The sequence below is a fragment of the Muscardinus avellanarius genome, assembly GCF_963383645.1.
Source record: "Muscardinus avellanarius genome assembly, chromosome: 10".
NCBI classification, from domain to species: domain Eukaryota; kingdom Metazoa; phylum Chordata; class Mammalia; order Rodentia; family Gliridae; genus Muscardinus; species Muscardinus avellanarius.
The window spans coordinates 27,810,130-27,879,703 of NC_137796.1; the positions used below are offsets into that span (position 1 = coordinate 27,810,130).

The 69,574-nt window shown below is 52.9% G+C and overlaps 4 protein-coding genes across 5 annotated transcripts in view; 1 reads left to right on the top strand and 3 right to left on the bottom strand.

The window, feature by feature from the left end:
• Positions 1-14,287: 14,287 nt before the first annotated feature.
• On the bottom strand, positions 14,288-32,892 carry MMP15 (matrix metallopeptidase 15; the record flags this gene model as incomplete). Its single annotated transcript, XM_080703513.1, has 10 exons — positions 14,288-14,736; positions 15,910-16,025; positions 16,168-16,318; positions 17,320-17,458; positions 17,800-18,053; positions 18,932-19,093; positions 19,407-19,714; positions 20,778-20,906; positions 21,497-21,645; positions 32,740-32,892. The coding sequence occupies 10 exons, from the start codon at positions 32,890-32,892 to the stop codon at positions 14,288-14,290; spliced, it is 2,010 nt and encodes a 669-aa protein (XP_080559639.1).
• A 5,720-nt stretch (positions 32,893-38,612) lies between these two features.
• USB1 (U6 snRNA biogenesis phosphodiesterase 1) lies at positions 38,613-54,687 on the bottom strand (the record flags this gene model as incomplete). 2 transcript variants are annotated; one of them, XM_080702721.1, is made up of 7 exons in its annotated part: positions 38,613-38,717; positions 40,401-40,484; positions 42,842-42,947; positions 43,932-43,985; positions 49,367-49,550; positions 53,601-53,767; positions 54,572-54,687. In XM_080702721.1, 7 exons carry the CDS (start codon positions 54,685-54,687, stop codon positions 38,613-38,615), a joined length of 816 nt encoding a protein of 271 aa, XP_080558847.1. The 2 variants fall into 2 exon arrangements, with proteins under 2 accessions (XP_080558847.1, XP_080558848.1); XM_080702722.1 differs by lacking the exon at positions 43,932-43,985.
• Positions 54,688-58,933: 4,246 nt separating this feature from the next.
• Positions 58,934-69,574, top strand: part of CNGB1 (cyclic nucleotide gated channel subunit beta 1) — a gene marked incomplete at its 3' end in the record, with an annotated part of 88,314 nt that continues 77,673 nt past the window's right edge. Inside the window, exon 1 of the mRNA XM_080703514.1 lies at positions 58,934-59,018. The remainder of the gene's footprint in view (positions 59,019-69,574) is intronic.
• Positions 67,536-69,574, bottom strand: part of SPMIP8 (sperm microtubule inner protein 8) — a gene marked incomplete at both ends in the record, with an annotated part of 5,631 nt that continues 3,592 nt past the window's right edge. Inside the window, 4 exons of the mRNA XM_080704053.1 lie at positions 67,536-67,566; positions 68,712-68,744; positions 69,080-69,144; positions 69,340-69,401. Of these exons, the coding sequence (XP_080560179.1) occupies positions 67,536-67,566; positions 68,712-68,744; positions 69,080-69,144; positions 69,340-69,401 (191 nt within the window). The remainder of the gene's footprint in view (positions 67,567-68,711; positions 68,745-69,079; positions 69,145-69,339; positions 69,402-69,574) is intronic.

Below are 69,574 nucleotides of genomic sequence, written 5' to 3' on the forward strand. Positions count from 1 at the left end.
CTATTGGTAATGAAACCTTTAAGAGGTGGGGCCTGGCGTATGGAAGTGAGGTCATTGGGGCGTGTCTTTAGGGAGGATATTGGGATCTTGTTCCTCCTTCCACCATAATGTGAGGACCCAAAAGCAACAGAGCCACCTGACCAGGTCTGAAATCTCTGAAACTGTGCGGCAGAATCAGTCGTTTCTTCCTTTAGGTTGTTTGTCTCAGGATTTTGTCACAGTTGTGGAAAGATGATTAACATAGCCTGTCTTTGAACTTTTTTTGTTTTTTCTTGGTACCAGGAATTGAACCCAGGCGCATTGTACTTCTGAGCTACACCCCTAGCCCTTCTGATTTTTGTATTTTGAAACAAGATCATGCTAAGTTGCTGAAGCTGGCCTCGAACCTGCAATCCTCTTTTGCAGCCTTTCAATTACTGGGGTTACAGGTGTGTACCACCAAGGCCCAGCTTGTTTTTAAACCATAAATAAATGGATATGATATTGGAGCAAGGGCTCATCACTCATACACATAGAACCAATACTATAGCACCAGTGGTTTGGTTTGGTTTTACAAAAAAAGAGCTTTATTGAAGGCTGACCGACAGGGAGACAGAAGACAGCTGAAATCTGTCTCCCTGTCAGCTGTCAGTGAAAAAATTTACTGGGCTGAGCGACAGGACTGGGCGGCTGTGACAGCCTTGGTGGAAGAGTCTACACCTGGTGTGGGGTCCAAGTGGAACGTGTGGATGCTTCTGGTCTGTCCTGCAACAATTGACTGCACCCCTCACCCGAATCTAGATCCGAGAGGCTCTATTCCCCTCCCACAAGTGCCCCACTTGTGGGAGACTTCCATGCCTGCGCCCTGAAAAACAACTTAAACAGGTTCTAGAAACAGGGGAATTGCCGTTTTATGGCTTTTTTTTTTTTTTTTACCTATACTCCTTTATGTCTGATTTTCTTGGCTTTTCAAGATTCTTCTGTGCAATTATATGAAGTTAGTTTGTTCATTTCAGTATGGTATAGTATTCCTTCATAGGCATGTAACACAATTTATTTGTCCATTTTGCTATTGATGGGACATTGGTTTGTTTATAGTTTTTGACAATTTCTATTCTCAACAACAGTGAACATTCCGGTTCCTTTGATCCTTGTCAACACTTAGTATTGTCTGTCTTTTCCACTTTAGCCATTCGGTGGGTAAATTGTGGTATTGGATTATTGTCTTTGCCTGATATCTAATGAAAATAAGCCTGCTTCTCTGTTTATTGGGCATTGGAATATCCTTTTTTTCCTCTTTTTTTTTTTGGCATTTGGGGTTGAGCCAAGAGTTATTCATTCTATCTCCAGGCTACACCCCCATCCCATTTTTAAAAATTTGTATTTTGAGACAGGCTCTTGCTATGTTGATGAGAGTCTCACTACTTGCTGAGGCTGTCCTCAGACTTTTGACCCTCCTATCTCAGCTTCCCAAGAACTGGGATTGTAGGCATGCACCACCATGCCTGGCTAGGATATCCTTTTTATTATTTTTTTAATTAAAATTTTTTTGTGTGTATGGTATTAGGTATGGAACCCAGGGGCATTCTACCTTCGAGCTACATCCCAGCCCTATTTTTTATTCTTTATTTTGAAAAGGGTCTCACTAAGATGCAGTGGGCCTCACTAAGTAGCTGAGGCTGTCTTTCTTTGAACTGCAATCCTCCTGTCCCAGCCTCCCAAATGCTGAGATTACAAGCGTGCACCACCATGCCTGGCTAAGGGTATTCTTTTTAAATGACGTGTTGGCTAAGTATTTTATCCATTTTTTTTCATGGGTCACCTGTGTTTTTTAAATTATTATTGTTTTGTAAAAATTCTTCACATATTTTGGATATCTGGCTTCTGTTGGACATCTGTATTCCAAGTATTTTCTCCTGGTCTAAGGCTCTTGATGGTGTCTGGTGAATGGAAGTTATCAATTTTAGAACATATCTTTTTGTTTGTTTGTTTGTTTGTTGCAATACCGGGAATTGAACCCAGGGGCATTCTATCTCCGAGCTACATCTCCAGAGCTATGTTTTTTATTATTTATTTTGAAACACGGTCTCACTAAGTTGCAGAGATCCTCACTAAGCTGAGGCTGGCCTAGAACCTGTGCTTCCTGTCTCAGCCTCCCAAGTATTGGGATTACAAGTGTGCGCCACCACGCCTGGTTTAGAGCATATCTTTCTAAAGTAACCTTGCGGAGGTTTGTTTACAGTGCTATTTGACACTTGCAATTGTGAAGTCATATCCCCAGGAAAAACTACTAAATCTGTGTTAAATATCTTTGCCTCTTTTTTTCCCCTGTGAATTCTACCGGGTGACCACCAAACGCTTCCAAAATTAGCATTCACTGAGGTCATTTCAGGCTATTGTGTCCTCCCCAAATAGTACTTCCTGGTTTAAAATAAAGGAATCTGAGAGCTTCAGGTAACGGGAGAGTACTTGTAAGTATTTGTATACACAGGGACTCCCTATTCTCTAAGGAAGTATTTTAGAAAGAAAAAAAGTTTGCCTGATATTTAGGCATAGTTGGTCTGTACAGAAGCAGTTACTGTTCTGCCGTTGTAATAGAAAAATATGGGAGATGTCCAAATGTCCCATTTGGGGCATATTCATTTTGTGAAATACTGAAGGGCCATTAAAACAAAAAGGTGAATTTATGCATGAGAACATGGACTTGGAAGAAAGAAAGGGATGGAAAAGCGTGTGTGGGAACCCACGTGTCTACGTCTCTTCTTGTCCATGCACAATGTGTTTGAAAGGAATCACAGCTGGTAGTGGAAAGGGGCTGGGGGTGCAGAGGTGGTGACCAAATAAACATATTCCTTTGTATGCCACCGGGGACATTCAAAACATTTTATTTTTCGGTACAGGGATTGAATCCAGGGGCATTTAACCTCTGAGCTACATCCCAGCCCTATTTTTTTATTCTTTGGAACGAGGTCTCACTAAGTTTTGGGGGGTCTCACTAAGTAGCTAAGGCTGGCTGTAAACCTGAGATCTTCCTGTCTCTGCCTCCCAAGTACTGGGATTACAAGCGTGCGCCACCACGCCCAGCCAAAGCATTAAAAAATAAATAAAACCCTATGTATAGTTATTATTTAGTCCAAAAATCTAAAAGTTGAAAAATATGAGGTACAGGAATTAGAAAAGGTATAAACATTTTTATCCCAAGAAATACATGCAATCATTTTTGTCTGAGCCCTTAATGGTCCCCTTCAAAGCCGTTGAAAGTTCTCCCTTTCATGCCTGTAATCTCAGTACTTTGGAGGCTGAGACAGGAGGATCACAGGTTCAAGGCCAGCCTCTCCAATTTAGTGAGACCCTCCCCAACTTAGTAAGATTCTGTTTCAAAATAAAAAATAAAATAGGGCAGGGGAAAGTATAGCTCAGAGGTAGAATGCCTTAAAAGCTCAGTAGAAAGCTGGGCATGGTGGCACATGCTTGTAATCCCAGTACTTGGAAGGCTAAGACAGGAGGATCATAGGACTGAGGACAGCCTCAGCAGATAGTGAGACTCTCATCAATGTAGCAAGACCAAATAAAAATAAAATAGGGCTGGGGGTATAGCTCAGAGGTAGAATTTTGGTACTGGGTTCAATCCCTAGTACCAAAAATATTCAATAGAAAAATAAGAGTACAATCTAGACTGGGTTATATTTGTTTTTATATCAACATGTTTCCAAGATAATTATGTATTTATATGTATTATAAAATTGTATGTTCAAGCCGGGCATGGTGGTGCACGCTTGTAATCCCCGTGCTTGGGAGGCTGAGACAGGAGGATCGCACGGTTTCGAAGCCAGCCTCAGCTACTTAGTGAGGCTCTCAGCAACATAGTGAGACCCTGTTTCCAAATAAAATATAAAAAAGGTTTGGGAGTATAGCCCGGAGGTAGAAAGCCTCTGGGTTCCACCCCCAGTACCACCAAAAAAAAAAAAAAAATATATATATATATATATATATATGTGTGTGTGTGTGTGTGTGTGTGTGTGTGTGTGTTCATAAACTTTAAATCATAATAATTATAGATGTAATTAATATATAATTATACAAATATAATTGTTTTTGTTTGTGGTACTGGGGTTCCTGGAAACCCTTCTAACTCCCAGCAACACTCCCAGACCTATTTTATACTTTTTTTAAAATTTGGAAACAGGGTCTCTTAAGCCTGAGCAGCTGGCTTCGAACCTGCGCAATCCTCCTGTCTCCGCCTCCCAAGCACGGAGATTACAAGCGTGCGCCACCATGCCCGACTACAGATATAATTTTTAATGAAGGTGCTCATAAATACAAATGCCTACAAAGTTATACTGTGATTCCTGGGCAAACTTTTTTTGTGTGAGATACTGGGGATGGAACCCAGGGGCATTCTACCTCTGAGCTACACTCCAACCCTATTTTATTTTCATTTTGAAACAGGGTCTCACTAGGTTGCTAAGAGTTTCACTTCTTGCTGAGGCTGTCCTGGAACCGTTGATCCTCCCATCTCAGCCTCCCAAGTATTGGATTCCAGGGGTGCGCCACCACGCCCAGCTAAGGCAAACATTTTTTTTTGAAGAACCAGATAGTAAAGTTTCAGGCTTGGGGGCCACGTGGTATCTGTCATGTCAGGACTGAGCTCTGCCCTTGGGCCAGGAGCCACCTTTCAACACTCAGATAGATGGGAGTGGCCACACTTCAACAAAAACTTGGAGAAAGCAGGTAGGGGGCTGGGCCAGGTCAGGAGCCACAGTTTGCAAACATCTGTGGTTAGCCCTCAGTTAAGGCCAGTATGAATGAATGAATGCATGCATGCATGCACTGGAGAGGCGGTTGCTGACCAGGCCTGATCCCTGCCCAGTGTTTGAGTTGGGGGTGGGGTGGACACTGGGCTGGGGATCAGTTTTCCTGCTATCGCAGTCCCTAATTTATTAATTTGGGTAGCGGCCCTTGCTGGATCTCAGCACCTGTCAGTAATGAGGCATCCTCCCATTCTCCCATTCGCCTGCCTGTGTTGGGAGGGGGCTACGTGACGGAGGCTGTAGAAGTGCCTGGGATAGGAAAAGGAGATTCCCGTTGGGCAGCTCAGGGCAGGAACTGCTGTTTCTTGGAGGCCTGGCAGCCTGCGGAATGTCAGCTTGGCAGAGGGAGCAGGGGGTGGGGCCAGCCAGCAGCACGGCTGACCGAAACACAAACAGTCCCCCTGGGGCTGGCAGGAACGTGCTTGCCAGGTTTCTGTCCAGCCTCTGAGCAGGGCAGAGGCAGGTGGTCCGGGCTGGCACAGCTGGCAGTGGTCTGAGCCCCTCTCATGGGCATGCATCTAGCCAAGGGGAGGTCCTGAGTGCCCCTGTGTGGGGACTATTGATTGGTCAGGATTCACTGTCAGAGCCGGAGGTGGTCCAGTGGAGGGAACCCACATCCCTGTCTCAGTGCAGGGCACCCGGGTTGCCAACTCCATGGTGACTTGGCAGGGAGATTTGGAAGCATGTATTAAAATAGACGACATAGCCGGGCGTAGTGGCCCACGCCTGTAATCCCAGTTCTGGGGAGGCTGAGACAGAAAGATCACAAGTTCAAGGCCAGCCTCAGCAATGTGTCAGGCCCTCAGCAACTTTGTTATTTTGTGGTATTGGAGAGGAAACCCAGGGGCATTCTACCTCTGAGCTATGCCCCCAACCCTATCTATGGACTTAGTTAGACCATGTATGAAAGTAAAACAATAATATAGGGCTGGGGGTATAGCTCAGAGGTAGAATGCCCCTGGGCTGAAGTCCTAGTACCCCCCCCCACACACACACACAATGTCCATGCCTGTAATTCCAGCTACTCAAGAGACTGTAAGCTCAGAGAGGAGGTCAGAACTGGCTCCTTTTATCCTTAGTAATCTTACCAGAGAGGAGCTTTTTGGAGGAATGAGTCAAGGTGGGGGCGCAGTGGCAGACACACCTGTAATCCCAGTATTTAGGTAGCTGAGACGGGAGGATGAAGATCAGCCTCAGCAACTTAGTGAGACCCTGTTTCTAAATAAATAAACAAATAGAGCCGGGCGGGGTGGCGCACACTTGTAATCCCAGCGCTTGGGAGGCAGAGACAGGAGGATCGCGCAGGTTCGAAGCCAGCCTCCGCTGGTTTAAGAGACCCTGTTTCCAAATAAAATATAAAATAGGTCTGGGAGTATAGCCCGGAGGTAGAAGTCCCCTGGGTTCCATTCCCAGTACCACAAAATAAATAAATAAATAAATAAATAAATAAATAAGTAAATAAATAAATAAATAAATAGGCTGGTGGTGGAGTTTAGAGGTAGAATGCTCTGGATTCAATCCCCAGTAGCAATAAATTAAATAAATAATAAAAAATAAAAAGGGCTGAAGGTATAGCTCAGTGGTAGAGCATCCCAGGTTCAATCCTCAACATCACATAGACACAAATAAAGAATGAGGCCAGGTTTTAGGTGCTGGGTGAAAATATAAACTGAGAGGGAACTGGGATTAGCCTTCTCTGTGGTATTTGCATTTTTAAAAAATTTTTATTTTGTGTGGTACTGGGGATGAAACCCAGGGACATGCTACTTCCGAGCTACACCTCCAGTCCTATGTTATTCTTATTTTGAAACAGAGTCCAAGTTGTAGAAGACCTCACTAATTGCTGAGGCTGGCTGCGAACCTGCGATCCTCCTGTCTTAGCCTCCGAAGTACTGGGATTACAAAGGCGTTTGCATTTTAAACACAGGACATGTGTGCACCCTCTGCCCTCAGTGATGAATTGAGGGGTTTCCTGCACCCTCCTCTGGGGTCAGAGACCACGTCTGAATCACTCTAACTTTCTGCATGACCCTGGGGAGGTCACAGGACCTAAGTCCTTTTGGACCTCGGTATTCCCGGCTTAAAAGTTTCCCGGATGCTCTGGGAGGTCCTGGTGGGCCTCACTTGCCCTTTCCTAAGGGGCCAGGGGTCTGCTCCATCCTAATCTTTCTCTTTGGCTGCCCTGGTGGGATGCTCAGGGCCTGACCCTACCAGGGTTGGGCTGCGGCCTCTGGAAAGGGAGGGGAGTATGGGTTTGCCTGAAGGCGGGCACAGCTCTGGAGACTCTGGTACTTTGACCTGTCTTCCCTTCCTGGAGTGCTTCTGAGAAGTCCTCAGCACCAAGGCCTGTGTGAGAGCCAGGCGGTGGTCCCCACCCCCGCCCCATCCGCCACCTCCGCACCTCTTCCACCCCTCCTGCCAGGCTTCCTTTTCCTCATGGTTCCTGATCCTTCAGGACTCAGACCAGTGGACCTTCTCTAGTCTCTCTGCCTTAGTCCGTGTGCTACTAATATAATAGAAAACACTATATACTGTGTGTGTGTGTGTGTGTGTATGTGTGTGTGTGTATGTGATGCTAAGGATGGAACTCAGGGGCTTCCTATCTCTGAACTATACCCCAGCCCTATTTTATATTTTCTTTTGAAGCAAGGTCTCACTAAGTTGCAGAAGGACTCACGCTAAGTTCTGAGGCTGGCTGTGAACCTGTGGTCTTCCTCTCTCAGCTTCCCAGGGATGGCAGGTGTGCGCCACCACACCCGGCTCTACATGGTGCTGGTGGCCGGGAAGTCCAAGGGCATGATCCTGGCATTGAGGGTGTCCGCGCCGCATTGTAACACAGCAGGAAGGCAAGCACGTGCGAAGCAGAGAGAGGGTCCTTTGATGAGGACGCAGCTCAACGTGGAGCCCTTTCCTGGGATGCACAAGGCCTTGGCTTCAGTCCCAGCATGGCCAACTAAGTAAATAAAGGAACCTATTCCCATGATAACTAACCCACTGCAGAGGAAGTGGCATTAACCTATTATTAATCTTTTTTGTTTGTTTGTTTGCAGAACTAGGGATTAAACCCAGGGGCATTCTACCTCTGAGCTATACCCCTGGCCCTATATTTTTATTCTTCATTTTGAAACAGGGTTTCACTAAGTCGCAAAGAGCCTCGCTAAGTAGCTAGCTGGGGCTGCCCGCAAACCACGATCCTCCAGTCTCAGCCTCCCAAGTACTGGGATTACAAACGTGCACCACCACGCCAGGCTATTAATCTATTCTTAAAGGTTTTACCTAATAACTTTTTTTTGTTGTTCTGAGGATGGAATCCAGACACATTCTACCTCTCCTCTGATTCTACAACCCTAGCCCTTTTCATTTTAAAATAGGGCCTTGCTAAGTTGCTGAGGCAAACCTTGAACCTACTACTCTCCTGTCTCAGCCTCCCAAGTACTAGGATTACAGGTGTTCGCCACCTTCCCAGGCCTCACTCACCTCAGCCTCGTGTGTGTGTGCTCGCGCGCGCGCGCGCGTGTGTGTGTGTGTGTGTGTGTGTTGCTAGGGATTGAACCCAGGGGCATACTACCTTTGAGCTACACTCCCAGCCTTATTTATTTATTCATTCATTCATTCATTTATTTTTATTTGGAAACAGGCCCTCACTAAGTTGCTAAGGGCCTCAGTAGGTTGCTAAGGCTGGCTTTGAACCTCTACTCCTCCTGTTTCAGCCTCTCAAGTAGTGGGATTACAGGCATGCACCACCACGCCTGGTCCCACTTCTTTATACCGTTACAATGGCAATTAAATTTCAGTGAGTTTTAGAGGGGACTTCAAATCACATCAGCCTCCTTCCCCACAAAAGGATCTCTCATGCCTGTCAGCCAGAAGCATGGGGGGAAGGGAAGAGAGGCAGGGCAGGCACAAGTATATGCATGTATAGAAATGTCACAGTGAAGCCCAGTGATTTGTAAGTTCATATGTCGATAATTAAAATTCAAGCAAAAAGTCAGTTGTGGTGGCACAAGCTTGTAGTCCTAGCACTGGGGAGACTAAGACAAGAGAATTTCAGGTTCAAGAGCAGCCTTAGCAACTGATTGGGACCCTGTTTCAAAATAAAAAATAAAAGCCGGGTGTGGTGATACACGCTTGTAATCCCAGCTTTTGGGAAGCGGAGACAGGAGGATCGTGGTTCGAGGATAGCCTCAGCTACTGCTTAGGCCCTTTGCAACTCTGTGAGACCCTGTTTCAAAATAAAGAATAAAAAATAGGGCTGGGGGTGTAGCTCGGAGGTAGAATGCCTCTGGATTCAACCCCCAGCACCACACACACACACACACACACACACACACACACACACACACACAATAAATAAATAAAAAGAGGGAGTTCACTGGTATATGGAACTGAAAAGCCTACACATAGCATCTGATCTGAGTTTCAGGCATGGCTGGATCCAGGTGCTGAGAGTATGCCTTTCAGAATCTCCTGTTCCTTCAAGGCTCTTCATGCTGGTTATGCTCTGAGGAAGACTCTCTGTGTGGTAGCAAGATGACCCCTCAGTGGCCCAAGACTCACATCCCAGCAGACAGAGTTTTATTCTGCCAGGGGCCCCAGATAAATGCCACGAGGAAGCCCTAATTGGCCAGGTATAGGCTTCCTGCTCACTTGTGAACCAGGGCCTGCGGTGCTGATCAGCTGGTCCTGGGTCCAGCCAGCAAGGGCATGGGGTCACCTCCACCAGGATCTATAGAGAGGGAGGGCCTGCCCTTCACAGCTGGCCACAGCTGGCCACAGCTGGCCTGGGAGGTGTGCTCCAGAAAGCCAGAGCTGCCTGTCAGCAAGAAGGCTAGGTCCCTCTCTGCACCCTGCTCTCAGCTCCTCAAAAAGTAGAGGAGAGAGGCTCTGTGGGGGGGTGCAGAGACCTGCTTGGGTATCAGAGGACACAGTGCAAGGCTGTGGTGAGAAACCAGGTCCAACTCACCCTCTTTCCAGGCCTCAGTCTGCTGGTCTGTAGGAAGGGGTTTCTCTGGCCGGAGATCACAGGTTTTAGGATCATGCTGGTCATTTTGGGATGAAATCACTGGGGTACAGCTGCCCCTCCCTTAATGGCTTCAGTTTATCGCCGTGTTCCATGCTGGGTGGGGAGCGGTACTGTTTGTCCAGGAGGAGCTGGTTAGCTTGGCTCTGAGTGAACGGGAGGTTACAGACTATTTCTGGCGAAGACTGAGGTGGGCTAGCCATGTGGGGTGGAGGTATCAGGGCGCTTGGAGGGGAAACCTGAGCCTGGGGCTGGAGGCCAGGGTCTGGGGAGCTGGGCTGGTGCTGTGGGAGGGAGGCTCTGGGGCAGGCGGGGTGAGGCCCAGCAGCCGGAAGGGGGGTGGGCCAGACAGGAATGTCCCTTCTCCCAGCCACCTGTCCTCAGGCTTGACAACCTTTGACCCAGTCCCTCGCACAGTCAAGGAGAGGAAGCCAGGGAAGGGCACTGTCAGGGGCACAGGTACCTCCACTTCCAACAGGAAGTGAGTCCTGAGCTATTGAGAGCCCCCCTCCCCCAGCCAGCAGCTCTTCCAAATCGCATGGCCCATGCAGCAGGCTTAGCGATCAGCCCCATTCTACAGATTAGGACTTTGGCTCAGCGAGATGGCATGAATTGCCCAGATACACAGCCTGTGAGTGACAGAGCCATGGTCAGTATCTGGTGCCTGTAACAATGGGCAGGCTGGGCTGAGGCTGAGAAAGGAGAGAGATGTGGGCACTGGGCCAGGTAGAGGCAAAAGGAGACTCAACAGCTTGAAGAGGGAGGGCAGGAATCTGGAAAAGGTAAGGTGTTCTTTAAAGGATCTGTGCTGTGTGAACAGGAGGAGATGTACAGGGAAGGGCTTCCTGAGGGAGGGAACAGCATAAGCAAAGGCGTGATGGCAGGTAAGTGCAGGGGACGCATGAGGCAGGGCGGCCAGGCTGGCTGGAGCCTCCGCCAGCGTCTTGTAGATCATGAGCAGGGGCTGAGGGTGGGACAGAGCCGCCTGGACCTCTCCCAAGGCCTGGAATCCCCAGCATTTGCTGGGGTGGCTAAAGGGCCACTATACCCTTTGGTGGCTCCTTGGATTGGGGTGGAGGTCTCTTGGATTAGGGGACAGAAAGCCTGTGAGCATAGGGCCTGGAGGAAGAACTGAAGGACACAGGGGCAGGAGGCCCTGCTCCTCCCAGACCTCGCCGAGGGTCCCGCTGCGGCTGGGCGGCTGGGGATGGACAGGAAGCCGGCCATTCCTTCCGTGAGCCAGAGAATGGCCTCTGTGTGCACCACAACAAAAAGCCTTTTCTGCCAAGTCGGAGGAGGAGGAAGCAACCAGTCAGCCCAGCCCCAGCCTGAAAGGAGGCTCTGTTGGGGTTCCTGGGGTCTTGGATGCATAGAATGGGGGGGCAGGAGCCTCCTCCTGGTCCCTGTCTGAGTCTGCAGCAGCACCAGGTGGGTGGGGCTGGCTGCTGTGCACGTTGGTCTCTCTGGGTCTGATCCCAGCTGTGTGACCCTGGCCAGGTATGATCACCAGCACTTACAGCTGGCCACCCACCCCAGAAGTCAGGTGGCGTCACACCCCCACCGAGGCTCTGCAACTCCCAGCCTGCAACCGCGTAGAAAAAAAAAAAGAGGCTGGAAGGAAGCAGCCAGCCTTCAGGCCAGCAGAGTTATAGCGGTTTATCTTTTTCTTTGTATCTTCAATTGGCTTCATTTTCCTCTTGGGAATCAGCATAATGTAAAAAACAAAACAAAACAATGCAGAGGAAATGGGGGCTGGGAGGAGCCCAAGGTGAGTTTAGGTTGTCCTGATATTAAAAAACCAACCACTTATATAAAGGTGCAGGCTCCTGTTTAATCCTGGGCAGATGGGGTACAGGGCCCAGGCAGGCCTTGTGGCAGTGCCCGCTCTGCACCCCCACCCAAGGTTACCAGTGGTGATAGCTGTGCCTTGGCGGGCTTCTATAGGTGATCGCAGCCTGCGAGGGGGAGGCTCCTCAGGCAGTTTCCTGAGGGGCTGAGGCCTTTGCCAAGTCTCCACTGGCCTTGACTCCGAGGAAGAGCGTGAGACACTGCATCCTCTCCTTACTTGTCCCTGGACCCACCCTGCCCTCCATCTGCTGGTGACCGCTGGACTTGTGGGTGGTCCGTGGGCAGCAGGCAGATGATGGACCTGGGTGAGGCCCTGGGGCTTCTGCAACAGGGACGCTGAGAAGATGGGGCCTGCCCTGCCTGGCCCAGGCCCTGAGGTGGGGGAGCAGGAGAGTGCTTTCTGCTTTCCTCAGCCAGATCCTGCACAAAGAAAGGAAGAGGCCAGAGCCAGGGCTGGGCCTGGAGCGGTGGAGGGACCCTGCTCTGTTGGGCTGGGGCCCTGCTGGGGCCTTCACTTTCAGCCGGCTTGGCTGAGAGTGCAGAGGTGGGGGCTAAGGCAGACCTGCCTCCAGCCACACCCAGGCCCAGGGGAGGCAGTGCAGCAGTCTCTGCTCTGCTCTCTGGGGACCTCGTCCTTTGCGGCCTGAGCAGGCCTGTGGAGGGGCTTTCAGCATCTTCAAGGACAGACAGCAGGTGTTGGTCCCTTATTCTTTGAATAGTGTGCACTGAGGGAAACCTTGGGGGCCAAAGTGGCCCCTTTTCCTGGTCCTTTATGTGCCTGGCTCTGGGCTCCTGTCCAAGATGGGTCTCAGGCTGCCCAGAGTCCAGTCTGGGTGGGATGAAAGAACTGGGTGGTCTAGTCTGGCTCTTACCACCCCTTCTAAATTGAGGATTGAACCCAGAGACATTCTACTTCCAAGGTATAACCCCAATCTGATTTTATTTCTTATTTGGAAACAGGGTCTTAACTGAGTTGTGGAGGGCCTTGCTAAGTTGCTGAGGCTGGCTTCGAACCTGCCATCCTTCTTTCTCAGTCTCTCAGGTACTTGGATTACAAGCCTGTGCCACCACACCTGGCTATTTCCGCCCCTACTAGATGTGCAGGGGATGTGGGAAGCTGGGCCCCTTTCCCATCATCGATGAACTGTAAATACTGCATTCCTTCCCCGCTCCACCCCAGCAGGCTGGCCCCAGGCCCTGGCCTGTGGTCTTTGAGGGCAGCCAGCTCCCACCCTCCCCAATCCCAGGCTCTCCCAGGGCTTTGTTTCCAAAGCCACAGGGAAGGAGCTTCCAGTGAACCGGGCACAAGGTTTCCTGGACTCTGAGGGCAAGCCCGCTAAGCCTAGCTTGGACCAACTGCCTGCAGGCCTTGCAGGTACGCGCCGCAGCCAAGGCCTCATACATATCAGGCCACTCCCGCCGGCTGTACATTTAATCAGTGCAGATTATTTACAGAAATAAACGGATGGGGTTAGACGCCAGACCCTCCAGCCCTACCCCACTGGCTCTCCGGTTCTGCACGAGTGATATCTGGGGCATGGGGGGCTTCTGGTCTCACACTCAGTGCCAGGAGAGGCCGGCAGAACCCCTGCCACAGTGACTTGGGGATCCTGGACACCCTGCTTGCTTGGGGCTTTGGGAAGCAGGAGGGCAGACTGGCTCTACAGTACCATTTCCCACAGCAGCGTCGGCCTCCTGCTGACACTGGCAAGGATAAGAAGGGAGCACCATCCGCCCAGGAGGAGGCCTCCCCGTGAGGAGGAGGGGGAAGCCCTGAACCTGCTGTGCGGCCCACACTCCTGGCACCTGACTCTGGCATCCACCACCCGGGCCTAGGCACTGATTGGCCCCCTCCCTCCCTGAGGGTTGGGACAGTGGTCGCAGGAGCCTGGAGCTGCGGAAACTGAGATCTCAGGGGAGGAGCAGGCGGGTCCCAGCTGAGAAGGAAGCGGGCAGGGGCAAGGCCAGGACTGGCTAGAGGAGGCTTTGGCAGCTCCCTTTGGTCCTTGGTAAGGCAGGCCCAGGGGGGGAAGGAGATGTGCCCGAGTGTGGAGCTGCCAGTGGCCAGGGTGGGTGGGGTCAGGCACAGGGCTGCTGGGCTCTCAGAAGGAGCCACACTTCAATACCACTCAAAAAGGCCAGCTACTCCTCCCGCCTCTAGCTGGGGGTCTGCCTCTAGATAAAAGCTCTACCCAAGGCAGAGAGACTCAGGAGTGGGAGACCCAGCCAGAAACCTCCAAGGCAAAGACGCTTTCTGAAGGTCATGGCTTGTGGGCTCAGGCGGAGGACGGCTGGGGCTGGAAGAGGTTCCCCAGCCCCTGTCTCTTGTTCCTCTGGCTGTGGCCAAGCCACAGGTAAACGGGGGCCTGCTTCCTTGTCTGGAGCGAAACCATATTTGGAACACTTTTAGCACCCTGCCCTGGTCAGAAGAGTAGAAATGAATGCTCAATTAAGGTGCCAAAAAGAAAAAAGATACCTGGGCATAAATAAAGAGGGCAGGACTGATGGGATGGGTGCAGGCCAGAAGGTCCCCCAGGGGCTGAAGGGAGCCCCCGAAGGCTGTTGCTAGGGGGCCCCAGGGAGACACCTGGGAGTCCAGGTGCGGCCTGGACAGCGCAGGGGCCGCGGGTCAGACCCAGTCCTGCAGAGAGCGCTTGCAGTAGAGCAGCACGCGCGGCGTGCCCTTGCGCTGCATCTGCACCAGGGCGTAGGCCAGGCCCAGGATGCAGAGCAGCAGCAGCAGGGGAACCAGCACCATGACCACGTTCACCGTCCGTGCCACCTCCTCCATCTGCACCACCACGCGGCTGCCCCCGTCTCCGTCTCCGTCTCCGTCCTTGGCCGGCCCCGCCCCGCCTCCCGAGTCGCCCTCCGTGCTGTCGCCATCCACCCCGGGCTTGGCATCCCCGTCAGGGTTGAAGGGCGGGCGGGCGACGTCAGGCCATCGGGGTCCAGGCTCCACGTGGTCCTGACAGCCCATGAAGTCCCTCAGGATGGACTTGGGGTAGCCGGGCTCTATGCGCAGCCGGTCGTTGTCGAATTTCCAGTACTTGGTGCCCTTGTAGAAGTAAGTATAGGCTGTGGGGACAAGCAGGCCAGAGTGGCTTCAGGTCAGGCCCCGCCCACCAGCCAGAGAACCTCAGAAAAGACCAGGATGTACGGAAGGAACCCCAGCTTTAAGACATCTGCTTTGGGACTCGGGGTGTTGCCCTGTGACAGAGCACGTGCTTAGCATATGGAGGCCTTGGGTTCAATCCCCAGCAGCAAGAACAAACAGTAAACCCCAAACCAAAAAATACAAACACCCCCCTTCTACTTTGCTTCCATAAGCGTTTTCAATTGGCCACTTACAGGAGCCAGGCTGAGGCTCGGAGGGGTTTGGGTGGAGGGCATGACTAGAATTCCAGGCTTCCTGTCGGGGCTGACAGGCTCCAGAGGGTCCTGCAGCTTCTGGGTTGGGGGCCTCTGTCAGGGAACCCTACTGTTCTGCCCTGGGATTGGCGGCTTCATCCAACACCAGAGAGGCCCATGTGGCTGAGGGGCCTTGAGCCTATAGGGACTGGGGTGGAATCGGATGCTGCCTTGGACTGGCTTTGGGCCTTGGGCACCTTGCCCGGTCCCATCGGCATCAGGAAGGGCCAGGTTTGAAGCCAGAGGCGAGCCTGTGCTCTGCGCAGCCCACTGAGGTCAGAGAAGCCACGGGGTGACACATCCACACTGAAGCCACCTGGCCAGCCTGGGCACTGGCAAAGCAAGCCAGAGCTCCCCTGAGCCTGAGAACCAGGGCTAAGGGTTTCCTTGAATGCACCAGAGAGCCTGGCGGAGGGATGAAGAGCTGCAGCTCCTTGTTACTGGGTTATGACAGAGACCAGACTTCTCTTTCAGGTGGATAAGTGACACCCTGGAGGACCTGCCCGATGAGGCTCAAGGCTTCCCGAGGCTGTGGGATGGCTGCACGGGCAGCAGGGCAATTCTGAGCTCCAGTTTTGGATCCAGACAGGCTTGTTAGAATCTGGACCTGCGGCTTCCTAGCTGTGAGATGGGGAGAACTCTGCTGAAGTTCTCATTTAGTTTGCCTGTCCTTAGGAAGGAGATGGTAAACGATGCAGGAGGTCAGTCTCGGGAAGCCCCCCGCCCGGGGCCTGACTCAGCTGTCCCCACACATGCCGTGGCTGTGCAGAAGGACCTCAGGCAAGCCCTGTGCCCTGTGCATGTAGCAGAGGATTTGGTAAGGAGAGGCTGGCCGGGTACCTGCATCGCTGCTCAGGAAGGCCCCTCTGGGGGAGGTAGGGATGCCCTGCCAGACACTGATGGGCTTGGGGTAGCCGGGGTCTCCATGCTGCGTCTCCTCATTGAAGCGCCAGTACCTGTAAATAGAAGCACCAGGCTGTGGACCCCAACATCCTGCCTGGGCCGAGGCCCATCCCCCACAGGCAGTGGGCTCTTTTGGGGCTGAGGGAGGTGGGCTGTTTGGGGCCTCTCCCTTTAGAGGAGAGGTGTACCACTCACCTATCCTCTTGGAAGAAGAAGGTGTGACCCGTGGGCTCCCACCAGATGGCCGTGTCGATGCGATCATAGGGGATGCCTAGGCCATAGCTGGTCAGTGGCTGCGGGTAGCCAGGCTCCAGATTAGCTTCCCGGAATAGCCAATAGCGGTCACCTGCAGGAGGAACAGCAGGCCCTGTAAGGGCGGGCCTGGGCCAAGGGGTGTGTGTGGGGTGGAGGCACAGGAAATGATCATCTGGGCCCAGAAGTCTATCCACATGCATTGCTGCCCATCATACACATGTGTGCGCACACACACTCCAAGTCACATGAACACTGCTTACACACGACAGGCATGACATTCACACATTCCCTCACACCCATACTCAGAGTCCATGAACACCTGGGATGTGTTCTTTTCATGTGTGCAAGTCAGCTGATCACACCTGTACACACTTGCACACTACACACGGGCCTTTATCCCCCTGCCCCTTCCACACAGAGTTCTTGTACGGTAAGAAGAATGGGTCTTGCTCGGCCTCTGGGTCTGGAGGTTGCATCCGGGATACCCTCATAAGCCCCCATGGCCTAGGGCCCCTGCCGTTAGTGTGAGCCCAGCCCTGTCCCCAAGGAACTTCTGCCTCCTGGAGGTTCAAGCCAGCAGGGCTTATCCATGACCGAGCCTTGCCCTGGAGTTCTTTGTTTCTGCAGATAGATCGCAGACCTCCTGCTCCAAGTGGGCCTGTGGAGCCTGTTCTTAGGAGGATGGGGATGCTCCTTTGGGACTCCCATTCTTTCTTTCTTTTTTTCTTGTGGTGCTGGAGATAGAACCCAGGGGCATTCTACCTCCGAGCCACACCCCCCCATCCCTATTTTTTATTCTTTATTTTGAAACAGGGTCTCGCTGAGTTGCAGAGGGCCTCACTAAGTACCTGAGGCTGTCTGCAAACAACAATCCTCCTGTCTTAGCCTCCCAAATGCTGGGATTACAAGCGTGTGCCACCACGCCCAGCTCTGGGGGATGGAGAGAAATGAGCCTGCAGAACAGGGACAGCCTAGGCAGCCTTTGGCCTCCAGGGTCCTCCCTGGTCACTGTCTACCTCCCAGCCTCAGCTGGGTCAGAGTACAGGGTGTGAAGGCTGCCCAGCCCTTCCACACACACCGACCCCAGCTCACCTTTGAAAAAGACAAAACGACCATCCTGGCGTTCGTAGGCAGCACTGATGTCGCCGGGCAGACCACGCCAGAAGTGGCCGATGGGCATGGGATAGTTGTCCAGGACACGGTTGTGCCGGACTCGCCAGAACCAGCGGCCCTGGGGAGGGTCATGGGTGTTGGTGGGCAGTGTGGCTGCATTAGCCCTGTCAAACCCCTTCCCAGACCAGGGGCATCCAGGGGGAGGTCACTGGGACACAGAGGAACCAGGTGTTAGCCCTAGGGAGAGAGCTGGGCTGGGGAGCCGGCACCCAGGCTTGCCATGTGGTCCTCAGCAAGCCTCTTAATCTTGCCTGGGTGGGCTTCTCCCCAGTCTAGGGTCCACTGGTGCCCCAGGAGCTGCTCAATGAGCAGCCAAGCAGGGCCAGCAGAGTGGGAGCTCTCCTGCTCTAGCCTGGGCCAAGGGGCTGCGTGGGGAAGGCACTCAGGGCTGGGCCAGACCTTAAACACGAACATCTCCCCACGAAGCATGGCCACTGTATCAAAATTCCCATCGCAGATGTTGGGGCCATACTGGTCGGGCCGCTCTGTGGCTCGGGGCTGAGCTGGGGGGCCTGGCTTGGGGGGCCTCTCTGGCTTCCCGCCTGGGGGTGGTGGCTGTGGGGGCCGAGGAGGCCGGTGGTCGGGCCGGCCTGGCCTCCGGGGTGTCACAGTGGGGAGAGGCCTGGTGGGCTGTGGTTGACCATCCGGCGTGCCTGTAGAGAAAGGCAGGAGGACAGAAGTGAGAAAACGGCCCCAGAAGCCAGACTGTACACCAGGTTCTCCTGCTCAGAGTCTTGGGACCCAAAGCCCCCAGCCTGGAGAGGCCTGGTCCCCAGTAGCAGGTCCACCCACGCGAAAGGTCCTGCTGTCCAAACAGACCCCCTCCCTGATACCATCATCCTCAGGGACCTGGAGCTTCCTCCACAGCCCCTTCCTAGACCTCCACACCGGGCTTGGGTCACTGTGTCCCAACGCTGCCGGCCTCCGTTTCCTCTTAGGAATTCCCCTTGGGATGCTGGCCTGCACTCAGGGAGGCTCTAGGAAGCAGGACACCTGCAGAGGTGCGAGTACAGCTCTGGCATCAGGGACTTTGCCCAGGGCATGTCTCCTTATCAAGCTGTTGGGGCTTCAGCGATGGGCATCCGAGTGCCTAGCAAGGCCAGAGTTGCCAGCCCCGAGCAGGGCTCAGTGTGGGCACAAAGCGCAGGCCCTGGCCCACTCAGCCAGAGACTGGCCCTCAGGAGACCCCAGCACTGGAGGCTTCCTCAGCCCAGGGAGGGCCCGAGGCTGGCAGCAGGGAGGGGATGATGGGGAGGTGTCTGGACCGGGGCATGTTGGTCCACTAGAATATTGCTGAAGTTGAGACGGGGAGGAGAGTAACCTTGGTCCCCTCAAGTGCCTCAGCCTGGAGACACACTGTGGGTGTGGGGGAAGGCTGGGCCTGGGTTGGATTGTCACCACCACCACTGCTTGCTGTGTGGTGTGGACCTCGGTTTCCTTGTCTACAGCATGAGCAGGACAACAGGGCCTGTGTCTCATGGGGCTGAGAGCTGAGAGCAGGGAGCCGGCCCACTGGTCACTGGCTACTCACCGTAGAGCTGCTGGATGCCCCGGAGGTCATCCTCTGGCAGCTGGAAGTTGTCGGTGTCCATCCACTGGTAGAAGGGTGCCATGATGGCGCTGGGGTTGTTGGAGTGCTCCAGCCCCAGCGCGTGGCCCAGCTCATGCACTGCCACTAGGAAGAGGCTGTTCCCTGCAGGGGGTGGGCCGCACAGTCACACCGACCTGTATTAGAACCTGGCTACCCTGGCCCTCCGGGCTGGGGCTGTCATGGAGACCACCCTTGCTTCTCTCAGGAGCAGCTAAGCTGCTCTAACTTCCCTATCTGGGAAACAGGCACAGCAAACCCTTCTCTTTCTGCCTCCCCTTTGAAGATGGTCAGGCAGCAGACTGAGGTTAGGTGCAGGGTACCACTGTCCTGAACAGAGGAGGAGCTCCCCTCCTGACCCTGCACGGCCAGCTCCAGTGCTGTGCGCCCTGCCCCCACCCAGGCCATCTGTCCTCACCATGCAGGTCAGTGTTGGAGAAGGTCCAGGGCTCATCTGCGTCGAAATGGGTGTCCCCACCCAGGCCAGGGCCAGGGAAATAGGCATGGGCTAGAAAGCCACCAGTGCCGTCAAACGGCGAGCTGTCACCGTGGAAGCCAGAAGCAAAGAGTACCATGATGTCAGCCTCCTTCTGCCGCCGTAGCCGGATGTCCTCGTAGGGCACCTCCTGGAAGACCAAGGGCGTGACCCGCTCCCACACGCGGAAGGCCCTGCGCACCGCCTCCAGCGATGCGTGCCAGCCCAGCTTCTCTGTGTAGTTCTGGATGCTGCGGGCAGGTGGGGAGGGCGTGAGCGGGCGCAGGCTCCAGGGCTCTGCCCTCCGCTGACAGGTTCCCAAGGAACGCACGTAAGACGGTTAGTACAGGCCGTTAGTTTGTTTGCTTTGATGTGAAACAGAATTTGTCAAACTCAGCGGCACTACAATATCATTAAATAAGTCTGCACTGTGGCAGATAAGCTGATTTTAAGTAAGGACAACAGTAAGTAAATAAAAATACAGAGGCTTTGTGGCTAGAGGAAGGACCAAGGAAACAGGGCGTGGATGGCTGTAGTTTGGGAAAGCAGATTGAGCCAGACCCCAGAGCCAGGTAGACCAGAGTTCAAGGCCTGGCTCTAACTTTAACTGTATAACCTTGGGTCAAGTGACTTAGATTCTGAATTTAAGTTTCTTTGGCTGTCAAATGGGGGAAGGGAGAGGGAACACTTTCTTCATGGGATCCCTGGGAGGGTTAAATAACTCAGAGCCTGCGCATAACAAGGTATGATAGGCCTCCTATCCACACAAATGAGATTAATTGCCTGCATGCTGGACAGATTTCCATGAAATGTGAAAGGGGAATTCTGGCCGGATGGACCACGGATTTTCTCTGGGGGTGTAAGGCCTAAGTGCTCTTTTATGGGAGATGGTGCTCAGGGTGGGGCTATGCCTGGATGAGAACAGGGAGCCCTAGGGGACCACCATGTGGCTGGGGGGACACTTGGTTCAAGGGATTTTTGCTCAGACACTCAGCAGGAAGGAGCAGAGCCCCTGAAGCAGGGCTTTTGCAGGTAACTTGCTTGTCACTTGACAGATGCCAGGATTCCCACCCACCAGCCTTTGCCCACACGGAAAGGGTACAGGAGGCTCTGGGACCACAGAAAGCCAGGCCAGGCTGCTGGACAGTGGGAGGCAAGGGAGGTCAGGGCAGAAGTGTCTCGAAGGGTGGTTCATCAGCAGAGTGGCGTGCTGGACTGTCTAGAAAGCACCCTGGGTGGAGCCGCTGGGAAAGGGAGCCTGCGGCTCAGCACGCAGCCAGGACCAGGACAACACCCTGGGCAGCGGGGTCCTACCTGAAGGTCAGGTGGTAGTTGCTCCACTTCCTCCCGGTGAGAGCGTAGCGTTTCCGCCGTCGCCGCAGGTTGGCTTTCACGCCCACCCCAAACTGGTCTGGCACTCCGCAGCGGGGCCGCTTCATCCACCTGGGTCACAGGTGTGGAGGGGTGAGGTCAGAGCCGCCCCAACACACCCGCCTGTTTCAGCTCAGCCTCTTCCAGGCCCCTCCCAGTTGTCTCTACTATGGATGTGATAAGGGTGGGGAGACTCAGTGTCCAATACAACGGGCACACGATCCTATATTGGAAAACTGAGTGCCAGTGGTGGCTCGATAAAGGTGTGTCCCCTGCCACCAGAGTCACCCAAGGACAGAGGGCTTGCCCAGAGCTCTTCTCAAGGATGTGGCTTTAGGTCACCTCCCCTGGGTGAAATGCAGAGCCCTAGCCTGGAGGTCCCACCAGGGACAGCTTGTGTCTCATGCCTCCCCATGCCCATGCCTGTGGCAGACATCACTAATCAATCACTGTGTTCCTTGCTGTCAAGCCTGAATCTCGCCTCAGGAGCTTTTCAACACAAGGCTCAGGCAGCCACTGCCACCAGTTAGAACTGGCACAGAGGACCAAGTCACTTGCCATGTCTCATCTAGACCCCTTGTCTGGAAATCACATGCCAAGCCCTCCTGAGAGCCGGCCAGGTGCCCACAGGGTTTGGGAGGCGCGGGGAAGCAGGGACTCACGCCTTGGTCTCTTCGTCAAGCACACCCGTGACGGGGATCCCGTAGAAGCGCTGCATCTCTGCAAGGGCCGAGGCCAGGATCTGGGCGGAGCGCATGGTGGACATGTGGCGGCTGGGCTGGGGCAGGTAGCCGTAGAGCCGCAGCCAGTTCTGTAAAGGAGCCACAATCCCGTGAGCCAGTCCTGGCCCTGCCACCTCCAAACCTGCATAGCCCACACCCGACCAGCTCTCGGCACCTCCACCGCCAGCGCCCAGCCTGGTCCCTGGGATCACACTTCCAGCTCCCACCGTCCTTCTCCGTTCTACTCCAGAGAACAAAAGGTGCTGCAAGTCAGATCTCCTCAGTCCTCTGCTTAGAACCCTAAGTGGTTTCCCAGCTCAGAGAAGTCGATCCTTACAGGAGCTACCAGCCCTCCCTACCTGACCAAGCTTGGCTCTCTGGCCTTACTCCTACCATCTGCCCCAGCTGGACAGGGTCCTGCTGCAGGGCCTTTGTGCTTTGTTCTTGCTGCCTTCAGTGCTCTCTCCTCGGATGTTGGGATAGGACTGGGACAGGTAACCATAGAGCTGCAGCTAGCTCTGCAAAGAAGCCAGTTCTCGTCCTGCCACCTCCAAATCTGCACCTGACCAGCTCTGTCGGCCCCTCTGCCAACAGAAAGAAGCCACAATCCCATGAGCCAGTCCTGGCTCTTCTGCCTTCCACCCTCATTTCCTTCAGACCTCTGCTTCAGTGTCACTTCATGAGAAAAGTGTTCTCTGACAAGATAATGTAGGAAAACCTACTGGCTACACCCTGCGGTCCTTGTCCTTCCTCCCTACACTCAGCACCCTCTGACACTGTCTATATCACTTAGATGGCTATTGTTTGTCTTTCAGGTTAGGGCAAAGCTGTATCCATGAGGACAATCTATAGCAGCTGTCCTTATTACTGCGCTGGTCCCTCCAGGGTGGGACCCTACTATGCCAAGCAGAATTCTGGGGGGCCCTTAAGAGTGCAAAATCTTTTATTGTGGTATAGGGGATGGAACCTAGGGGCTTTCTACCTCTGGGCAACACTCTCAGACCTATTATTTATTTTATTTATTTAGGAGTACTGGGGATTGAACCGGGGGCATTCTACTTTCAAGCTACACCCAAGTCCTATTTTTTACTCTTTATTTTGAAACAGGGTCTCACTAAGTTGCAGGGGGCCTCACTAAATAGCTGAGGCTGGCCACAAACCTGTGATTCTCTTCTCTCAGCCTCCCAAGTACTGGGATTACAAGCATGCATCACCATACCCAGCTCCAGACTATTTTATATTTGGAAACACGATCTCACTAAGTTGCCGAAAGCCTCACTAAGTAAGTAGCTGAGGTTAGCTTTGAAACTGCGTGATCCTCCTGTCTCAGTTTCCCAAGTACTGAGATTACAAGTGTGTACCACAACGCCGGGCTAAGGGTTCAGAATCTTAAGGCTTCACTAGGTAGGAAAAACCAGCCCCTTGGCAATGCTCCCCAGCAGACCCTAACTCTCCTAGGAGAAAAGATAGACTTGAGTAGCCCACCCAGGCCCAAGAAGGTGGGACAAAGGCCTAAGGCTCCTTCTCTGCTCTGCTGCAAACTCTCTTTATTGTCTCTGGGCCTCAATTTCCTCACCTGCAAAATGGGGAAGAATGGGGTTTTTAGGGGATGAGAGTTGAGGGAGACAGCCCTGGGTTAAAGTGTAAGGCATACACAGGTGTGCTCACCCCCTTCTAGAAACTTCCGGGGAAATCTCATTCATCTTAGTCAGTCTGTCCATCCATCCACGCACCCATCTGCCAAATGTTTCCAAGCACCCTCTCTAAGCCAGGTATTGCACCAGCTGGGGAAGTACTCTGCTGGAAGGATACCTCTAGAGACCCAGGGTATCCACAGAGGAGGACTTCACACCAAGCAAGTGCGTGAGCAGACAAGACCCGTGAAGTCAGATTTGAAGGGCGGGAGCCCAGGCAGAGTAACGGTAAGGACAGCGGCTCTGCCCTGCCCACCCCCTGCCCTCGAGGCCACGTGAGCCTGGTGACCACATGGGAGCTGGGCAAGAGGCCAGGGGCTGCGGGGGCCTTGGTCACATACAAGCCTGTCCTGCCCACCTTTCCTTGCTCACCCAGAAGGCCTATCTCTGAGTGGCTCTGGAAGATGGGGGGCTGCATACTGTGGCCTGAGGTAGGACACGGTAGCTGGACACAGCGGTTGCTTTGGAATGACAGCCATGAGTCAACCGGCCAGAGCCACGTCTGAACATCCGTTGGCCTTCGACGTCATGTCCAACCCCCTCAGGCTTGATGTCTCAGTGCCGTCCACCAGCCCAGCCCAGCAGAGCTCAAGCTGTGATGGGGGAGCAGCGTGGGTGTGCAGCCGCCGTCCCCAGGCCTCCCGAGACCCAGGAAATAGGCTCAGAGCGATGAAGGGGAGGCAGGGAGCTGAGAACAGCATCAGCAATGTGACAGGCAGCCCTGGGCAAGGCCAGCCGGGCCACCTTGCAGGAGCACCTCCTCCCTCCTATTCCTCAGCCCATCATTAATAAAAGGGTGTTGATTTAGGGCCTGCCTCCTCTCCTGGGTTTCTGCAAGGATTAAATAGGAAAGTGCTCAATAAATGTCTGGGACCTGGGGGCCTGTCTGGCTGTCTCTGGGGCTGGCAGCCTTTGCCTCCACACCACTGACCACCTGCCAGGCTTCAACCTGGCCTGGCGCAGGGCACCGGGGGAGGCAGGAGGGACTCCTGGCCCCCCTCCTGACACCCTGCAGCCCTCTGGCCCAAGGCTCCTTTCCTCAGCTCTGTGGGACACTTGCAATATCATGGCACTGTTCTTCCCAAGCACTGAACCTCCCCTGTTGGTGGTCCTGGGACTGCAGACCCACCCCCATTAATGGGCATGGTTTCGAAGGTGCCTGGAGAGGTCCAAAAGACTCAACCACCATGCTTGGCCCAGCTCTACAGGCAAAAGCATCGAGCTGGAGATGGGGGAGAGGAAAGGGGCTGGCTGCTGACAGTTGAGGGCACCTCTGCATCACACATTTGCATTAGGTAAAAATATCTCCAGGAGTGCAATCACAGGCCACCAAGGGGCTGATTAGCGGTGTCTACAGAGCGACAGGAGGAGGGCAGGGAGGCTCAGGCAGGGCCCTGGGGAGGCAGGGGGAAGGGAAGGGAGCTAGCCTGTCTACAGCAAGGAGCTACAGAGACCAGCAGAGGGGCCTGGGCAGAGGGGCCTCTTCAATTCCAGGGCCAGCTCGGGGGCTGTCAGGAAGGCCTCAAAGGTGCCGGTGGACCCTCCATCACACAGATAAGCACCCTGGAGTCCCCAGGAAGTGAAGAGTTCCATTTCCTTATCAGTGGGGCCTGGAACCTCAGCCACCCGGTCGGTGACACATGCCCCTGCAGGGGTGAAGAGCCAGAGGCCTGGGAGCAGTGGGGCCCCTTGGCAGTAGGGGAGGCCAGCAGAACGGCGGCCTTGGTGCCTCTGGATGACAAGGCGAAGCTGCCGTCTGCCTGGCTCTGGCAAGCACGTGCCCAGGGTGGCCGAACGCCAAGTGCCAGTAAATGCCAGGGCGGCAGCACACACTGCCCACAGGGCTCTGAGCCTTCTCCTGTGCTAAGTGGGACAGGTTCAGGAGGTGAGGGTCGGCGGCTGGGGTGGGGGGGCAGGTGCATGGCAGGTACTGCTGCCTTCAGGTGAGGGCAGCTTGCCCCCAGCCCCTGCTTGCCCAGCTCTGCTGCTACAGAGCAAACCTGGGGAACCATTCCCAAGTTGTGACCCTCCAGTCCTAAAGTGGCAGAGGGCCGCCTTCAGGCCCTCACAGCTCCTACTGGTGACTGTAAAAACCTGTCCCTTATACAAAGTGCCTCCTTCTCCTCTGTCACCTAGAGTCTCACAGGAGGGGTGAGCCAAACACCTCCTGTGAGGTTGTTTCCAAGATGGGGAAACTGAGGCTTGGGAGGTCATTAAGCAACAGCGTAGGGGAAGAGTCTAAGCCAGCTCTTCTCTCCCCTCGCATGAGGGCACTGTCCAATGGGAAGGCTCTGGGGTCATGGGCCCCTCCTGGCAGCTGGAGGGGGGGGCATGGTGCTGGACACCCCAGCACTTATTCTCTTAGTCATGTCTTTCTTGAGCCCCAGTGACACTGCAGGTGAGTGGCTGGCCCGGGGGCAAGGGGACTCAGAAGGGGGATTTCTGGCCCCAGAAGAGGCCTTTTAAACACAGCACTTGAGGATCTGGCCTGGGCCAGGAAGTCCATTCTCATCACCCCCACTGAACGCTCGCAATTACCCCTGAAAGGCATGACTTTCAAGGTTCAGAGAGGGTGGGCTGCCACCCAGGCTCACACATCTGATCTGGGCTAGAACTGAGCCCTTGGGCATTGGTATGGGGCCAGCTGTTTCTGAAGTGCCACCAGCTCCTCCTGGCCTGAGGCAGGGATGCTGGGCTCTGGCCTGTCTCAGGAACAGTGCCCAGCACAGCACTGGGGGAGGGTATCTAATCCTCTCCTCACCCAGCATCCCTGGCTGGGTCTGGGCACTGAGCCACGCCAGCCCTCCCCCAGGACTGCCAAGACAATACAGGGAGGGTTGGCTGAGAAGCCGTCAGATCAATACTGTGCAGCCAGGGGAATGGGGGCAGGGGCTGGAGCCTGTACAGCCACCACAGCCAGCTCCTGGCCTGCTCTGCTGAGGCTCAGGATGGTGCAGTCAGCCAACAGCCCCTCCCACAGGGTCCTTATCAGACCCCAGTGATAAGGGCAATCTCTAACGGCTCTGCTTTGCCTCTCACCCAAGTTCTCTCTGCAATCGGAGCAGACCTGGGCAGGCTTGCCCAGCCAGGCACAAAAGGAGTCTTGTCAGGGCCACCAGCGATGGGTCCAGCGCCCAGACCTTTCATGGTGTGATGAAATCCTCATCACGCCAATCTCCCCTGCCCCACGCTCCTGCCACTGAGGGCTCTGGGGAGCAGGCCAAGGCTCTGTACTCCCAGCCCGGGACTAAATGGACTGAGTCCTGGGGCAGCTAGAGACGCCATGCAAGGGCATGCACTCTGTGCCCACGGGGTCTAATCTAGGAATCCATTCGCCAGCTAGGGGTCCTGTGCAGGCCCCAGATGCATCCAGTCTCAACACTGGAAGGAGCTTCAGTGCCTTCAACCCAGCCACCTCTCCCCTAGTCCTCCATGAATCACAGACTCAACCAACCTGCCTTCCTGCAGCACCGGCGCCCTCACTGCTGCCCACAGGAGCCCATTCCATCTCAGGGCAGCAACAACTGTTAGAAAGCCCTTCCTCAGGCTGAGCAGAAGTGCCTCCTTCCTGCCATGACACCTTTGCCCTCTGGTCCTGAGTGCCTGTCCATATAACAGGGCTTTGAATAATTGAACACATTCCCTCCTCTGTAAAATGGGGTCACACAGGATAGACTTAAGAACACACGTGACAACTAGCTCCAAGGGAAGTAAGAAAAGGGGGGGACTGACCAGGCCACTCACCTTGGTGGCTTGCATGATACATTTGAGCAGTTCGAGGAGACATGTGCTTATTTGAGGCTTAAATCCGCCTCCCACCATAGGTCTTAGAGTTGCAGGAGGGGGTTGGGACTCCGGGGGACACTCAGCCTGGGAAGCAGGAAGGAGGCAAGTTCCTGCCATTTCTTTAGCCTGTAGCCACCCAGCCCACCCCCACACTCCTTAACCTGAAGGAAAAAACAACCGGGTCCTTTGGCCAGTGGGAGGGAGGGGCGGGGTGAGAAGAGGCCTCTGTTTGCCAGGAGTTTCAGGGCTGGCTGGGGGCCTGGAGCCTCACCTGGCCACACACCCTTCCCACCCCAGGTGATGACTCCTCCAGAGGGCTGTCCAAGGCCTGGGTGGCTGGTGGGTGAGGGCAGTTCTGGCCCCACCTGAAACCTTCCTACCTGGCTCAGGCCCAGCAGCACCCTGGTGGGCTGGCCCTGCAGCCTTTAACTCAGTATGGGGCTGGGGCTTGGGCTACAAGTAAGACTGACCTGGGTTTAAATCCTCAGTCCCTGGGTATGAAATTTTGGGTCCTTTCTCTCACTTTTCAGTCTTACATGGCTGTGAAAACACTTTATGGAATACCCCTTGGATACATACAGGATAAAGCATGTTGAGGTGCTCAAAAATAATACCTGAGCCTCTCTGGGTAGTATTACTATTGCCATCTTATAGGTAGGGAAACTGAGGCTCCAACAGGTTGCCTAACAGCAAATGCCACTGGTCTGAGTCACTAGTTTCACTACTGTTTTCCAGCACTTCCTATGTGCCAGGTGGCATGCTTGTAAGCACTGAGCATGAAGCTGGGGGCCCTCACCCCTCTAGGGCACCAGTCACTCCTGGGGAAAGAGCAAGGTCATGCCCCAGTCTACAGTCAGCCTGGAGATTGGAAGCCACCTCTGGCATCCAGGCTTCACAGCCCCAATGGACTCAACCATCACATAGTGTAAGAAGTAGAGCATCTCCAAGGGCTGGCTCTGGCTGGTACCCAGGTCCTCATCCTTCCATCCTGATGCCAGAGGTTGGGTTGCGTCTTTCTGTTTATTTCCTTCTAGTCCCTCCCTGGTGAGACCTGGTAAGAGGCAGTCTTCCTTATCCCTCTGACCCAAGCCCAGCACAGACATTTTGGCTAGTCTTGCCTATGTCTATAAAATCGGTGCCACCTCCCCCAGAGGGCCCTGCCTCATGGCTTCTGGTCTTCACATATCTCTGGAACCCATGTCCTTCTGGGGAACAGGTCTGTGGGAGCCCCAGTTCTCAAGTCCTTAGTGGGGGCTTGTCCATCTAGAAGGCGCCTGTTTGCTTTAGGCCTGGAGTATTCAGCTATCTGGAGGGCCCCAGGTCCTCACATTTACCTATGAATTCTCCCAGGACCCTCTTCCTCATGAAGGATCTATGGAGTATCCCCAACCCCTCCCTGCTTTAACTGGCTCAGAGAACAATTTGCACCCCAAAGCGGAGCTGGCCATGTGGCTTTGCCCTTGCCTGGGTGTCCTGCAGTGTGAACCACCTAAGTCTTGGAACAATAATGAGGCTGCCAACTCTGATCTGGGCTAGGAAGCAGTGATACCCTACCATGACCGCCACAGCTAGCCTCAGGCAGAAGCCAAACTCCCAGCTGGGCAGAGTACATCTGGATGAAGCAACAGAAGGTACACGGAGGGGCAGCCAGAACCAAGTAGCTCCGCAGGCCAGTGTTGATGTTCTGAGCGATCTGGGCAGAGGGAACTAGGCTCTTGGAGGAAGTCTTCTTTAGCGGATAGGTGTGTTTCCTGTCCACATTCAGGTATGTCTTTTAATAGTCTCCATCTGCAGTCAGGTACAGTGATGCATACATGTAATTCCAGGACTTGGGAGGCTGAGACAGTTGGATCACAGGTTAGAGTCTAGCCTCAGCAACCTATTGAGACTGTGTTTCAAAATAAAATAGGGCCAGGCATGGTAGCGCAGGCTTGTAATCCCAGGGCTTGGGAGGCTGAGACAGGATGATCGCACAGGTTTGAAGCCAGCCTCAGCTACTTAGTGAGGCTCTCAGCAACTTAGTGAGACCCTGTTTCCAAATAAAGTATAAAATGGTCTGGGAGTATAGCCCAGAGGTAGAAAAGCCCCTGGGTTCCACCCCCAGTACCACAAAGTAAATAAATAATAAATAAAATAAAGTAGGGTTGGGGTATAACCCAGAGCTAGAACATTCCTGCGTTTAATCTTTAGTTACACACATAAGTAAATAAATTGTCTCCATTCTCCTTGGAGTGGGTCAAAGGAACATGTTCATGTCCAGGAGTTACAGTGGGCAGGATGAGCCCAGACGCTGTTCAGAGGAGGAGCTCACACTGGGCTATTTGTTGCAGGAGGCAGGTGATGGGCTGAGCCCAAGGGCAGCCCAAACACAGGAACACAGCAAGGCTGGTGTGGAAGGCAGATCTCGTTAGGTGTCAGTCCCTGTCACACCAACCAGACCAATGCTCCCTGGGTCTTGAGACAGCCCTGTGTTAGCAGCAAGAGGAGCACAAAGGTGGGCAGGGGGTACCCGGAGACATGGTCCTGATGTGAACTCCCTTTTCCTCCAGGGTGAGCAGAGGAGCTCTACGGTTTCTGTTTCATACTCTAGAGTATTAACAGGAGGGGACTGGGGGAGTGCCAAGCCCAGCCATGAAATGTGAGTAGGGATGGACAGGAAGCCTGGGGCTGTGGTCTGCTGGCCAGACCCAAAGGCCAAAATCAGAGTCTGAGCCGACCTCCCCCTTCTGTTGGCTCATCCTGCTCAGGTAGGGCAGGGAGACACTCCTGGGTCTGTTCAGGGAAGATGGGCGTGTCTGTTTTGCTGGTGGCACCACAACTGTGAACTCTGGCAGCCTGAGTCACCTGAAGTTGTGCCCGGGGTGGGGGAAGGGTGGGGGTGGAGATAGGACACTGCTGGTGAAAACCCAAGGTACTTAAGCCAGCCAGGTAACTAGCCAGAAGGAAAAAGATGGAAACCGAATGGGGCCTGGAGTTTTTGGAGCTACAGCTGGCACCTCTGCCAAGTGGGGCTGGAGAGGAGACCTGGATCGGGCAGAGTTGCTCAGGGGTGGTTTTCCCAAGAAAGACTTTTCTGGGCTGGGGCCTGGCAGGTTGCAGGTGTCTACAGGCTCCTAGCACAGGCCAGCCTTCCTCCTGTTTTTTTTTTTTTTTTTTTTTTTTTTTTTTTTGGTGGTACTGGAGAATGAATACATGGGGCATTCTATCTCTGAGCTGCACCCCAGACCTACTTTTAAAAATTATTTTTTTAATGGATTCATATTTTCTTTTTTTTTTATTGTTACACCATAGTCTATAGTTTCACATCATAATGTGGATCATATTGACAATGGTATACATTCACACAGTACCCCCGCTTCCTCTCCCCACTCCCAACACTGAGTGTCCAGGTTAGCCATGCTACATTCACACTTATACACATAATCCAATGTAGCTCCTCCATTAATCAACCTCAGGCTTCTTCCTCTCCCGTCCTTCCTTTCTAGCTTTGCTGAGGTTTCTTCTCCATTATCTGGAGTCCCTCTAGTATCCCTAATACTCCCTAGTTTGGGCATATTAGAGAAAACATATGTCCCTTCTCTTTCTGAAATAGGGTCTCACTAAGTTGCAGATGGCCTCACTAAGTAGCTGAGGCCAGCGGCTAATCAGCGATCCTCCTGTCTCAGCCTCCCAAGTACTGGGACTACAAGCATGGACCACACCCTGTTTCCCTGATTCTTTAGCTGGTGAATTCCAATGGGTTCCACCCTGAGAAGATGAAAAGGAGGGAGAGGGGCGGGCTCTAGCTCACTGCCAAGGATCTTGAAGATGGTACCAGCCTTGAGCTGACCAAAAGGTTTGGAGCTGTGGTGCTGTGGACATTCTGGAGGGAGGACCAGAGCCCTTCTGCAAGGTAGGGCGGCTCTGGACACAGTATAAGCCAGGCCCAGGAGTCTCCAAGCAGAAAGGCTGGCTTCTCAGGCAACTAGACACTTTGGACCCAGACCTGATAGGACTCCAAGACCAGCCTGGACCCCAAAGACAACTCTAGGAAGTAGGCGGGCCATCTTTCTTAGCCTTCTAGTTACTGTGGCTCCTGACACCCAGGACTCCCTACACCTTCCAGTTCCTTCCGGACACAGCCCAGGCCTGGCCCAAGTTGTCTCTCCGGAGTGGGGCTGCAGGCCAGTCAGAATCCCTAGTCAGTGCCACCACAGGCTTAGGGCATGGCCTGTGGCCTTGGTGCAATCAGGGTTCTCTTTCTTGGAGGCGCTGAGCTGTGGCTATTCCATCTGCAAGGAGGAGGTGGGGTGGTGGAACTGCAGAAGCAAAGACACTGAACTCTCAAAGCACAGGGCCCTGCACCCCCACTCCTGGCCACCTAGAGTGCCCATTCACCAAACAGCCTCTGAATTCCAGCTTGGTCTACAACTACTTGGGTATGCAGATATCATCTTTGAAGAGATAAGTCTTTAAGGGTGAATCTGTGACTTGAAATTCTTTGGGGGCACCATGGGCTAAGGAGAAATCCCACCAGCTGGGGCCCCCTAAAGCCTCTGCCTGCTGCCTGCCTGTGTGAACTGGTGGTGGTGTGGGTGGGCAGCTGGCTCCAGCCTGGCAACAGGGAGCCCTGGCTCCCGGCAGCTCTCCCTGGCCAGGCCAGGAAGGGAGGGCGGAGTGCAGAGCAGGTGGGGAACTGGTTGGAAGGTGTAACTCGAGCCTGGAAGGAATTCCCTGCCCTTTCTCCATGCTTTTATTAAAGTAGAGCGGAGAAGGGGCAGGCTTCCATTAGGAAAAATCTCCCAGGCTGACTAGGGAGGTGGGGAAGCCGCCGGGGAAGGGGGAGAGCTGGGAGGCAGCACCCTCCCGGCTGCAAATAGAAACAGGCCCTCCTCAGGCCCGCAGCCGGGGCAGCCCAAGGGCACAGAGGCCGAGTCTAACCCGCTCGGCGCGCCCAGGCGGCTCCCGCGGAGTCCTCTCATCTTCCACCCGGGGCAGGGAGCAGGGTTCTAGCAGTCGGGGAAGAACGGACCCCGGTTTTGCTCTGGGGCAATGCAGCTCGCGCTGGGGGACCTGCTGGAGCCGGAAGCTCTGGCTGGACCCAGCTCTGCCCAGAGGCCGCGCTTGGTCCCTCGTGGGACCAATCCAGACAGGGGCCGGCGGGTGGACGTCCGAAAGGCTCCCGGAGTGGTCTACCCGCTCCCACCCGGGCTTCGGCGTAGGGGCGCTGGGGGGAAGAAGTGCCAGGGAAGACAGTCTTTCCCTCGGACCCACCAGGGTGTGGAGAGGCTGCCGCACGTGAGCGCAAGAAAGTCTCCAAAGCGCCCGGCACCCCGGGTCTGCTGCCCCGGCGGCCCCACCCTCCCCCACCCTTGGCCTCGGAGCGACGCTCGGAGTCACCCAGACCCGAGGCTCCCCGAGCCCGAGCGCGGCCCGGCTCCGCTCCGCCCGACGCCCCCACCCAGGCCGGCCCCCTCCCCAGCGCTCAGCGCGCCGCGGCGTGCCGGCCGGGCTCTCGAGGAATCGGCGGCGGCGAGCGGGGGGAGAGGGCTGGGGTCGGCGGAAGCAGCGCCTGGGCACCGCTGGGCGGCCAGTGCCCGGGCAGCGCCAGCCCCGTTCCCCCCCGGGCTTGGGAAGCGGCGCGCGCGCGGGCGGGCCAACTCCGCGGCCCCGGGACCCTCCCCTCCATCCCCGCTCGGAGCCGGGGTCGGGCGCGGTGCTTACCTCGGCGTGGATCTGGGCGTCCTCGGCCGGCGCGCCGGGGCCCAGGCAGCCCAGGAGCGCCAGGAGCAGCGGCAGCAGGCGGGCCCGCGCCGCGCCGCCCCCCCCGGAGCCCCCGGAGCCCCCGGGCGCGGCCGGCTCCCCGCCCGTGCCCATGCCCGCGCCCAGCGCTCGCGGCGGCGGCCGGCTCGGGGCTGCGTCCGCGTGCGGCGGGGAGCTGCGAGCGCCGGCCGGACCTGGGCTGCGACCCCCGAGCCTCGCGGAGCAGGCGCAGGTCCCGCGCCTTTGTCTGCTCAGCGCTCCGGCCGCCCGGCCCCGCGGCGCCCCCTGCGCGCCCCGCTCGCTCTGTCCATGCCCGAGGCCGCGCGCTGGCCGGAGCGCGCCTCCCCGGGGCCGCCCGCCCGCCCGCAGCCACTCCCCGGAGGGGCGCAGGTAGCCGGCCCGAGCAGCGAGCCAGCCGGGAGCCGGCGCCCGACGTCCCCGGCGAGTCCGGCGCGGCCCCGGGCGCCCAGCCCTCCTCCCCGCGCGGCGGCCACCGCCGCTCTTAAAGGGCCAGTGAGCTCCGGGCGCGCCGACGCGGGCCGGCCGGGGGCGGTACCCTAACCCCGGGATTCCTAGTAGCAGGTGCCAGCGGGGAAGTCCCGGCAGGTGGGTGTCCTTTTACTTTTCCCTAAAAGGTGACAAACCTCCCCTAGCCCGCCCCAAGTCACTCCCACCCCTACTTCTGAAGATGGGGGTGATCCCCCCCCAGGGGGGCGCAGAAGGCGTGGTCTCCCTGCGGGGAAGAATGAAGACTCCTCCTCTCTCACCTGGTGGGTTGAGGATGGGGTTGAGTTAGAAGTGGGCGGGAAGGAGGAATGGAGAGGGACCTAAGTGTCGTGTCTTAAGCTAAAATAAGTAAATGAATGAATATATATTTTAAAACTCGGAAGTCTGTTGGCCCGAGGCCCCTTTCAAAAGCCGCAGTCTCGGTTCCTTTACTTTCTTGGGTTGCGAAGTGGGAGGACGAGGGGCGGGCGCCGGCAGCGCAGGTTTAGGAGCGGCGCGGTGGTTTCCTGCTCCCCATTTACCCGCCGCCTGGAGGTGGACAGGTTAGTGTCTCTGCCTCCAAGTTTACATCCAGAACGTGGGGCTAAGAGTTGGGGTAAGAGTGGGCGAGGACTCTGGTTGTTGGCCTGCACGCAGTAGGTCTCCAGGCAAAAGACAGAGACGCCTTTTGGCGTCTGTTAACGTGCAAATGAAGTGTTAAAATGCGTCCTGACAAACCTCCAGGACAAACCTTCCCTGCGGAGTTTAATGTGCTCGATTTGATTTAATCCCGGGGCAGCTTGAGATCCGGTGGGTGTGGGTGCTGGAGACGAGCTAGGGGGCCTGGGGCCAGGCCCTGCTGAGACTGAGCCGACCATCTGAGACTGAGCCGACCATCGGCACACTGGCGTGAGCCGGCAGAGACCTCACGGCTTCCCAGACCCGGAAATGGGAGCTTTGCTTACCTGAGGGCGGGCTTTCTCCAGAGTAGGCCCTTGGGTCGTCCAGGTTGGCCTCACCTCCCGGAAATTGGAGGCCTAGCACAGGGCTTTAAAATGGTCTGTTAGAGTTAATGTGCCAGGTGAAGAAAAAGCACCCGTGGTGGATTTTACTTGGTACCTGGCATAGAGTTTGGAGAAAAGGAGGCAGTTTCATTCTTTCCCACCCACTAACTTCCTCTGTGGAGTCCTTCATCTGGGAATTGGGTTTCTAAAACTCTCTACTTTAGTCAGGCATGGTGACGCATGTGTGGGAGGCTGAGACAGGAGGATCCCAGGTTGGAGGACAGCCTCAGCAAGTAGTAAGACTCTCACCAACCTAGCAAGATCCTGTTTCTAAATAAAAACTAAAACTCTCTACTTTGAAATTTGCTTTTGGAACCGGGCATGGTGGTGCAGGCTTGTAATCCCAGCATTTGGGAGGCTGAGCCAGGAGGATAGGGATTCCTGGACAGCCTCAGCTACTTAGTGAGGTCCTCTGCAACTCAGTGAGACCCTGTTTCAAAATAAAGAATAAAAAATAGGGTAGGGTTGTAGCTTGGAGGTAGAATGCCCCTGGGTTCCATCCCCAGACACACACACACACACACACACACACAAAAAAAAAAAAAAAAAAAAAAAAAAAAAAAAAAGAAAGAAAGAAAAGAAAAAGAAAAAAGAAAAAAAGAAATTTGCTTTTGGGAAACATACAATGGGTTTCAGAAACAGACATCAGGGCTGCCCCTGTTTGACATACTGCATTGCAAACTTTCACCATGTTTATTCTCAATCAGCCCATATAAAAAAGCATTGGGCCTATGGAGCTACCTAGTGAAGAAGGGGGCCAGGCTGTGAGCAGCGTCAGTTGCTCTGTCTGGCGGCCCCTCTTTTGGGGCCTGCCATAAGGAAATGGCTTCCCCTGTGACCAGAACTTGAGGTTCACCAGTGATTGGCTTTGGTCCCTACAGGTACCTTGGGGCTCCAAGATGGGTTTGTACATCCATCCATCACAAGGTGACTGTGTTTCTACCCTGTCTAGCCAGCACCCAGGGGTCCAGGGGACCGGCGGGACTGAGATGTGGGAACTCCAACCCTTCCATCAACCAGCTTTAAACATTAACCACATTTTGCCAATATTGTTTCATCTATACCCTGATCTCCCTACACACACCTTTTTCTCCTGGAGCCTTTTGAATCAAAGTCTAGATGTGGAGTGTCATAGACCCTGAGGTGGTGTGAGGATTGTTACAGAAAGCTCTGGCTTAGAAGCCAGGAGGCAGGTAGCTGGGTTCTTGCTCCAGCCCTAACTTACCAGGTGACCCAAAGCATGTTATTACCCTCTGAGGATCTGTTCCTCATTGGTAAAAGGATGGTCTGATCCAGGTAGTAGGAGGGAGGTTGCTGGGGGCTGGAACTAAGCCTAGGACCTAACTCTGGGGGACCCTCAGACAGAGCACCAGGCTCATTAAAGGTTGGGCTGAAACTGAAGGAAAACGTGACTCAACCCTCCAACTTCACTTGCTTTCATCACTAATTTTAGGTCACTTGGCTAAGCAGTATGCGGTTATTCGCTTTGCTACAGATAACACCTCTAATGTACGCATCATGGCACTAGTGTTACCTAAGTTGTATTTTTAGCAACCTGGAGGTAGCTCAAACTGGTTAAAACCACTGTCCCTTCACTTGGACCTGTGTAGGTATCCAAAGGGTGTCCTTCTGACATCACAGAGTAAAATGTGCCACCTAAGAGCATCTGAGGTTGCCATGTTCTGACCATGTGTCCTATGAAGAGCTATGAAGTTAGACTATGCCCATTGATGGCTTCTTTTTATCACTGGTAATCACCCTTTCCCACACCTTGGACCACCTGCTTCTTCACCCCTTCTTGCTCCTAAGCTTTGGAACTCCTGCCTCTTTACATTTGGCTGCCTGATGAATAAATTATCTTTTGCAAAACATATCATTTTAGGGATTGGCACTATTGAGGTGGTAAAATAGGCCTGGTGGGGCAACAAGGCAGTCCTGGTGCCAAGACAAGAAATAAACAAGCAAGGGGAGGTGATTCCTCTCTCTTGGGAGAAAGCTGGGGTGGTCTGGAGAGGAGATGAAGAGGGCAGACAGTGCCAGGTGGAGATCGGCCAACCAGGCTGTGGGATGATCATTCCCCTGCCCTGTGGGAAGCATCTGAGGAATCAAGGCCAGATGTGTTGATTTTGTACTCGCTCTGGTGTGATAAAATCCCCATCAAGGGCATTTCTTTTCCAGCCACCCGCTTAGGGGTGGACCTCAGCCTGCTCCCATCTTCCCTTCCCTCCATCTCTGGAGGTTTCTGGGGCACATTTCCTCCAGTGGAAGAGCCCGAAAGCTTCTGCACTGTCAGCGGGAGAGCTTGCTGGATGCACTGTGCTCCAGAGGCACTGTCTGGGTGCCTGCCAAGCCCCCGCCGCTCAGCCTCCTCAGGCCGGCTGCCCACCCCTCCCCCAGTGAAACTCCATCTTCCCTCCTCCATCGCCACCTTCCATTCTCCAGCGAAGAGCCGCCTATTGATCTTGGCCCGTTTCTCAAAGTGGTTGCACTTTAATTTCATCCTCAGTTCCGAGCTACATCCTCCCCCAGGGGAGCAGCCTGGGAGGTGGTTTGGGGAAGTGCAGGGTTGGGGCTGGGGAGTCCACTCCATGCACCGTGTCTGCCTTTTCCATGGTGAGCACCCAGAAGCCAGACCTCCACTGAGCATCCCAGTACCTGCGTCAGGGCCTGGCACAGAGCAGGTGTCAGGAACGTGGGTTGTGGAGCCAGAGTTGCCATGTTGCTTGCAAGCTAGAAAGCATTGTCTGGCTGTCTCTCCATCCCCAGAATGACCTCAAAAGCTAGAAAAACCACACAACTGGCCAGTCAGGAGTCAGGTCAGTGTGGTGGTGGTGGAGGGGGCAAGGCACAAATGCGATGTCCTGGATCGGGAGAGAGAACAGTAGCTAGGGGCAGAGAGGGAGTCGGGGTGACAGGCCAGTGCCCCGCACCCTTCCTCAGGCCTGAGCAGGCCTGGGCCCTAACCACTGATCTCTCACAGCCCCAGGCAAGTCACTCAACCTGTTCTTCCATAAAATAATAATCATTCCTACCCTGTTTACTTTCAGGGGGGTTATGAGGAATGGATGAGAATGTCCTAGAAAGGACTTGTATTTCAGCAGTGTAGTCTATGCTCACACCCTTGCTGCACGCCAAGCCCTGGGCTCCATGTTCTACACTCCACCTGTGCACAGGCTCCACAAGCCTGGCTAACCAACCTCAGCCTCCTTGTACTGAGACATCCTTGGTGCCTCCCTGGGCTCTTAGAAGTCATAACAGAGACCCCAAGAGCCCTACACTATGAGGCACAGCTGGGAGAGCAGAGGGAAGCCATCTCTCATCTTGTTGAACAGAAACAGTCCACAAAATGACCCAAAATAAAAATGCAACTTTTATTTGTTGGACATAATTTAAAATTATAACAAAAATATTTCTTCATCCATTACTAGAAATCCAGATAAGAACTAGAGAAGGCTGGGCCTTTGCCCTGGCGAGGACTTGATGCAAGGCAAAAGTCTCTGTCCATACTCCGTTCAGAGAGCTCAGGCTACGTGGACAGGAGGCAGCGTAGGAGAACGCAGGAGAGCGCTCACCCCGGGAAGGCGCATCACTGCCTCTTTGGGAAAGTTCTGGGGAAGCCAGAGATCACAGGGTGTTGGAGGCCTGGCTCTCAGCCATGGCCTGGCCAAAATGAAACATCTGTTCCGGTCTCCCCAGGCACCTGGCTGGGGTGAGTGGGAGGAAGGAATGGAGAAAACTGGTGCTGAACCACCAGTTAGCACCATGAACCTTAACCTTAAAATGGGTTCTGCTGGACAGGAGGGGGTGGGATTAAAAGTAAAAAGGAAGGAAAGTGACAGACTCTCTGAAAAACCCTGTGTTCCTGCTTCACAGGGATGAGGATTTTAAAAATACTGGCATGAGGCCAATGGCATCAAAACATGAACCACTGCACGGGGAGTAGGGGCAAAGGGCTGTTCACTGGAGGGCTGGAGCGGGGTTCTGGCTGTGTGGATGAGCTCCCCTTCACTACCCTCATTTTTTCTTTTTGCACAACCACAGCAAGAATTAGGAAGCCCAGGCTGCCCTCTACTGGTCATTTATGGGAATGACCATGAAACAGCAGCAATAACGGAGAGAGCATTGTCCCACAGAACAGTGCAGAATGGCTGCACCTCCTGCTTGGCTGAAGACATGGCTGGGGCTTCCTGGAGGGCAGCTAGGAGCATCCCCATAGATTTTAGCAGACTCCTTCACCTCTGCCTGGTCTGCAGAGAGGTCTGGGTCAAGGGAGGCCTCTGGTGCTCACTTCAAAGGCATGGAGAAGAACTTGTTCCCAGATTTGCAGCGGACTTGCTCGGCATGCACACGTAGCAGCACTTCAGAGTCTTCAAACTCATCCAAGATTTCCTTCAGCCAGCATCCAGGAAAAGACGGTCACATTAAGGGGAGAAGGTACGTCAAAGAAAACCAGCCTAGTGAACTCTTTCAGAAACTGGGCAATGCTGAGGGGGACTCGGGCCATGCACGCTCCAGGCTCTACATTAGTTATCATGTCTAATCTCCTCTGCAATCTCGTGAGGTCAGCCCTGCCATCCCAATTTATAGCTAGGGAAACAGGTTCTCAGAACTCTGGGGTACAGAAACCAGTGAAGCCAGGTTTGGGACCCAGGTATGTTGAAGCCATGAGTCTTTGTGACTCTAACATGATCGGAATAAGAGCAAGGTAGCTACTTGATAATGGTCCAAGGGCTACAAATATTTTCTTTGGCTTGCAAAATTTTTTTTTTAAAATCCAAAGCAGAACCAGGCTTGGGGGCACATGCCTGTGATACCAGTTCTTCAGAGGCTGAGACAAGAGGATAACAGGTTTGAGGCCATCCTCAGGAACTTAGTGATGCTCTCAGCAACTTAGTGAGCCCTTTTCAAAATAAAAAATAAAAGCTGGGTGTGGGCCAGGTGTGGTGGCACACACTTGTAATCCCAGGACTTGGGAGGCTGAGACAGGAGGATCGCACAGGTTTGAAGTCAGCTTCGGCTACTTAGTGAGGCTCTCAACAACTTAGTGAGATCCTGTTTCCAAATAAAACATAAAATAGGTCTGGAAGTATAGCCTGGAGGTAGAAAGCCCCTGGGTTCCACCTCCAGTAACACACACACACACACACACACACACACACACACACACACACACACAGCTGGATGTGATGGCACACACCTGTAATCCCAGTACTTGGAGGATCACAGGTGTGAGGACTGCCTCAGCAGCTTAGTGAGACTCTGAGCAACCTAGCAAGACCCTGTTTCAAAACAAATAAATAAAAAGGGCTGGAGATGTGTACCTCTAGCTTCAATCCCTAGAACCCCCCAAAAAAATCCAAATTAGTTACAATACTTGAAAATTGGGAGACTGTCCTTAAAAAGGAGAAGTGCTTGCAACAGTAAGCCACATTCCTGCACAGCCTGGCTCTCCGCTGCTTCTCTATCAGAGGCAGAGTATCAGCTGCAGTCACTGTTACACATACACTGTTGGTTCTCCCCCACGAGAACTAATGGGAAGGTAAAACATTTTACCTACTATAAAAATGTGATAAGCTTCAGGGGCTGGATGTTCCTTGTATCTGGAACAGCTTACTCATTTCCAGGACCCGCCAGGCCTAAGCCTCTGACCCCTGGGCAAGAGGCTAGGACTGCAGGGACACCCGCAGCCTCCTCACAGATCAGTGTTCTGGGGCAGCACACACACATCCCTAGAGCTCTTGTCACAGAGCAGTTCTGCTTTCCTAGGTCTGGGGGTGGTCAGAGCATTTTTGTTTTTTTAATGGTACTAGGGATGGAACCCAGAGGCATTCTACTCTACAGCCCAGCCTTGTTTTACATTTTGTTTGGAAACAGGGTCTCGTTAGGTTGATGAGAGTAGAGCACAGGTGCTGTTGGTCCAGGGACCTTCCTTTTGAGAAGTGCAGTAAGGTTTCTTGCCATTCCCCTGGTTTCCCAGGGATTTAGGTCTGGATGCCTAATCTTTCCCCTCTTCAATGTCCATCCCATAATTCTGGAGCTCAGCATCCTCCATGCTCCCCCCAGGGAATTTACCTGTAGCTCCCGCAGGCACTGCCCTTCCAGCTGGAGATGCGCGTCGCCTACACACCAGGCCAGACTGACGTGGAATGAAGGGTCCTGGAGAGGAAAGGCGAGGAGGAGGTGCCACTGGAGGCGTGTGGGCCCAGCCTTCACAGCACAGCTGTGGCACAGCTGTCAGGTCTCCCTTCTGGATCCCTGGCCTGGCCTGTGAGGCCAGCTCCTCAGTGCTGGCCCAAGCACAGACAGACAAATGGCCCGCGGTCGGAATGAATTGTGCCCCTCCCCCTTGCACACACATTGAAGGCCTGACCCCCATTGTGACAGCGTTGGCGATGGAGCCTTTGGAAGGTAACTGGGGGTGATAGGGTGGGACTTCACGATGGGATGAGTGCCCTTAGCGGAAATGACTCTGGGGAGCTGGCGCTCTCCTTTCTTCCCCTCCACCATGAGGGTGCAGGAAGAGGGCAGCAGTCTGCAAGGCGGAGCCTCATCAGGAACCCACTACGTTGAGCCGGGTGTGGTGGAGCAAGCCTGCAAGCCCAGTACTTTGGAGGCTGAGGCAGGAGGATAGCAGGCTCGTGGCCAGCCTCAGCACCTTAGTGGGGTCTCTGCAACTTAGTGAGACCCTGTTTCCAAATAAAATAGGGCTGGGGTGTGGCTCAGAGGAAGAATGTCCCTGGGTTCCATCCCTAGTACCAAAAAAGAAAACAGAAACCAACTATGCTGGCACCTTGATCTTGGAGTTTTGGCTTCTAGAACATGAGAAAACCAATTTTCAGTCACCTGGTCAACAGGATTTTACTATGGCAGCCTGAGCTAAGTCTGTTCTCAGAGGATTTCTTCTAAATACCATAGAGTTATTAGATCTGAGGATACGGAAGAGAACCTAGGCTCTGACTCTATTTTATGATCTAGAACATCCTAGCAGATGAAATCAACAAAACCCCAGACATCTAAAGTTTTGAAGAAACATTACTTATTTCCATACACAATCATACATATTTCAGCATGGTTTAAAAATATGTCAAATAAGCCAATGGGCCTTTGAAGCCTTGGCACGTGACCTGGACTCTTAAGGGCCTTGGAAGGCAAAGAGCAGGTGCGGTAAGGCATGGAAGCCATGACTCTTCCTGGAGGGTAAAGCTTGCTAAAACTACTTCCTAAGAAATATAAAGTAGCCATGTGTGGTGGTGCACATCTGTAATCCCAGCACTTAGAGCCTGAGACAGTAGGATCACAGATTCAAAGCCAGCCTAGGCAACTTAGTGAGACCCTGTTACAAAATAAAAAAATAAAAAGGAGCTGGGTGTGGAGTGCACGCTTGTAATTCCAGTACTTGGGAAGCTGAGACAAGAGGTTGGCGGCCAGCCTCAGCTGCTTAGTGAGGCCCTCTGCAACTTAGTGAGACCCTATTTCAAAATAAAGAATAAAAAATCGGATTGGGGGTGTAGCTCAGAGGAAGAATGCCCCTGGGTTCAATCTCTACTACTGCAAAAGGGCTGGCGGTGTACCTTAGAGGTATCAGAAGTAGAATGACCCTGGGTTTAATCCCTAGTACCACAAAATAAATAAGTAAAAATAAAACGCATTAAAAATAAAAAGGGCAAGCTGGGCGTGGTGGTGCACGCTTGTAATCCCTGTGCCTGGGAGGCTGAGACAGGAGGATCGTGCAGGTTCGAAGCCAGCCTCAGCTGGCTAAAGAGACCCTGTTTCCAAATAAAATATAAAATAGGTCTGAGTGTAGCCCAGAGGTAGAAGGCCCCGCCCCTGGGTTCCATCCCTAGTACCACCAAAAAAAAAAAAAAAAAGGGCTAAGAATATAGCTTAGAGATAGAATGATAGAATGCCCCTGGGTCCAATCTTCCCTGTACAATATATATATATATATATATATATATAATCACAAATATATTCCAGAGTAGAAGGCACACATCTTGAGCACCCTTAAAGCATGGAGAGAGGTTTTGATGCTGGGCTTGGAAGGGCTACATCTGGCTGCACACAGCTCCCTCACTTCTCAGTGCTACATGGTGTGTGTGAGCTGGCCCGTGGGACACTCCACACAGGAAAGTTCAGGAGGGCTCTTCAGTTTGCCTCTGATGAGAGCTTCTTCTTCTTCTTCTTTTTTTTTTTTGTGGTACTGAGGGTGGAACGCAGGGGCTTTCTACCTCTGGGCTACACTCCCAGACCTATTTTATACTTTATTTGGAAACAGGGTCTCACTAAGTTGCCGAGAGCCTCACTAAGTAGCTGAGGCTGGCTTCAAACCTGTGCGATCCTCCTGTCTCAGCCTCCTAAGCAAAGGGATTACAAGCGTGCACCACTACACCCGGCTTTGATGAGAGTTTCTTTAAGGATGGTTTTATTCCAGTTATATATGGGCAGATGGGGAAACAGTAGCCTGTTGAAGAAACTGTAATTATCTCATTCAGTAAGTCAACCCTATTCCTTACCTGGTAGAATGTGGTGAGGTCAAACTCCTCCATGACTCTGTCCACCTCTGAAACCAGGTCCAGGAACTGGGCATGCCCTGAGGTGACCTCAAGCCCAACAAAGGTCCTGGGGGAGGCAGAGGCAGAGACGACCTGGGCCTGAGATGAGGCCTCTGAGAACACAGGCTACTCGCGCAGGAGAGGGAGATGCACCAGAGGCCTGGCCCCACCCCACCTCCCCCAGCCCCTAGCATTCCACCAGCCCACTCTCTCACTCCTGCCCCTTGCGTCTTAAGCCTTCCTGTCAGGTCTAATGCACATGTCTCCTCACGAAGTGTCTTCATCCACTGCCAAATCTCCAGGGCCGAGAGCCCACGGTCTCCTCCTCAGCTCCTGCTGCGCCGACTCACTTGCTTGACTCCTTTCAACGCTCTGCTCCTTCCCCAAAGTGCTTTTCCTCATTGGTAAAACTCTCCCTAAACCCACATCTTTAGTCGGCCCCCATTGCCGTCTCAGTATAACTTTTTTTTGTGTGTGGTTACTGGGGATTGAACTTAAAGGTATTCTACCTCCAAGCTATACCTCTAGCCCTAGTTCTTTATTTTTTATTTTGAAACACGGTCTCATTAGGTTGATGAGTCTACTTCTTGAGGTTGTCCTCGAAACTTAATCCTTCTGTCTCAGCCTCCCAATCACTGGAATTACAGGCATTTGCCACCATGCCCAGCTCAGTCAAACTTTTGGGTATTTTTCTGTACTGGGGATAGAACCCAGGGGCATTATACTTTCGAGTTATACCCCCAGCCCTATTTTTATTCTTTATTTTGAAACAGGGTCTCACTAAATTTCAGAGGGCCTCACTAAGTAGCTGAGGCTGGCCGTGAATCTATGATCCTCCTCTCAGCCTCTCAAGTACCAGGATTACAAGTGTGCGCCACCATGCCCAGCTTCTAGTTACTTTCTGAAAAAAATTTAGATTTGGGAACAGTTGCCTTAGTCATAAACTTGGTACAAACAAACAAACAAACAAACAAACAAACAAACCAAGCAGCACTCTCAGTCTTTGCACCAAAGACTATTCTAGTAGTGATTCAGGGCGGGGGGAACCTACCTGGTCTTCTCTTGATTGGTATAAATCTTTACCCGGTTGGCAGTAAAGAAGAATCTGAAATTTAGAAGATCATATTTCAGGAAGAATAATAAAAAAAACTCAGAAAAAATATTTGGTTAAAAAAATAGCACTTTGAGCTGGGTACAGTGGCTCACGCCTATAATTCCAGGACTTGGGAGGCTGAGAGAGGAGGATTGCAGGTTTACAGCAAGCCTCAGCAACCTGTGAGGTCCTCTGGAACTTAGTGAGACCCTGTTTCAAAATAAAATAGGGCTGTAGGGGAGGGGGCTTGAAGGTAGAATGTCTCTGTGATCCATTCCCAGTACCACAAAAGAATAAATAGCACCTTGAACATATAATTACCTCATTTTATATATAATACTATCACCCCATCATATAAATGGCACACTGAATCCTAATTAGAGCTGGAAAAGACCTTATATCACTCTGTTCAAGTAACATGTAGCATCATCCAGATGCTAGCAAGAATTTGACTTTATTTTTTGGCAGTACTGGGGGTGGAACCCAAAGGCATTCTACCTCCGAGCTACACCCACAGCCCTATTTTTTATTCTTTATTTTGAAACGGTCTCCCTGAGTTGCAAAGGGCCTCACTAAGTAGCTGAGGCTGTCCTCGAACTGTGATTCTCCTGTCTCAGCCTCCCGAATGCTGGGATTACAAGTGTGCGCTACCACGCCCAGCTATAAATTTGACTTTATTATTACTACTATTATTTGGGTACTGGGGAGGACATTCTACCTCCAAGCTACACCCACAGCCTTTTTATTTTGAAACAGGGTCTTACCAGGTTGATGAGTCTCACTACTTGCTGAGGCTAATCTCAAACCAGTGATCCTTTTATCTCAGCTAAGGGCCGAGCTGAGCCGAGGGCTTTGTGCACATCAGTTGGTGGAATTCCTGAACATCGCCCTGCCAGGCGGGCTTGATAACTGTGGCCACTTTACAGACAGGGAAACTGAGGTTGGTAGGTAAGGGTGAATTTGGTGAGGCAGATTTTGAACCTTAGTCTGACAGATTACAAAGCTCTTGCTCTCACATACGAGGCGTGAGTGAAGCAGTCTCTGTGGGTGTGAAAGTAGGGCATGAACACCCACCTATTCACTCTCCAGGCCAGTTATGTGGGGACCAGTCAGGTTCAGCCAGTTAGTGCTGCCTGAGTGCTCTAGAACACTGGAGACCTTAGAGGGACGGCCTGGCCTCCTGCCCCTCATGGCCAACTTGGCCAGTCCCATCACAGGCAAAGATCGTTTCACAGCCTCCAGGCTGAATGTGTCACCCCCAGCTGAGGGAACACGATACATCTGCAGGCTAGGTCGAGCCTCACAACTGGTCACAATAGCATGAAGTCATTCAGCTAGCTGTGTGCTCCCCTATTCAGCCTTCAACTTCCTCATGCACCCCTTCTTAGGAAAACACAACGGATGACAGAAACACCAGGAATGTGGTCCAGCCTAGATTTCGAAGAGTTATGCAATGTGTCTGGACACTGGATGTCTGTGTCCAGCCACTACCCCTTCTCCACCTCTCCTCCAGAGGTGGGCATTCCCTCATCACAGCAATAGCACAGGGGTGCACTGCCGGCTCTTGGTCATCTTGGGCTCAACCCTACAATCAGACTTGAAGAGGCCACAGCTGTCCGGCTTCACTGAGGACACAGGGCAGGAAGCAGCATTTGAGGAATTTCCTCAGAGAACAGTCCAGGGCTGTTCTCTGCTCCCCAAGTGAGCAAAAGGAACAAGTCACAATCTCACCCCCAGGGACCAGCATCTCTTGCAATGGCCCATGGGCAAAGTTTTCAGAGGTTCAGCCAGGTAAAGAGCCAGTGTGCTCAGGGATGCCCAGAGCAGGGGCCTCATTTCCACAGTGTCTTCCCAACCCAGTGCCTCATGCCTGCCAGTCATATCCTTTCTTCCTTCCTCCCCTCCCCTCCTCTTTTTGGGATACTGTAGATTAAACCCAGGTGCATTCTACCTCTGAGCTACACCCTCAGCCCTATTTTATTTATTTGGAAACAGGGTCTCACTAAGTTGCAGAGGGCCTTGAACCTGCAATCCTCCTGTCTCAGCCTCCCAAGGCCTGGGATTACAAGTGTGTGTCCACCACACTTGACTGCGGCCTGTCATTTTTACCATGGGCGGAGCTGCTGCTTACCTCGCTGGCATGCTGTCTTTGTCCAGGGAACCGAGTTCCAGTTAAAAGGGGGAAAGGATTTAACTTTACTCACAAATGGAAGAGCAATACCAAGTCATAACAATAGAAGAAATATCCAGGAATTTTGCTGAAGCAATTAGAAAAGTGAGCTGGGGAGTTAGGCATGGTAGCACATGTTTGTAATCCCAGTACTTGGGAGGCTGAGACAGCATTGCAGGTTCATGACCAGCCTCAGCAATTTGGTGAGCCCACAACTTAGTGAAACCCTGGGTTCCATCCCCAGACCCGCAACAAACAAACAAACAAAAAACAAAATAGGTTTATAGCTCAGTAGAATGCTCCTGGGTTCAGAATCTAGTACCCCCCCACACAAGTGGCTGGGGGTGTGCATTGGTAGAGTTTGCTTAGCACATGTGGGTTGGAGGTGAAAAAGAAAAGAGGGCTGTCTTGCCAGGCAGTATCAACTTGGAGATGCTGGTGTCCCCTCAGGGGGACAGAGCTGAGACAGATGTGATCAGACGCCTTCTGGTTGCCTCTACCTACTCATGTATGAAGCCAATGTTACTTCTGAACTTTGTAGTTATACCAGCCTATAAATTCTCCTTTAGGTTAAGCAATTTTGGGTTGGGTTATTGGCATCTATGATTAAGAGAGTCCTGATAATATGCATGTGGTATAGTAAATTTGGTAGTGGCAATCAAAAGAAGGGGAAGGGCTGGACTAGGCAGAGAGATGAGCTTTAGTCTGATTCTCTGGCTAACTGACTGGAATGGAGCAAATGACTCCCCCTACACTCAGAAGGCAGCTTGCCAATTGGGCAGAGCCCTTCTATAGAACTCCTGGGCCTAAGGCTTCCTGAGCTGCGGGATGAGGCTCTGGCTAGAAGACTTCTAATTCTTTCCTTTTCTTGTCTTTTTGTTTTCTTTGCTGAGTATGAAATCTAGGGCCTTGTGAATGCCAGGCAAGTGCTCTATCACTGAGCTACATCCCTGGGCCAATGACTTCTGTCTTACACATCTATAAAGCAGGTGTCTATGTAAAAACTCATCTGGAAAAAGGCTCTGCACAAAAAGCAGAGTCAGAAAACCACCACCCAGGCCAACCGTGGTGGGCACGCTTGTAATCCTTGTAATCCAGCACTTGGGAGGCTGAGACAGGAGGTGCGAGGTTCGATGACAGCCTCAGCTACTTCGTAAGGCCCTCCGTAAGTTAGTGAGACCATTTCAAAATAAAGAGTAAAAGATAGGGCTGGGGGTATACCGTGGAGGTAGAACGCCCCTGGGCTCAGATCCCCAGACCTGAAAAAAAAAAGAAAAGAACTAGGTGGCTTCTTTGGGTCTTTCTAGTTCCAGCCTTCAGAAGACCCAGAGAACTCAGAAAAAGATGTTCTTCAGGCTCCCTCTTTCCTGCCCAGCTACTGAGCAAGCATCTGATGGGTGATTAACCAGAACACCTGGACAAAAGCTGTGGGGTCATTCTGAGAGAACCTACAGTCCAGCTGGAGGGACTCGGGCTCCAGAAGGAAACGGGGACGCGGGGTGGCTGGGTATGAGGATGAATGAAATGAGCTCTAGGGCCGTAAACAAGGGCAGAGCCAGGTGATCCCTGGGACTGAGGGTTCTAGGTAAGATACTGACTGGGAGAGACGTGACAGTGGAGGGTTCTGATCTGCTCAAGCCTGGCAGGAAAGGCATGATGGTAGAAGTGGTATGGAATAGTTAAGGGGGAAGTGGCTTTGCTGGTAGCTGATCCAGAAGTGGGGTTCAGCTCTGCCCTTACCAGGTGCCAGGCCGAGGGCCCGCATGATGCCATTCCACCCTCTTGCCCCTCTGAGGCAGCCTGCACCCTGCCATGAACTACATGCAGATATAAAAGATTAAGAAATACATATGTATTTCTCTGTCCCAGTTTCTGGCATAGAACTCCTAATCCTAAGCAGGGGTGCTAAAAGCATCTTTTGTTCTATTATTTAGTGTTTGTTTCTGTCTCCTCACACAGGGCTCCTAAGTCCTTTGAAAGTTTCTGGGTGAGAGGAATGTCTTTTGCTTCAAAGGAGGCAATGCTAAATGGGCTCTTGGATGAGGGAGGGTCACCAGAAGAGCAAACCATGATTGGAAGCTTGGAACTTTTAGCCCTATACTCTCATCCTTCGGGGGAGAGAGGAGCTAATCATGTCTACCTCCTGAAACCTCCATAAAAAGCATGGGTGTAGAGCTGGGCGTGGTGGCGCACGCTTATAATCCCTGCTCTTGGGAGGCTGAGACAGGAGGATTGCATAGGTTCAAAGCCAGCCTCAGCTGGTTTAAGAGACCCTGTTTCCAAATAAAATATAAAATAGGTCTGGGAGTGTAGCCCGGAGGTAGAAGGCCCCTGGGTTCCATCCCCAGTACCACCAAAAAAAAAAAAAAAAAAGAAAGCATGGGTGTACAGGGCTTGAAGAGCTGCTGCTGGTGAACAAGAATACATAGGAAAGTGGAATGCTCCCAGACACCAGAGACAAGCTCCTACGCTTGGGACCCTCCCAGATCTCCTCATGTGTCTCTGGCTGTTCATTTGTATCCTTTAAATATCTTCTGTAAAGCTGGGCATGGTGGTGCCCTCCTGTAATTCCTGTACTTGGGAGGGTGAGATAGGAGGATCACAGATTCAAGGACAGCCTCAGTAAGTACTGAGACTCATCACCTAGTGAGACCCTGTTTCCAAATAAGAAATAAAATCAGGCTGGGGGTATAGCTTGAAGGTAGAATGCCTCTGGGTTCAATTCCCAGTAGCAAACATACACAAAATATATATTTATATCTTTTGTAATAAATTAGTAATCTAGTAAGTGAATTGTTTTCCTGAGTTCTACAAGCTATTTTAGCTAATGATCAGCCTGAGAAGGGGCTCACAGGAACCTCCAATTTGTAGCAAAATTAGTGCCAGAATTGGACTGAATTGTAGGATACCTAGTTGGTGTCTACAGAGTTGAAGAATTGGTTGATGTGAAAAACTCTCACACATCTGGCCACAGGTGTTGGAAATAGAATAGAATTTTCCTATACAGCACATAAAGAACTGGAGGTATCGAAAGCTTAGGTGAAGTGCCCAAAGTCACACAGGATGAGCGGTACTACAGGCAACTCCAGGAGATGTTCCGTGTCTTATCCTTTAGGTCTGGTCTTCTTTCTCAGGTTATGTGCCCCACACATCCAAGCCCACGGTACCTCAGGAAAGGAGAAGCTTGTGGGGAGGAAGCTGAGAGACAGAGAGAAGCACTCACCTATGGAAGGAGGCCATACGGTCCTTCAGAGCCTGCACAAAGGGGAGGATCCAGTGGTGGCGCAGAACCACGCTCTGAGACAGGCTGAGGTGGAAGGCTTCCATCCTCACCAGCTGGGGCACATAGGTCTTAGCACGGGGCAGCAACACATCAAGCAGGTCCAGGAACTCCTCCCTAGCTTCATCTGGAGGCAAGAATGGAGAGGGTGGGCTGATATCTTAGCAAAGTGTCACTTATGGCTGACTGAAGAAGCCCCAAAGGCAGAGAAAAGCCCATACTACTCTAGTTTTGAGAATAACCTATGTCTACATTGCTTAAGAACACATTAACACACATTTTTCATTATAGAAGTAACACATACTCATTGAAAAGAATCTGAAAAAAACAAGAAATATACAGGGAGGTGCTGGGTATGGTGATACACAACTATAATCCCAGTACTTGGGAGGCTGAGATAGCTGAGAAAGGAGGATTACAAATTTGAGGCCAGCATTAGCAACTTAGCAAGGCCTTCGGAAACTTAGCAAGACTTTCTTTCTTCCTTCCTTCCTTCTCCTTCTTTTTCTTCTCTTTCTTTCTTTCTTTCTTTCTCTCCTTTCTTTCTTTCTTTCTTTTTTTTTTTTTTTGTGGTACTGGGGATTGAACCCAGAAGCATTCTATCTCTGAGTTACACCCCAGCCCTATTTTAAATTTTTTTAAATTCTGAAACAGGGTTTCACTAAGTTGATGTTAGTCTCACTAATTGCTGAGGCTGTCCTAGAACCTGTAATCCTCCTGTCTCAGTCTCCCAAGTACTGGGATTACAAGTGAGCACCACCACGCCCAGCTTAGCCAGATCCTGTTTCAAAAAACTGAAAGAAACAGGACTGTAGACAGCCTCAGCTACTTATTGATGCCCTCAACAACTTAAGACCCTGTTTCAAAATAATAGGGCTGGGGGTGTAGCTTGGAGGTAGAATGCCCCTAGAAAGAAAGAAAGAAACATATGGGAAGAGGAGTTTTGATTTCCAGTCTGGTGTGTAAGAGCTTGAAAGTTGTCACCCTATCCTAACAAGTAAAATGCTCCACACACTAAAAAGCAACCATTTTTCATAGATCTATAAGAAGTGAGAGACTCACAGACAAATACTCAAGACTCATAACATATGAACTAAGACCTCTACAGGAAAAAGGGCCAGTGGACGGAGACCTGAATTAGAACAGACAAATTGCCAGAGGCTTGAGGTACACATATCTGAAAGTTAAAAACTCTAAGAGGAACTATGAAGGGGGCCCACACTTTTGTGAGTTTACTTCCTGGAGCTCTACCAGGTTCTCACAGAACTTTGGAGAATTCCCTTCAGCTTCTTGTAGGGGGTAGAAAATAAAATGCGAAAACAGGTAGAAAAAAAAATTTTTTTTTTTTTTGGTGGTACTGGGGTTCCTGGAAGCCCTTCTACCTCCGGGCTACACTCCCAGACCTATTTTTACATTTTTATTTGGAAACAGGGTCTCCTAAGCCAGCGCGCGCGGCTGGCTTCGAACCTGCGTGATCCTCCTGTCTCTGCCTCCCAAGTGCGGGGATTACAAGCATATGCCACCACGTCCAACAGAAAACAAGGTCTGTTCTTAGGAGAAACTATTCAACCAGAGGCTGACCTACTGGGGTTTTATCAGAGCCTAACTGACCCAGGAGAAGGGAAATATACAACTTCAGTTGGTTCTAGCCTTCCTGTTCCATCTGAGGAAGGAAAACACCTGAAAAGCAGGTGAGAGGGTCATGTTCAGAGGACAGGCCCACTGAAGGACAGTTGAGACTTGATTATAGGACTACAGAAGGCTTCTTCTCGCCCGCATCTTCCCCATGTTCTGAAGGTTTATTATTGTGGTTGTTTTTATATAGTACTCATGATTGGCTATGAAGAAAAAATTATAAGATATAATAAGCTGGGCATGGTGGTGCATGCCTGTAATCTTAGTACGTAGGAGGCTGAGACAGGAGGATCACAGGTTCCAGGAGAGTCTCAGCAATGTAGTGAGACTCTCAGCAACCTAGTAAAAGCCTGTTTCAAAGCAAAAAATAAAGTAAAACAAAGAGCTAGGGGTGTAGCTTGGAGGTAGAATGTCTCTGGGTTCAATACCTGGTACCAAAAAAATGATATAATAAAGACAAAAATAAAGTTTGAAGAGGAAGTGAGCAAGCATCAGAATTCCTTGACAAATTTAAAAGACTAGAAATCATACAAAGTCTGACTTCAGGTCACCATGCAATTAAATCAGACATCAGTAATAGAAGGATGCCCAGATCCTTAGAGATTAAACAAGACACTAAATAACACATGGGTCAAAGAAGAATCCCAAGAGAAATTTATAAATATTTTTAACTAATTGAAAATACAACATGCCTAAACTTGCAGAATGCAGCAAAGGAGCTGTTCAGAAAAATACTTAAATCATTAAAAGCGTATATTAGAAGATCTGAAATTGATCATCTAAGCTCCCTCTTTAGAAATACAGAAAAAGAGCAAATGCAATCCAAAGCCAGCCGAAAAAAAGAAATAATAATAGTAAGAACAGAAATCAATGAGATTGAAAACAGAAAATCTATAGAGAAAATCAACGACACCAAAAGCTGGAAGCTATGACATGGATATGGACAGCGTCCCCCAAGCACCCCATTCAGGCTGCTACATTGTTCATTAGAATGGACAAGATAGACTCCATTAAACTTAAGAACTTCTGCTCTGTGAAAGACAGTGCCAAGAGAATGAAGACAAGCAGAGCACAGTGGATCTCCCTAGTGCTTGGAGCCTATGACAGGAGGGTCACAGGCTCAAGGGCAGGAGTGCAGCTCAGAAGTGGAGAGTAGAGTGCCCTGGGTTCAATTTCAAAACACACACGCACACACAAAGTCCCACATCATATGTCAACAGAGATATTCAGATAAAAACCACCAATGAAATATTATTAGGCATTTATCAGAATAGCTAAATTCGAGAACACTGACAAGGATATGGAGCAACAGGAACTCTCTTTTATTCATATATGGTGAGAATGTAAAGTGCTATAGCTATTATGGAAGAAAATTTGGTGGGTTCTTAAAAAAAGAAACCTACTGCCACCATACACTCTAGCAATTGCATTTTTTGGTATTTACACAAAGGAGATGAAAACTTTTGTCCGCACGAAAGTCTGCACACAGATGTCTACAGCAGCTTACTCATAACTGCTAAAACATAGAAACAAACAAAATGTCCTCTAATAGGTGAGTTGGGTAAATAAAGGTGGTACATCCAGACATGGAGTATTATTCAGTGCTAAAAAGAAGTGAACTGTCAGCCATTAAAAGACATGGAAGAACCTTACATGCATATTACTAAGTGAAAGAAGCCAAATGGAAAATGCTACATACTAAATAATCCCAAAATGTGACGTTCCGGAAAAGACAAAACTACGGAGATGGTTAGAAGATCAGGGGTTAATGGGGGCAGGGGGAGGGATGAATAAGAAGAGCAGAAGATTCTACAGGTGGTGAAACTATATGATACTAGGTAGATACAAGTCTTTATAAATCTGTCCAAACCCATAAAATGTACAACACCAATAGTGAGCTCTGAAATATGGACTCTGAGCGATTGTGATGTGCCAACGTGGACGCATCAATACTGACAAGCCCAAAGCTGAGCCAGGAAGATTGCAGGTTGGAGGCCAGCCTCAGCAACTTATTGAGGCCCTCCACAATGTAGCGAGGCCCTGTTTCAAAATAATAAGGGCTGGGGGCATAGCTCAGAGGTAGGCCCCTGGGTTCGGTCTCCAGTACCACAAAAAAAAAAAAAAAAAAAAAAGAAAAGAAAAGAAAAAGAAAAAGAAAAGAAAAGAAAAAAATTGACAAATGTCCTACTCTTGGCGGGGGATGTTGGTAATGAGAAAGGCTATACAAAATAGTATCCAGCACTTACTTTGTGTACCGTGCTAATTTTCCTATGAGGTAGCTATTATTATTATCCTCATTTTAGAAGCAAGGAAACAGAAACGCTGAGAAGTCCAGAAATTTACTAAAGGCTACCCAGAGTAGTGGAGTAAGGTTTAACTCTGAAGCCTGGATGTTTTAGCCTGTCACCCACTCATCAGGGCTGGGGTGGATATAAGCCCTGCGACATACAAGGACACAGCCCATTTTTGTCCTTCTAGTGGTAGCTAGGTGCTCCCAAGAGGCACCTATTGGTCTTGGCCACTTGCCTTCCACATGACTCACATGGTAGGTAGACGTGGGTGGCCCAGTTGCCCCGCTCGTGGGGAAAGGTTCGCACCCGGCCCCCATGTTTTGCACTATCATCCTCAGGGCCCTCCTCTGTGCCAGGGAACATGTTCAGTACACTGTCAGGTACTGGAAACCTCTGACTTGGAACAGGGCTCTGGCCGCTGCAAAAGAAAAAAGAAAAGCACATTTATTCTCTTAGCATTCTCTACCTTTATATATACAATAAAAGTTGTAACCCCTTATACACAGTGACTCTGTGGTTTTCTAGGCAAGAAAGTCACAAAGCTCTCTCCCCAAGATTTGCATTGGAGGCCTCCAAAGCTCTCAGCAGGGCATTTGGTCCCCATGGGAAAGACATGGGCAGGCAACAAGGTGTGGTCTGGAGGACACATTCCTCAGTTAGGCTGGATCTGGGGTAGCACTTTCTAGGTCTCTAACCTTGGGCAAGTGATGTATCCATTCTAGGGTACCTCATATTTATACCCCACGGAGATATGGTGCAATCAACTAAGATACTGCTTGTAAAGCACTCAAAAGGGACAGGTATTTAAGAACCTAAGACCTACGAAGTAAGTCTCCACTGGAATTCTCAATCTCCAGTCTGGCTCCGAGTGGGTGCTCAAAGAGTTTTACTGGATAAGTGAAAACATTATACGCTTTAGCTCTAATTACTACTGCAACTATGTTCAAATGAGGACACAGACCTAGGACCGTACAGTGCTGCCGCCAGAAGATGGAGGGCGCTAGTGGTGGATGCTGGACCTGAACTCCTGCTCCCCCAACTTTGCCTAGCCTGGTGGGGGCCCTCTGGGGTGTCCTCTCGATCCTCCTGTCCCACTGGGCTCCCTTTGCCGTTTCCGAAAACTGCCTCGGCCTCGGTCTCTCTCCCCCCACTTCAGACTCTGGGGTCCCGCCAGGGTCTCAAGCGGATCTGCCTTCTCCCGAGAGACCTCCTCGCTCCTCACCGAGGATGGCCCCCAGTTCCCAGCCCGGTCCGCCCCGCGGCTGCGCCCTTGGCCTCGGCCTCCGCCTCATCCTCTGATCCGCTGCTGCTGTAGCCCACCAGGGGCGCCGCGCTCATGGAGCCTCGCCTGACACCACAGGACAGTTCCGCGGGCAACCTCTCTCGGCACCCGGAGTTCCGCTGAGCCGGAAGTGTTCCCCGGGGCGGGGCCGAGTGTAGCACCGCCTCGGGGCGGGGCCAGGTGGGGCGGGGCCCAGCGGGACGGAGCGGAGACGGTGCCAGCGGGCTGCGCGCTGTCTGCCGGCTGCTCGCCCGTGGGGGGCGATCTGGAGCCTCCCGAAACCGCCGCAGCCTTGGGGTGCCCGTTTCACAGGTCCCGGAGCCCCCTCCTCAAACTGATCCAAAGTCCGAGCCCCGAAGCCACTCCCCTCGGAGCCAAGCTGAGCTGCCACAGGCGCACCAATTCCAGAAGATCGGAGGCCTGCAGGCCCCTCGCCGCCAGGTGCAAGAGTCAGGAGCCACCTTCCCCGAGGCCCGGCTGGGTGGGCGCGAGCGGAGCGACTCGAGCACCGCCCTGTGCACCGGTGTCCGGCCGGCCGGACCTCGGGGTCCCCGGCAGGGGGCGGCCTCGCTCCGCGCCGCCCGCTCCTCCCGCCGCCGCCGCCGCCCGGGCTGCCGCTCCTCCCCCGGCCCCGCCTCCCCGGCCCCGCACCGCCCGCCCGTCCGCCGGTCTCCGCACGGCGGTCGGTCCCTCCTCCGCCCGCCTCCCGGCGCTCCTCCGGCCCGGCCCCGCTAGCTTGGCCGCGCGCGTCGCTTCCTCCGTTCCGGCCGCCGCAAGCCCATCCCCCGCCCCAGGCCGGCCACCGCTGCTACGCGAGGCCGGGGATTGGCAGCACGTGTAGGCCGCGCCGCCGCTGATGGAGCAGGAATAAAGGAGCGGCCGAAAGAGCAGCTGGTCGCCCCTTGCCCGGCGCCTTGCCCCCGCGGGCGGCCTGGAGCAGGTGAGCGGCGGGGCGCCCCGGGCTGCGTCTTGGGGGCCACTCCCGCCGCACCCCTACCCCAGCTGGCCGGGGCCCTCCACCTCCCGCCCCTCCGGCCCGACTCAGCGGCCTCCAGAGCTCCTGGGCGGCCCAGGCCCGGCCTCGAAGCCGCCCAGCCGCTTCCCTAGCCCCGCCCGCGGCCCCGGGGCCTTTCTGGTCTCCAGCCACCGGCTCTCAGATCTCAGCGACCTAGCTATCACGGGCAAGGGCTGACAGACAGCCCAGCTGGGCGAGCCGGCAGATAGGGGTGGGAGGTGATCGACTTCCATTCCGTTTCCCCGGGAGGAAGAAGGGCTGGGTGGGGTGCAGGTGGGGACTTCCTCTTGCCATCTCTCCTCCCAGCCAGTGATCTGAGAGGTTTCCCGGCCTCAGCCTCTGGAGAAGGGCCATTGTGGGCAGTAGGGTTGCGGCAGAGGGACCCCTGGGTCTGGCAGCCATTCATGCCAGGAAAAAAAAATCAAAACGACACACAGTTGGATTGGTGCAGCCAGACATAGAAGGTGCTTGGAACAGCCCACCTTTCCCTTCTGCCCTAGGAAGGCTTAAAGGGGGTGGTTATGCACTTGCTCAGGCAACCTGCTGCCTCCACCAAGAGCAGCCGCCCTTTTCCTTCCTCTCTTCCCAGAAGATGCTGAGGATGGCAGCTTTTAGCTTGACTCTTATATTTCTGCCGCAGAACAGTCAAGCCAGACTGGCCTGTGAGGGCATCCTCTTCCTTTCTTCTTCTCTGGAGAAAAGTTAACAAACTTTTAAATGTAAGAGGAAGATGAGCTGGGAACCTGCAAGTGGATTGCCTTTAATTCTTAGAGTTCCTCCCTCTCTCTGGCATTACCTTCTGCTGCCACAAAGTGGTGAGTTAGAGATTTGCCTGGGATGGGCAGGCTTTACCTTCCATTGATTACCTGGAATGCTATAGACTGAGCAAGCTAACAAGGCTGTCTCCAGAGAGATGATGAGAAAATGCTCTGCTGTTCGCATGCTACTTTGGCCATGTCAGACCAGTGCATTTTCTTACATATTCCTGCAGGCCTGGACAAAGGGATCCAGAGGATTTAGGACTTTTTTGTGGTTCTTTGGAAGATGACTAAAAAAGTTGTCCTATGTGGACATTGAGGCTGGGTGGGTCTGTGAACCTAACTCCCATCATGCTTAGGTTCAGGCCTCTGCAGGAGTGTCTGTCCTGTTATGTGGAGAGAGGGAAGCCTCAGGGATGGGAACTGAGAGAGTGGGAGAGGAGACAGCTGCTATCCTCGAGGAGCGGGGCTGCCAGCCGACTTTGGTGGCATGTGAAGGGAGCAGGCCTCCAGGTCCTCAGTATCTCCCTTCCCTGATGTGTTTTATGTCTCTGGTGAGTACAGGCAGAACAGGGCGGGTGGGGACCTAGGCAGGGGCTGCTTGTTCCTGCTTAGCTCACAATTTCTCTCTTTTCTACAGAACCAGTTACCAGGGAAGGCAGCCTGGCCCTGCTGGGACCCTGCCTTGAAGACCCTCTGTCCTGTTAATGCAGCCTTGTAGTCTACCTTCTTGGTTAATGACTGGGGTTGTCTGACCAGTCTCTCTGTGCCTTGTCTGAGGTCCTTGTCCATCCCTGAGATCGGGCAGCTTCTCTCTCTGGGTTGGGTCACCTTAAGCAGGAAACTGAAGCCATTACTCTCCAAACCCTGTTTCATCTTCCCAAGCATGTCGGAAAGCTGGCAGCAGCCACCTCAGACGCAGCCGCAGCAGCCACAGCCACCGCAGCCTCAGCACCATGCAGAGCCGCCACCAGCCCTGGCGGAGCACACACTGCCTCCAGGCACTGCTGAGAACCCCCTGGGCTGTGCCGTCTATGGCATCCTTCTGCAGCCAGATTCGGGCCTGCAGCCCCCACAGCACGCACCACTGCAGGCAGCCGGTGAGCCGGGTCCCAAGTGTGGCGTGTGTGGTCACGACTTGGCACACCTGTCTAGCCCTCATGAGCACCAGTGCCTGGCAGGCCACGACCGCTCATTCCAGTGCACGCAGTGTCTCAAGATCTTCCACCAGGCCACCGACCTGCTGGAGCACCAGTGTGTGCAGGCTGAGCAGAAGCCTTTCGTCTGTGGCGTCTGCAAGATGGGCTTCTCCCTGCTCACCTCCTTAGCGCAGCACCACAGCGCACACAGCGGCATTGTAAAGTGTTCCATCTGTGAGAAGACCTACAAGCCGGCGGAGGCGACCGAGCAGGCCAGCACCGCTGCCCCGTCCCTGCCTGCGGCTGCTCCGCCCCCTGCTGTTGTCCCTGCTGAACAGGTGGACAAACCCTACAGCTGCCCCATCTGCCAGAAGCCCTTCAAGCACTTGTCGGAGCTCTCTCGGCATGAGCGGATCCACACGGGGGAGAAGCCGTACAAGTGCACGCTGTGCGACAAGAGCTTCAGCCAGTCGTCCCACCTGGTGCACCACAAGCGCACGCACAGCTCGGAGCGGCCCTACAAGTGCGCGGTCTGCGAGAAGACCTTCAAGCACCGCTCTCACCTGGTGCGCCACATGTACGCGCACTCGGGCGAGCACCACCTGTTCCGCTGCAACGTGTGTGAGCTGCACTTCAAGGAGTCCTCGGAGCTGCTGCAGCACCCATGCACGCCGAGCGGCGAGCGGCCCTTCCGCTGCGGCGAGTGCCAGAAGGCCTTCAAGCGGCCGTCAGACCTGCGGCAGCATGAGCGCACGCACAGCGCCGAGCGGCCCTTCAAGTGCGACCTGTGCCCCATGGGCTTCAAGCAGCAGTACGCGCTCATGCGGCACCGCCGCACGCACAAGACGGAGGAGCCCTTCAAGTGTGGCCTGTGCGAGAAGGGCTTCGGGCAGCCCAGCCACCTGCTCTACCACCAGCACGTGCACACCCTCGAGACTCTCTTCAAGTGCCCCATGTGCCAGAAAGGCTTCGACCAGTCCGCTGAGCTGTTGAGGCACAAGTGCCTGCCGGGCGCGACAGAGCGGCCCTTCAAGTGCCCCGTGTGCAACAAGGCCTACAAGCGGGCGTCGGCCCTGCAGAAGCACCAGCTGGCGCACTGCTCTGCCGCCGAGAAGCCCCTGCGCTGCACGCTGTGCGAGCGCCGCTTCTTCTCCTCCTCGGAGTTTGTGCAGCACCGCTGTGACCCGGCCAGGGAGAAGCCGCTCAAGTGCCCAGACTGCGAGAAGCGCTTCAAGTATGCGTCGGACCTGCAGCGGCACCGGCGGGTGCACACCGGCGAGAAGCCCTACAAGTGCCCCAACTGCGACAAGGCCTTCAAGCAGCGCGAGCATCTCAACAAGCACCAGGGCGTGCATGCGCGGGAGCAGCAGTTCAAGTGCGTGTGGTGTGGCGAGCGCTTCCTGGATGTGGCGCTGCTGCAGGAGCACAGCGCGCAGCACAGTGCTGCTGCCGCTGCCGCCGAGGGCGCCTACCAGGTGGCGGCCTGCCTACCCTGAGCCCACAGCGACAGCCCCACCTCATCCCACGACACACCAAGCCCCAGCCCCAGATGGGTGGCCCAAGCCCGGGGAGTGAGGACAATAGGGAACTGGGCAGGTGGAAGGTGCATGTGCCCAGCACTCCTGGCCTCAGTGAAGGAGCCAGACTGCTGTGGCCAGTCCTGATTCCATAAACCTTCCCCATCACAGACAGGATTCTCTTCCTGAGAGCTGTCAGCCTCCCTCAACTCTGGGGAATGGACCGCTGGCAGCCCAGCGGCCTTTCTGCCCCAGGACTGGATGATGCCAGCTCAACCATCTGGGGTGGTTTAGCCTCATTAGAATAGCTTGGGAAAGAGGGTGCTTATGGTAGGGCCTGGACCCCGGAGGTGGTCTGGTGCAGGGCATCCCCCTTCAGTTGCTGTTTCAGGTAGAATTTCTGGGGATCGGGAGGGCAGACTACAGGCCACAGGCTTCTCTGCCTTAGCCAGGGGTGATGTGCCCCCAACCCCCAGTCTCTGACAGTCAAAATATATAGGATAGGGGTCTTTGGGCAGTGTCTGCCTGGAGACTCGTGAGCCCAGCCAGAAAAAGGACAGCAGAGATGTTATAGGATACTTTCAGCTAGGGACAGTGCCTCCTCTGGGGAGAGGGAGGACAAGCAGCCTGTCTGTGTTGCGGGCTCTGTAAGCACCCCACCCACCTTTGTAGTGTGGTTTGGGGCCATGGTGGGGAATGGCCCTCAGCAGGAGGGGACTGTTGGACCCCGGGGCTAGGAGGATGTCAGGCCCAGCCCATGACCTCCCCAGCAGGTGCAAACAAGTGTCCTCTCAGACTGTGGGAACCAAAGTGTTTGGAATGCAGGGATGTGGCCCCATTCTGTTTACCCCTGCCCTCTCTCAGCCAAGACCAAGCCTGGGTATGCAGGGTGGGGATGGCCTCTGACCTCACAGTGCCCCGCCAGTCCATGGGAATGCCACCCCTTTGTCATTTTGGCTGCCGGCCTGAATGAACCCTGGATCTTAGGATGCCAAAATGACCTAGATAACATCCAGCTACTTTGAAGGCCGGAGCATTCTCCTTTGGGCCCTCCTAGATCTCTGGGTGCTCCTAGGGCTCTTGGAGCAGAAGGGTCCAAGGTATGGGGAAGAGAAGGAGTGAGTGGGTTAAGGAATCCAGTAGGCAGTGTGCCTGGCCAGGGCCCTCAGGAGCCTCGAGGCCTTTTATTATCAAAATAATCATTTTGAACCTAGCTGCTCCCTGCCCTCTTCTAGCCTCCCCTCCCGGCTATGGTCTTGATCAGTACATACCAAGGGCCCAGAGGAACAGGAAGACCCCACCTTGCCTGTCCCAGAAGACAGCCACATCTGCCTCCTCTGTCTGCCTGGCTTCCCTGCTGTGCCTGCAGAGGGACTGGCCCTTCCCCTCAGCGCTCTCAGAGGAGGACCCAGGCTTACCACAGTCCTAACTGCTAGTGTTTTCCTTTCATTTTGCTTTCTAAAAGCATTTTGTTATACTATTCCTAACATTAGTTTACTTTCATGTCATTTTGAATCTTATATATAAATGTGAGAATTTGGATTTTTAAAAAGAATGACTTCATTTTAGGTAGCCACTTTTGATGTTAATATATAGTGAGTCCAATGTATGCTTTAGAAGTAAAGGCATTGACCGTCAGAGGCCCAAGCTCTGCTTGTTCTGGTTGTTCGTCTGCAGGGGCGTGAGGGACATGGAAAGGCAGAGGGGGTGCAGGCCAGAGTGGCAGGCCGGCCACTGGGACACGCTGGCTTTAGTCCTGGCCTTGAATGACCTGGTTACCCCTTGCCTTGCTTGGCTGTTGTGAGAACTAAATGGAGTCACTGGTGAGGCCCGCTGGGACACCGTGAAGATGCTGACAGCACCACCTGCAGGACACCTGGGGAATGGGCCTGCCTCACGCCGGGCTGTGAGGGACATGCAGGTCATGGAAGGCCAGAGCTGGGGACCAGTCCTGGTAAGCAGGAGAGTGCTGGCCCCTTTCAACCCCTCCCTGGAGCAGTGGCAGACAGAAACTGTCCTGCCTCATCCTCTGCGTTCACCTTGTCCTGCAGTGTGCCCCATGCACTCCCCCGAAGGCCTTCTATCTCGGGTCTGTACCCATCCCTGCTCCTGGTGAACAACTGCAGCTCAGGCTCTTTCCATTTTTCAGAGGTCAGGGTGGAGCTGGGGAGGGAAGAGAGGGAAGGAGGGAGAAACAGGCCCCCGCCCCCAGGGGATCTCAGAGTGCAGGGAGGTCAGCAGGGCACCCTGTCCTGGGGTTGCAGAGGGTAGAAAGTTAAGAGGACCAGGAGCTGCTCTCACTGCGAGGGGGACCCAAAAGCTGGCTATGGAAAGCTTAGCAAAAGGCTGCGAGATCCCAGGTGAGATCCCAAGTGTGACCGGTCTCCTTAAAAAGCCATGTGGTTCCTGCCTGCAGGCCTCTACCTCTCAAGGGGATGGCCAGATCCCTTTGTGCCTGTACCAGGCTCAAGTCCCAGCTTAATTTCTAGTTGTGTGATCTTAGGTATAACCCATCCACCTGACGGGCAGGGTGGACTTGAATATTCCCTTTACGCAGATCCTTAAAAAGTACAGGGGTTGTCGAGAACCAGACTGAGCATGTGGTCTGTAATTGTGGGCGCTGGTCAGCGGAGGATGGACAGTCAGCCAGCCCTCCAGCCCCGGCCATGGACTCCTGGGACTCTGGCTGCAGCTGGTCAGGAAGCTGGAAACATTGGCCAGGACTGCTGCTGGCACCGGGCCTGGCCAAGGGAGCACGAAAGCTCTTTACCAGCCGGCAGAGGGTAGCCAGCTGCTGGGGACTGAAGCTACTGTGCTGTGACTCTTGAGCAGAGGCAGCTCCTCCATAAAGGGCCAGAGCCTCGTGGGCACTTGTGGAGGACTGCCTCTCGGTCTCCAGTCCTCTGTTCTGACCTTGTAGAAGCAGTCTATGGCTGCTCTGGTCACAGAAATTTGCCCAAGGCCTCCCAGCCAGACTCCTGCGAACAAGCTGCACAGCCGGTCCTCAAGCAAGTGGTTTCTTTGTTCTCTGAAGGTCACGCCTCCAGGAAGAGCCTTGCCACTATTGATTTTCTCAAACCTACAAAGAATCCAGCCAAAGTATCCTGAATAGAAGTGGGAGGGGGTGGTGGGGTCTCCCTCTTCATTGCATGCGTCTCCATCCCCACCCTGGGTCTGCATTCCTGCCTTACAGCATGACTGAGCACCTGCTGTTTTCCAGATACCAAGCTAGTGCTAGGGTGGGGTGGGATGCTGCAGGGCATGAAGCAAGAACTTCAGATGAGAGGGTTTTAAGGTTTTCATTCATCAAAAGATAGAGTCAAAAAATGTCAAAACTGCTGACAGCTGGCAAAAAAAAAAAAAAAAAAAAAAATGAGGAGCAAAAGTCCTCCCTGACCCTCGCCCCATCCTACCCTCAGCTTAGACCCTCACCCCATCCTGAACCTGCCCCAGTGCCAGTCCTGGTCCTTGGGTTATGATGTGTGTTGTACATGTTGCTTTGTAATAAACACCACTGTTACTTTGTAGTAGTTATTTCATTTAGTCCAGATTAGTGCGTTGGTTCTAGATCCCATGCCCCAGTCCCTGAGCCTCAGTTAGAGATAAATGGCAAATGAGTCCACTGTGGGCTGGGCCAGAGAGCTGAGCGAGTCCCCTAAAACAGCTGCAACTCATGTCCTCATGGTCTGGGGGAGAAGAGAGGACTCGAGAGAGGTCTGTCTGGAAGAAAGGGTGGGATTTGATAGGAGGAGGTGAAGAAGCAAAGTTGAACAAAGTTTCAGAAGCAGAAAGCTGCTTTGGTGTTTGAACAGCCAGGAGGCTGGTCGCTGGGGTTTGTGTTAGGATAAAAGGCTAGGGTATTTTTGTTTGTTTTTCAGTACTAGGGATGGAACCCAGGGGCATTCTACTTCCAAGCTACACCCCCAGTCCTTTTTTTAAATTTTGAAACAGGGTCTTACTGGGTATGTCGCCGGGGGTTAGGCTCGGAAGTCCTAGAGGCCAGGTCATGGCGGTTTGGCTGTCCCTTGAGGTTTGTGTCCGTAGTGAGGATTTCTGATACAATCTGTTTATCATCCCTTGAAGGCTGCAAAGAGGTCAAGGCTCTTTGATGGTGGCCAAATCTAGCATTCTGAGAGGGAGCTTTCTTTTTTGGAGACAGAGTCTCACTAAAGACATTGTCTAGGCTGGCCCTGACACCTGGGTTCAAGCAATCCAGTCTCTTCAGCCTCCAAAGTAGCTAGGACCACAGGGATGCCCCCACACCCAGCTTTTGAGAGCTTTGGGATGGGACATCCTGTTCTTCTAAGCCCTAGTCAAATACCCCCAACCCTAGTTAGCCCTTTCCACTTTCCTTCTTGCTCTTGGCTTGCCTCTCTAAGCAGGAAAATATTCGCGTGTGGTATACCCAGGCTTGGGGATTGGACGGGCTGGCTTCAGTTCTCAGGTCTGTTAGTCACCACCCGTGTGATCTTTTTTTTTTTTTTTTTTTTTTTTTTGTGGTACTAGGGTTCCTGGAAGCCCTTCTGCCTCCGGGCTACACTCCCAGACCTATTTTTACATTTTTATTTGGAAACAGGGTCTCTCTCCTAAGCCTGCACGGCTGGCTTCGAACCTGTGCGATCCTCCTGTCTCTGCCTCCCAAGTGCAGGGATTACAAGCGTGCGCCACCACGCCCGGCACACTCGTGTGATCTTGTGTCAGCCACTTAACACACCCACCAAGTCCATTTCATCAACTGCAAAGTGGGTTTAAAATGACCCCCCTCATGGGCCCTGCAAAGCACTTACTGCACTGCATTCCGCTTAAGAATAGAAAGTGCAGTTTGTAATCCAGCACTAGGTTCCAGGCCAGAGCAGTAATTTAGCAAGATTGTTTCAAAATAAAAAAAAAAAACCTAGTATGGTGGTATATGTCTGTAATCCCAGTAGTTGGGAGGCTGAGACAGGAGGATCACAGATTTGAAACCAGCAATTTAGTGAGGATCTCAGTAACCTAGCAAGACCGTTTCTAAGAATAAAATATTGGGCTGGGGGTGAAGGTTGAAGATAGAAAGCCTCAGTACCAATCCTCAGTACCACAAAAACAAGACAAAATAAAAATAAATAAAAATGACTTGAAGCATAGGTAGCATGCCTCTGGGTTCAATCCCCAGGACTCCTGCCCCAGAAAGAATAGGAAGCGCACACTAAGTCAGGCTTGTCTGTGCCTTATTTCTTTTATTCTTAGGCACACATTATTTTGGCATAATTGGACTTTTTAAAGAGAATAATATCCATTTCAAAAGTAGGATTACACTGCATGTACTTTTTTTTTTTTTTAGTAACTTTTCATTTAGTTAAATAGTATATTTTGCCAGGCATGGTGGCGCACGCTTGTAATCCTGTGCTTGTGAGGCAGAGACAGGAGGATCGCGCAGGTTCGAAGCCAGCTGCGCTGGCTTAAGAGACCCTGTTTCCAAGAGGGAAAAAAAAAAAATAGGTCTGGGAGTGTTGCCCGGAGGTAGAAGGGCTTCCAGGAACCCCAGTACCACCAAAAAAAAAAAAAGTATATTTGTCAGATACAAACTAAGTTGCTTTATCAAAAACTGAAATACAGCCGCTATATAGTTTATTTCTTTCTCATAATGCAATTCAGAGAAGAGCCCAGGCTGGTAGAGGGGAGTGTGACCGTGCTCCATGAGGTCATGCAGGGAAGGTCCTATTTGTACCTCTTCCACTTTGCACATTTTTTTATGTGTGTTATTTTTCAAAATCAGGATTAAATGTACAATTGGTGGGCAAGAACCTGTAATTAAATCACCATCGTGGGATACCTTCCATGGTGTCTTGGGTTGGAGGAACCTAGTTTCTGGTGTGGATCAGTGGGCTTGCCTGACTCTTCCATTGAGCTGGAACCAGCTCAGAGGCAGGATTGGCATCTTCACCTGTGCCTCCTCCCTGATGCCCAGCACAGGGCCAGCCCAGGTAGAGGCCTCAGATGTTTGCTGGGCCACGTTCTGGGATGTACTTGCTTGTGGTACAATATCAAGGAAGCAGAAACAGTAAAAACACCTAGCCACTTGAATCCCTCCTGCCTTCTTCAGCATTCAGGCCAGGACTCCAGTGACCCTGCTGTGAGCCTTGGGCAAACCTGTCATTTGGAAAGGTCACTCAGGGCTGCAGAATGTGGTTCTGACAGCCCAACTCTGCAAATAGCTTTCCAAGGTTCGAGCTGGTGTGGACTGTCCACAGTGTGCAGGCAAGGGCTTCTTCCCACATGGAATGGCAGGAGCCTGGGTGTGTTCTCCCATGATACCCTCCATGGTGTGAACTGTGATCTGTTTACCCCTTTCTGCCCATTCCTCCCCAGGCTCCTGTCTCCTGCCCATATTTGAGGACAGAGAGATGGACAGGAGGTCCCTCATGTCAGTACTGGGGCCGTGATTATCACCTGCACCCCTACAAGAAATTGAGATCAGCCTTAAGTGTGCGAAGCAGGCCCTGTCTGCATTTCAAAACCACAAATCAATCTGTCTTTTGCTTATTACCCAAAGTTAAGCAGACCACCATTCTGGTAAATCATTTATTCGATAGAACTTGATCACAAACCATATTTATGCCCTATGTCAAGTGCTAGGACTTGAGACCTAGGTTCTGAGTTTGGTCCAGGACAGAACTAGTTGCTTGATCTGGGTCTCTGTTTTCTCATCTGTGGTTGATTCAGTTCCTAGGGTGTTTGTGAGGCCCAGAGGAAACACTACATCAGATGCAGTGTGTCTTGAACAGCACAGCACAGGTGCTAAAGCGAGGGGCTTGTGTTTAGGTTTCTTCCCCTTGAGTCCCTGGCCTCAATGTGCACTAGGTGCTTAGTTAATTAGTGGATGGACACAGAAGGAGGTGTGAACCAGGGAGTCCTCACCTTTGTGGGCACTACTGGAGAATCAGGAAACAAAGGATCCTTTCCATGGACGATGTGCATGCAAATGGACACATAATTTGCACATGACTTTGGGAGGTCCGTGGATCCCTGAAGCCCCAGCGCCCAGGACCAGAAGTCCTGTACAGAGAATTCTGAAGGTTGGTGGCTCTTGGTCCCAGTCTAGGCATGTCCTTGCAGGTTGTCCATGGGTGGGGTGAGGTGGGCTTCTGGAAGGCCTGGGAGCTAAGCACAGATGCTGGCCACCCTAACCCTGAACCAGGCGGGAGGGTCTCTGCTCTGGCCCCTGGAGCATGGCTAGCAGGCTCCTGGGCCAGGACATCATGCCTTCCTTTCACAGGAAGGGCTTAGGGTTGGGACGTTGCTGGGCAGATGAAGATGAGTCCTACCTCATGGATAGAGCAGACAACTTTTTTGCTTAGATGATAATGTTTATTGGGGGTTCTTTAGGGAGCTGGGAATGCTCTCATCTCAGCCACCTTATCCATTTATACTGTGCATTCTGTTGCTTCACAGGGAATAGAGGCCACAGGCCTATCTAGGCTCGCGGAGCCTGCCTCTCCCCTTCCTGGGTGCCAGGAAGCTCCTCAGAGCACACTGGTACGGTGAGGGCTACAGAAGAGGCACCAGTGAGTCTCTCTCCTTCCCTCCATCTTTCTTCCTTTCCTTTCTCTTCTTCCTTCCTTCCTTCATTTCTTACATGTTATACCAGGGACTGAACCCAGGTGCATTCTACTTCCAAGCTACACCCCTGGTTCATTTTTTATTTTTTAAATTAATTATTTATTTAATTTTTTTTGCAGGTCTGGGGATGGAACCCAGAGGTATTTGACCTCTGAGCTGCACACCCAGCCCTATTTTTTATTCTTTTTTTTTTTTTTTTTTTGGTGGTACTGGGGTTCCTGGAAGCCCTTCTACCTCCGGGCTACACTCCCAGGCCTATTTTTCCATTTTTATTTGGAAACAGGGTCTCCTAAGCCAGCGCGCACGGCTGGCTTCGAACCTGCGCGATCCTCCTGTCTCTGCCTCCCAAGCGCGGGGATTACAAGCGTGCTCCACCACGCCTGGCTTATTCTTTATTTTGAAACAGGGTCTCACTAAGTTGCAGAGGGTCTCACTAAGTAGCTGAGGCTGTCTGCGAACCCCGCTCCCCCCCATTTCTTCTTAGGCTCAAATTTAGGATCCCAGGTGAAGGGAGCTTGGGTGCAGGGCTGCAGGTGGGCGACAGCAGCACAAGGAGGGATGCTCCCAGGCCACCCTGCACTTCCACCTGGCTGGATTGAAGCTCAAGGTCACCAAATACCTTCCCCAGTCCCCACCTGTCCTCCAGGAGTTGGTAGGGGACAGGCAAGGGGACAGCACGGGCATCCTATGATCCTGACCCTTGCCCAGCCTCTGTAAAACACACGCACGCATGCACGCACACACGCCTGGGAACTCCCCGAGGGAGCATTAGGTTTATTTCTAGCCGGGCTGAACTTCTGTGTGCTCTCTGTCCCGCTGAGGGGCCTGAGGGGGGAGAGTCCAGCAGTCTAGGGGTGGCAGCCTCCTTTTCACAGGTTAATGCCACGGGGTCAGGTAGTTAATGCGACTGTGGAGAGAAACAAGGGTGAAGTGAGGGCCGCCAGGGCATCCTAAACAAAAACCAGACTACTTCTCCAGGCCTTCCTCCCGAAACCACTTTCCTCCACTCAAGGCCCTAAACACAGTTTCCATCCAGCCTCTGTAGTTTAAGAGCCTTCAGTAGCTCCCTATTTCCTTTTCTATGTTTTTGGCTGTTCTTGGCTTTCAAGTCCCTCCCACACACCTCTAGTTTGCCTTATCCTCATCTCCCACGATCCCCCAGCTATGAACCGCTTACTCGTTTTTAGACTTTTAACAAACCTACTGGCTAAGGTGTCATACAGTAGTAAAAGCAGAAAGCTTTCGGCTGTGTGTGAAAACACACAATTAAGATATCATCTAGATAGGCAATTTCCTATCTAGATGATATCTTAATAGCCTGGATGGTATAAGCTGGGGTGCGCAGGTGGTCACCAGCTGGAGGGAGAGTGAGCTGGAGGGCAGAGGTCAGGATCTGGGCTGGCCTTTAAAGAGCGAACTCTTCCAGGCAAAGAATGACAGCCCCTCTAGGCTCTGAAACAGCGCAAGCACAGGTTTGCAGGTGTTCTTTGTGTGTGTGTGTGTGTGTGTGTGTGTGTGTGTGTGTGTGTGGTATTGGGGGTAGAACCCAGAGGCTTTCTACCTCCGGGCTATACTCCCAGACCTATTTTTATATTTTATTTGGAAACAGGGTCTCACTAAGTTGCCGAGAGCCTCATTAAGTAGCTGAGGCTGGCTTCGAACCTACGTGATCCTCCTGTCTCAGCCTCCCAAGTGCGGGGATTACAAGCGTGCGCCACCACGCCCGGCTTGTAGGTGTTCCTGATGGTACTGGTAGTGTGAGGACACACCAAGGGGTCTGGCATTGCTTGAGTGTGGGGAGGCAGGAGACCTCAAAAATATGAAGATACTTTGCTGTCTTGCAGTGCTCCCCACCCTTAATCTCATCTTTGAGCTTCTCTTTGACTCTTGGGGTGACTCTGCTGGGAGCACCACCCCCTTCTCTTATGTTGTCCACATCCCAGGATACAGATCCTTGGCTCTTTCCCTCCACTCTCACACTGGCCCCTGTCATGCCCAGGGGGTGCCCCCTCCCTCCCCAGCGGGGAATCGGGGGAGGCCCTTGTGTCTTACCTGTAGTGGGAGCCGAAGCGCCTGAACGTGTTGCTGCGGAGGGGGAAAAGGCAGAGGGTGATCCCAAGATGGGGAGGGGGCCGTGTTCCCCACCCCCCAAAAGGATACACTGCACCTTGGTCCCACTTAACAACCCCACTGCAAAAGGGTGATGCTGCCAGGGACTGGACGACAAGGTGCTTTGTTCCGTAGGAGTTAGATAAGCATTATTCGTTTTGAAATTGCTATTTTCTTGTGCGGGATTGGAACCAATCAGTATATCCCAGCACTTCCTCACATTGTCAAGGGCCACTAGGTATGGGCTGGGAAAGCAAGCAGCCAACCCCCCCCCCCCCCCCCGGACAATCCGGGCGCGGGGCATCACTTACAGGGAGTCGAAGGGCAAGGGCTTCTGTCCGTAGCGGTCTAGACTGGGGTTCTGGTTGAGGCAGTACTGGGCAGGCCACGGGGATGGGGCAAGGTAAGCCAGGGAACAGCCCCCCCCCCCCCCAGCCCAACGCAGATTTCCCGATTGAAGATTTTGGCCCAGGGGACTGGGAGACCTCAGTCTCCTCTCCATCCCTCCCTCCACCCCGCTTTAGGGGCTCCTCCCACCAGGACTGGTTGGGTCAGCGGGCGTAGGTCCTACCCGCCAGCTCTGGGTCACATCCGGCTTCAGATACCGCACTGCGTAGCCGCTGAACCTCTCCACTGTGGAAACAGCCACTCTGGACCCCCAGCAAACCCCCAAACAAGCCCTGCCCTTCCTAACCTAAGCCTCCCCTTCTTGACGGAAGTACCGCCTTTTCTCACCAGGGGCGGGTCCACGCCTAAGCCCCACCCACAGATCAAGCCCTGCTGAGACTGCTCCTCTATAGATCTGA